The sequence below is a fragment of the Cucumis melo genome, chromosome 7 (assembly GCF_025177605.1).
Source record: "Cucumis melo cultivar AY chromosome 7, USDA_Cmelo_AY_1.0, whole genome shotgun sequence".
Classification (NCBI taxonomy): domain Eukaryota; kingdom Viridiplantae; phylum Streptophyta; class Magnoliopsida; order Cucurbitales; family Cucurbitaceae; genus Cucumis; species Cucumis melo.
The window spans coordinates 6,445,542-6,517,630 of NC_066863.1; the positions used below are offsets into that span (position 1 = coordinate 6,445,542).

A 72,089-nucleotide genomic window follows, 5' to 3' on the forward strand; every position below is an offset into this window, starting at 1 on the left:
ATCATCTAATAACATGTTTAGAATGATTTTGAAAGTGTAGAATGAAACGTTGAAGTAACTTATGGTTATACTAAGATGCAAAAAATTGATGAAGTTAAATAAAAGAAGAGATTTCTAGAACTAATTATCCCAAAAATGAGAATAAAAAATAGAATCTCCTAATGACAAGAAAGGGAACATGAAATCTAGTAGTGTATGATGATGTTTTCTACTGTGGAAACAAGCATGGGCAAAATGCAGATATTAATGAGAGATGAATCTCTATTATTTCAATGCATTTGATGTGTAATATATAAAACAAAGTTCATTTTATATTAATATGTTTTATATAGTGTGTATATATATATATATATACACCATTTTGTTCCTAACAAACATCCCATCCTCAAAACACTAAACTACTACTCGTGCCTAAACAATAATGCTATAAAAGGCAATAATTAATCATTAAAGAAATTCTGTTTCCACATGCAACTTTACTCGATTAACCAAACATTCCTTTAACTCCAATTGAATTAGGTATCACGAGGGAGAAAATTAAGGTGGAAAAATAATAATAATAATAATATTAAATTTTTATTTTTATATAATTGAGTACGTAACCACAGCTAATACATATTTGAACTTGAGAATAAAAAATCTCGTGTTCAAATATCTCTACCTCAATTTGTAAAAAATAAAAGTAATGCTAAAAAATAAAATTGGTTTTGGATAAATATTAAAAATTAAAAAGAAAACTAAAACTTTAATAATACTTTATTTTATTTTACTTTTAAAATTAAGTTTATCACACTACTTTTATCAATTTCTTTTTTCTTTCTTTTTCTTCCATCATCTATTTTTGCGATCAATGATTTAAAAAACCAAACAAAAATTCGAAATTTAATAACAAATTTAATCGTAGTATTTAAAGAAGTATGCTAAAGAAAAATGAAAGGAATTGAATCATTAATTTCAAATGGTCAAATATTGACTACCCACCAACCAATATGTGTATGTGTGTAGATATCAATTTAATACTTCTTTCATTTTCTTTTTCAATTGAAATTCGTATGTAATTTTTTAAATTTAATACTTCTTTACCTTCGCTCTCTAATTTAAAAGAAAAAAAAAAACTTCCAGCATTTCCACTGTCTTCGTGGAAAAATTAGTTTAAAATTATTGTTATTGAATCTTAATAGTGAAATATCATTTGAAAACTTGTTATAAAAATGTGGGTTTTTTTTATATATTTTCACATGGATGAATTTTCTTCCCACCTTTTTTTTTTAATTTTCCAATTTATTTGTATGTTTGTCATCTGACACAATGAGTTTGTAACCGTCAACCATTCATTGAAATTTCATTACTTGAGTGTGAAAATTTATGCTTATAATCTCATTCGATTAGATTGTATTTTTTAGTAATTGTTTATACTTGAAAAATAATTAAATGAAAATTAAAATGTTTAAATTAATCCAATAATTTAATAATTTTCATTCATTTAAAAATTAATATCTCACAACTCGAACATCGTCAATTACGCAAAGGTTTTTTCGTCGTTGACTCTAAACTCTGTGATGCTCTAGTCCCTTCTGATTCTTTAGTTGTGTTAGTCCTTCGTTTACTCGAGTACTTTTGTAGGCACTTCATAGTACAAATATTTGCTATGCTCTCCATGATCGAGCTTGTGTCTATGCATGTATGAAGGTGATGGATCGATCTCTAAATCATGTTCCAAAGTTTGACAATGATGGAACGACTTCAATTATAATATTTTGTTCTAAAGTCTGACCTCTAAATCATAATATCCCATACCGAAAGTTGACATCATCATTGAACAAATATAACCGATCTAGCTTTGTGTTTGTGTCATAGAAGGTACTTTTTCCACGTGATAGTCAATTTCATCATACTCAGGCTCTTGAACTCGAGCATATCTTCTTTGAATTGGTACAAGTACAATGGGTACATCAAACATATAATGTATGTTCTTCATGCACTACTGATTATCAATGCATATATTAGAGACACGTGAATCATCTACAACATAACGAAGTTTAGTTGTTTGATCTCCGTGAAATATTAAAATAAATTGAAAAATATTCAAAATAAAATTATAATGAAAATAATTAGACAATATTTAAATATGTACTAGATAACCCACACCTGGTCGATGAGTCTCGTAATACTTTTATACCAATATATATATTCCTGAGTTACATCCATATCAAATTGCTCGAAGGCATCATCGCAATAAATCTTCTACGATTTAACCATCACATTACCAAATGTGAAACCTTGTAAGACACTACAAGAATTTTTCCTTTTACATACGCAAATAGAAGTTCACAAAATGTTGGCCTAAGCTATGCCAACACTTTTTTTTTTTTTTTTTTTTTTGCGTTAGCAAGAACAGTGGTGTTTGCTTATGTAGAAGGACCCATAGCCAAAGCTTCCCGAACTAGTTCATTGCGTTGATGAGAAGATTGGAAAATCAGTTAGCATTTTTACTACAAAGTTTAATAGTGCCATTGAGATCACAACTTGAGACACCTTTTCATTGTGTTGTTCTAAGTCGAAGGATGTACCTAGTGATGCCATTGTCAATATAAAGGCTCGTCTACAAGAAAGTACATATATCGTGCTAATCTCATACTTACCCAAACTTTTAATGTGCTAATCTCATACTCATACTTGCCTAAACTTTTATTGAATATGTACACACATTTTGTTTTGGATATGTCCTCGATGGTCATCAATAAGTACATATATTGGCAAATACAAACCTCATTTAGAGAATATAAATCAGAACTACATAAGTATTATTGCTTATTTGAGAATTCTATTAATGCTCGTGAAAGCCCATCAGACAAGTTAGTGAATAAAGAAGATTAGGAGACTTTTTGTGATTGTTGGGAAACCCTTGAATGGGATGCAAATTTTAGGGGTTTGTTGTATGTATGTCGTGCTCACAAATTGATTTGACTAATAAACTATAAATTTTGTGTAGAAAAAAGGTAGAAGAACAAGTAGAGTAGAGAATGTCTAAATTTCAACCATTATCATGGGTAGAAATTTTTTGTTCAAGTGCATAATTAATTGGTAGGATAGGAAACAAATTCATTATCGTTTTATTCATTCTTATTGTATCTTCAGAACATTTTTTTTGTTTTATGTGTATATAGACGATCAATAAGGGTGAAGAAGTAGGTCAAGTGAAGTTGTTTTACAAACTCACTTTTCAGAGAAGGATGAGTGGGTAAGCGAGTCGGCCAAAGAGCACATGTAAGTTATATTGTATGATACGTTCGTAATTTTATAATAACCTTTGTACATAATATTTAACATCTAAACTATTACAAATATAATTGGCAATGCAAGAGGAGATGAGAAAATCATCAGAAGATTGATCTAAACCAACCCTAGAGGCAATTATTTGTGAACGAGTTTTGGGAAAACATTTAGGCCATGTAAAAGGTCTAGATAGAAGGCAACCCCTGATGTAGCAACATGTGGTACATCAGGCCATGTGTTTGAAAAAGATATTGAGGATAAATATAAAATGCTTCATATGGAGATAACAAACTTAAAGAAGGAAAATGCCATATCGAAGTAAACAATTTCAAGATTCCAAAATCAATTGACTAACATCACGAGACGACTTGGCAAGAAGATGGACTTTCAGACATATAAGTACGTTATAACAACTTTTAGTTATGGTTAATGGAGTTAGGGATTTTATTTCATTGTTGTATGACTATCGTGTAATGGTATTCTAAGTATGAGCATTTTAGTGTAGTTAGGAACTTTAACTTATGGGATGGCTACACTTATGGTAGCCAAATGAAATATGAACGCATCCATTTTATGTTTAAATAAGTTTTTCTTTTATATGTGGTTTACTCTCGAAATAGTGGTTCATTATGTGGAACTTAAGACACGTTTGTAGCTTTTGTGGTGGTATATGAGTGCTCTAATGATCTTTTTACATTACCAAGTTTGTGCACTATGAATGCATGCATCTCTATATTTAAGTAAGGTTTTTTTTATGCGTGGTTTACTCTTAAAAGAATTTTAATTTGATTTAGGCGGGAAAAGTTCACTTTATATGCATTTGTCTTGCTTCTTTGTAGTTTGAAAGGGTGGTTCACCATGTGGAACTTAGGACATGTTTGTCACTTTGTCACCTATTGCTATTTTCTTGCTTTCCACTTGTTGTACTTTGTTATTTTTGTTGCTACTTTGTCACTTGTATTGTGTTTCTTATCTCAAGTTATATGAGCGAATTCTCAAACATCAATTTTTTGAGATTGTGAGAAGATTTTGAGATGATTACTTATTTTGGTTTAACACATCTCACTTATTTGATTAAGGTATATTTTGGTCCTTTTTCGGTGCAGGAGATTTGTGAAAAGTTAGAATGACAAACTTTGGCTTTGGAAATGATAAGCTATTTTTGGACATGTGATTTGTAAAAACTTAGCAATCCTTAAATGTATATATTCTAATAATGTTACATTGTGGAATTGAATATTAGTTTTATTTTTAATATAGAAGCTTATTTTGGTTGTATTTGTTCTTTAATTGATTTAATTATCGTTTAATTATTGTTTGCATAATTAGATATTATTGAAAAACAATGGCTAAAAATTGTTTATTTAGAGATTACAATTTATATATAAAATTGTAAACCATTTATGTCTACGAAAATGACATTGGCAAACATATGTTTTTGACCGCATTTTGAAGAACGGTTATGCCAACAAAAAGTGTATTTACGTCGGGATAACTTATATGTCAAAACAACATTTACCATCAGTAAAAAGATATTATGCTGACGACTTTCATTTTCGTCGGTAAAATTTGTACAGCAACGCAACAACATACGTTGGAGAAAAGATACTTATGCCGATGAAACTTTATTTTGTCAGCAAGAACTTCTCCTAATCAGATGATAGTAGTATATCTTAAGTTGAACAACTAAATATTGTAGTAGAATCTAATTGAGGTAGTATGTTTGTTCTTGTTACATGCCGGATCAAGTTTTGAAACAGAAAAGAAGTATGGGTGTGGGCACAATCGAAACATTAGTTTAGACATGTATGTACAACGACATGGAAAGATCCCAATTATAATTGATGAGAAATTTGGAAAACCAGTTAGCATTTTTGCTACAAAGTTTAGTAGTGCCATTGAGACCGCGACTCGAGACACCATTTCATTCCGTTGTTCTAAGCCGAAGGATGTACCTAGTGAAGTCATTGTCAATATAAAGGCTCGTCTACAAGTACATATATCGTGCTAATCTCATACTTACATAAACTTTTAATGTGCTAATCTCATACTCATACTTCCTAAACTTTTATTGAATATGTACACATATTTTGTTGTACATATATCATTGATAATCATCGATAAGTACATACATTGACAAATACAAATCTCACCTAAAGAATATAGATCAGAACTGCATAAGCACTATTGTTCGTTTGAGAATCCTATTAATGCTCGTGAAAGCCCATCAGACAAGTAAGTAAACAAAGAAGAATGGGAGATTCTTTGGGATCGTCGAGAGTTGAATGGAATGTAAGTTTTATGTGTTTGTTGTATGTATATCATGCTCACAAATTGATTTGACCAATAAACTATAAATTTTCGTAGGAAAAAAGGCAGAAAAACAAGAAAAGTAAAGAACGTCTAAATTTCAACCATTGTTAAGGGTCAAAATCTTTTATTCAAGTGTATAATGAATTGGTATGGTAGGAAACAAATACATTATCGATTTATTCATTCTCATTGTACACAGAAACAAAAATTATTGTACTATAAACGATCGATAAAAGTGAAGAAGGCCAAGTGGAGTTGTTTTACAAAACTCACTTTTCAGAGAATGATTGGTGAGTAAGAGTCGACCAAAGAAGCATATGTAAGTTATATTATATGATATGTTCATAATTTTATAATAACCCTTGTATATAATATTTAACATCTAAACCATTATAAATATAGTTGGCAATGCAAGAGGAGATGAGAAAATCATCAGAAGATTGATCTAAACCAATCTTAGAGGCAATTATTTTTTAACGAGTTTTGGAAAAACATTCAGGTCATACGAAAGGTCTTAGATGGAAGGCGGCCCCCAATGTAGAAACATATGGTACATCGACTTGTGTGTTTGAGAAAGATACTAGGGATAAGTATGAAAAGCTTCCGACAAAGACGATAAACTTAAGGAGGAAATTGTCATGTTGAAGTCAACAATTTCGAGCTTCCAAGATCAATTGACTAACACCACGAGACAATTTGCTGTACAAGAAAGGCAAGAAGGGGGACTTTCAGATGACTAGGTACATCATAACAACTTTGAGTTATGGTTAATGGAGTTAGCGATTTAATTTCATTGTTGTATGGCTATCCTCTAGTTATGGTAGCCAAGTGTGAGCATTTTTAGTGTAGTTAGGAACTTAACTAGCTATTGTGTGGCTATGCTGCAGCTATGGCAGCCAATAAAAATATGAATGCATCCATCTCTATGTTTAAATAAGACTTTTTTTTAATGTGTGGTTTACATTAATAAGATTTTGTTTAATGCGTGGTTTACTCTTAAAATGGCGATTCATTACGTGAAACTTGAACACATTTATAGCTTTTGTAGTATGGTTGGGGGTATATGAGTGCTCTAATGGTCTTTTTACATTACCAAATTTGTGCATTAGAAATGCATTCATATGTTTAAATAAGGATTTTTTTTATGCGTGATTCTCTTAAAATGATTTTAATTCGATTTAGGGAAGTTCATTTTATCACTTTATATGCATTTATCTTGTTTCTTTGTAGTTGAAAGGGTGATTCATTAAATGGAACTTAGGACACATTTCTAGCTTTTGTGGTGGTGGTTCATTATGTGGAACTTAGAACACATTTGTCACTTTATCGTCTATTGCTATTTTCTTACTTTCCCACTTGTTGCTACTTTGTCACTTCATGTTGCCACTTTGTCATTTTTGTTGCTACTTTGTCACTTGTATTGTGTTCCTATTTCAAGTTATACAAGTGAATTCTCAAACATCAATTTTTGGAGATTCAAGGAAGATTTTGAGATGTTTACTTATTTTCGAATTACACATCTCACTTATTTTGGATTAGGGTAAATTTTGGTTAGGAGAATGAAAAACATTTGTGAAAATTTAAAATGGCAAACTTTGAAAATGATAAGCTCTTTTTGTATGTGAGATTTGTGAAAACTTAACAATTCTCAAATGTATATATATACTACTAATATTACATTGTTGAATTGAATATGTGATTTATTTTTAATATAGAAGCTTATTTTTGTTGTATTTGTTCCCCAATTAATTTAATTGTCAATTAATTATTGTTCGTGCATAATTAGGTATTATTGAAAAACAATTGCTTAAAAATTGATTATTTAGCGATTAGAATATATATATAACTATAAACCACTTGTGCCAACAAAAACGACGTTGGCAAACATATGTTTTTGAACACATTTTGAAGAACGGTTACGCCGGCAAAAAGTGTATTTTTGTTGAAACAACATATATGCCAGCGCAACATTTTTCATCGGTAAAAAGGTATTATGCCGACAACATTCATTTTCGTCAGTAAAACTTGTACGCCAACGCAACAATATATTCAAGAAAAAGATACTCATGCCAACGAAACTTAATTTCTTTGGCAAAAACTTCCAATACGAATACAACAACGTTCTTGCCTACACAAAAAAAATTGCAATATAACTTTTGTAGACTTTTGCTGACATTTATTTTGTTCGGTAAAAGGAAAAATTCTTGTAGTGAGTGTTGGAACTCGTCCTAACTTAGGACTAAGTTTTCCCACTAAATAGATCGAGTTTCACAATCTCACCCTTCTAAAATAAAGGTGTTTCACTAATAAGTTTTGAAACTACCACATTTTGATAATAACTTTGATAAACAACAATATTTAAATTAGACCTCTGAATGCAAATCAGGTATTAAATGAGTAAGAGGTAGCTTTACTTTTAAAATAAAAAACAAAAAACGAAGGTTTCATCTCATAACTACTTTGTTTTTAGTTTCTTACTCGAATGTATATTTTACTACAAAAACGACCATACATGTTACTCGAATGTATATTTTCCCTCATGTGCGACTCTAGCCGACTTGCCTTTGCTTTAGGCCAAGTCCTGAGGCTCAACCTTTTACCCATATGAGAGGTTAAGGTCATCATAATACCATGTCGCAACTCTCTTCATCATCTAGGTCCCCAACCTCTCGGTCGTCCCATGTCCAAGAACCTTTTCAGAATGAGTCCTGACCTTAAACAAGATCAAAACTAGATTACAAGGCTTACTGCGTACATCCGAGTAATTCCTGCTACTTCATTATGTCATAACTAGTTTAATGGGGCCATCAGACGCTTTTGATATCATTCCTACCACATACTAGCTCAAAGTTAACTTTTGTTTTGGGTCCACCGAGAGCTTCTTGGATGATTCTTGTCGCATTTCAAGCTAAGAAATGCTTAACTTGCCAACCACGGTGAGTATTGACACTTACCAAGTCAATACTAGATTTATATCACTTACCAGGTGCCTACCAATAACTTAAGATGTCATCCCAAACCCTAGAATATCATCGAGCTTCATTTCACATAAGGGCACGCTTATCGAAAATCGAGCCTCAAGTCATTTGTACTTGCTGGGTCTTAAAGAACATCTAACTATTTAGACATTATCGAGGTATGACAACACTTACAACCATATTGTGTCATCTTAAGGATATTGTGCCAAAGCACGGGCCTATACTACAACCTCTAACCACCCTGAGAAAGTACAATGTTGGCACACTCGTGCCACTCGACACTATCCTTGAGTTACTCCTCCTCACAGAAAATTGTCCGAGACATTCGTCTTGCAACACTCACCCATGCCATGACACACTCATGATCCATGGGGTGACTTACTTAGGCACCATGGCACAAGGGTGGTAGAGAGCCAACACCATGCTTCCTCCTATAGTACATTTTGAATAATATCATTTCTTCCACCCTTGCACATCAATTATGGTTAACAGTCACACACCAACGTAGAGTGCTCGTCTGAACTCCAATTGACATGAAATTCGATTGGCTTGCATATATCAATATGCATCTAACTCCAGAACCGCTTGTCAAAACTCGCAATGGAACCCCAACTTTCGAGATTACGACTCGGGGCCCATCTAAACCCCATTGAACTTGTCGCTAACACCACCGATGATACTGATGTATGTCTTCTTGCTTATTATTCAACTTGGCATGCTTGCCCACTTAACTTAGAGTGTTGGACGATGCATCGTCCTCCTCATTCACATCATGGCTCTTCACTTCTCGACTCTCTCGTTCGGCCTAACAAGTGACAACCTTTCATGTATCATCATGCTTGCTTGCCATGTCAACGTATATGTTGATCACGTATCGACATGTTTGCTTCTTGTCTGCAAGAAGTCACAATCTACATCTCTTAGGTATGATAGTGACATCCAGCATACACAATTTACCAGTCTACTAGACAAGATCTAACAATGACATGGAAAAGTTACTTGCCTCATAGCACATATGGCCAAATTTTTTTGTTTCACAAACATCCATATATGAGTATAATAAAAACTAGATTTAGATACCACTTAGTGCATTTATTTTCAATTTTAATTTCTGTACTTTTGATGTATTCATTTTAGGTTATTTACTTTTCAAAACGTTCAATTTAGTTTTTATACTTTAGTGACTATTTTGATACATATCTGTATGAAAATGAAACGGAACTTTTCATTAAAATAATGAAATGAGACAAATGCTCAAAGTACAAAGACAATTAGAAGAAAAGGCATAAAATTGCATAATGGAAAACTTTTGATACGAATTTATGGAAAAAATGTGACATATTTAAAATGCTATGCTAAAATTTCAATTGAAAAATAATAATAATAATAATAATAATAATAATAATAATAATAATAATAATAATAATAATAATAATAATAATAATAATGAAAATGACGAGTCAAATAGTCACTCCTAAGTAGACTAATTCAAATTGACCGTTTAAAAGTACGAAGACCAAAAAGAACAAAAATTGAAATTAAACGAAAATTAAAAGAAAATAAACTTAGTATTCAAACCTTAAAAACTATCGTAATTTTCTATTGCTATTTTTTGTTCAATAATATATCCCTTTAAATTTCAAACAGTCCACTCAATTTTATGGATTATCTTTTCTAAAGTTGCACTTTTGACAAGTGCTCTACAGATCATTTTAAAACTTAACTACCAAGAATAAACATCCAGGCTGTGTCTTGCTTAGAGGCAAAAAGGCATTGTTACATCTTCTAATATTGCTAAGAAAACAAGCCATTGAAGTCGAGCAAAAATCACTATTAGACAAGGACTAATTAACTAGTTAGGATACTTATCATTTCATTTCTTCTGGACATTGACATCATCAATAAAAGAAAATGTAAAAAGGTAATTCAAAATAATTCATCATCAAATATTTCTTCTGGACATTGACATCATCAAATTTAAAGTCTGAGAATAATTCACGTACCTGTTTCTGTCTAGCCAAATTTTCCGCCGTTGATAGGATCTTGAACCCACTGTACAATCAGTGAGGTAATTTAGTTTTACTGTGGTTGGAATTATCAATTAACAAGAGCCCAAAGAAACTTCGAGACGGGTAGAATATGTCATTAGTCCAGTAAACCGTTCATAGTTCAAGGTCTATCAAAATGGATGAAGTTCAACGCAATTTTCCAATATCAAATTCGACTTTGAACTATTAAGATATATTTTGAACATGATAAAAACCACTCCCAAACATGTCCTGGATATCAAAGAAAATAAACTGGAACTAGGGTGAATTCATACTAACTTTGAACTACTAACAGGATAATAAATTAAGAACGAAGTGTCTCATTAAAATGCATTTGCCAAATGTTCCAGCGTGACATATTTCGTTCAGAATATAAATTTCCTCAAGAATAATAATCAAATACATATAGAATCAATAAAAATACGTGCAATATTGATTAAAAATCAAATTCAACGGTGAACATGTAGTGAATTTGACAACTTACCAGAGCCAAAGATGCTAATCAAGTTGCTTCCATTTTTCTTGACAGCTATTTAACTCCCAACAATTTGAATCTCTAATAATTCTGGACTTGGTCCTCCTCTAAATCCATGTGAGAAGTCTCTAACCTGACTTTTTAAGTGCTCAAAAATACTAATACAGATACTTAAAAAATCAATTCATACATGTCTTAAATACCATAGAAATTAAACACCAGCAAATTCCACCGTGATAATTTTTCAATATTACAATGACAGGAAAACTTTCGTAGTGCTCATCTGTATTTAGTCACATCACCAATATCTGAAAAAACAGAATTTATTAAACAGAATAACAAATAAAGAGCTCCATTATTCTATCTTAGGAACACTGTAGAATCGGCAAATAGTTCCTTCGTTTCATCTGGGTTGTATGATTCCATCAATTTTCACTTCAAAATAGACTTATCTAACAAGGAACTGGAGAGTTCACTTCCTTGCTTTTCATCATCCAGGGTTTTGAAATATTCCCAAATTGAATAAATAGTCTTCTGGCGTATTTTTTGTAAACTCATCTTACATCCTGCGCCCATCAGTCCCAGTCCGCTTTCTTTGCTAAACAGTTTTAAGTTTTAGTGCGCAGGAGACATTCTTGTATTAGATGGTTGCACTGTGAAGCATCAACAATATAAATTCTAGCCCAGAGAATGACCTATATGCTTCAACACTATAAACATTTTTAAGTTCTTAGTGTATTCTCCGTAAGCAGGTACTACTCGCTCCCAGATTTGTCGGGACTGGTGTTTTCTATAGCACGAGGCTCACAAAAGCTCTACAATGGCTAACTAAGGCTTAAGTGTGACACGTAAAAAATGCTTTTGTTAGGAAAACAATAGAAAAATGTAAGTAAATGTTTAATATATAAAGAATCACAGTCTGATAAAGAATAAGATGATAAAAAGTTCAGGAAAATAGAACTTTTATCGACAAAGATTAGAATATTTGTGCATTTCTTCCCTAAAAATTAGAAAATTTCAGAAATAAAAAATAGAAAATGGTGCTTCAAGCATTAAGGCATATACTACAAACGCTAAGGCACGTGAATCAAGGAGGCTTCGTTAAGAGAGCCTTGGTTCTTTAAAACGCACCAATGGACTGCGTAAAACCTTGGTTGGTTGGAACGTGATGAAGAGTAAGGTAGTTATTTTTCACTCACCCTTCTTTGTAGAAAGAAAATAAAGTTTTCTGAAAGGTCAGTCTCCCCCTAATATTTTAGAGTATTTGGTCGCAAAGATACATAAGAGACTCTACAAAGACTAGAGAAGTCATGGAAACTGGAAAGAAGTCTGGAATATGGCGCACTTCAATTGGTTTATTTGGCAATTTTCTTTGATTTTTTAAGTGCTTCTCGGCTTCTGTTTTGTTCATTTATTCGTTATTGTCGAAATATTTTCATTTGGCAGTAATTATTGTTCTGGCGTTGGTTGGACTCGGTGTGTGTGGTTGTATGGCCTAGTATCGTAAACCTTCAGTTGTTTTACTCAAGTGATTTCTTGTCATACAACACACACATGAGATAACACATATATAAGTACTAGTACTGGAAGTTTTCCTCAATCCTAACACAAGTACAAGATACTATATTTCCTTTTAACTGAACAGGTCAATCCTCCCCACCTGTTTATTTAGCAACTTATCTTAAGGTCTCTTCACCAAGAGCTCCCCAACTAAGAGTCCATAGATCTTGGGAAATTTCCACATGGTGCATCTTGTGATGAGCTGGAGCTGTCATCACCCTTGCTAGCCAAAGCTAGATTTTGGTTTTTTACTGAAGTGCCTGTTTAGTTTAAAATGACCAACCTTTTTCAGTTTGGTTTGATTTTGGATTTTAAAATTGAATCCAAAATCAAACCGAACCGTTTATATTAGTTAAAACAAAAAACCAAATTGAACTGGAATGTGAACACCCAGTTTCCTGGGTAAGAAAAAGGGATTACAGCTTCAAATAATAGAAGGAAGAAATTGAAGTGCTCATATATAATTCTGTGGTCAATACTTAAAGGTACATATCCCCTTTCCACCACCAACCACTCTCCCTAACTTTTTATGTGTACGTTTGTCTTTTTGCAGCCTATTTATATCTTTTCATGCTCGAACTATGCACTCTACATTCAAAATTGTTAACTCATACCTGGTTCTGGCTCCCATTGACCAACAAAAGACGAACCTAAACAATGAGAATCCCCATAAACATCAAAATGATAAATCAACTTCAAGTCTTCGACTTTGCAAAAAGAAAAAACCAATATATTTTCTGGTCCTCAGACAGCTTGGTCAAACTCTGCAGCTGCTAAACATTGAAACGAAAGAGCATGACATCCCCTTCCTGGACAATATATTCTTTACCCTCAGCTCTCAACTGCAATAACATGCAAGCTTCAGTGAGGGGAGGAACTGCTTTCACTATTTATGAAATTAAAAAACAGAGCTTTTTATGAAAATACAGAGGCCTTCAAACACTTCATTATGATTTCTTTCGATATGACAGCTATGCTTCAATATGGGTCAGACACAGAGCTACTTAAACCTGCCCAGAGTGTTAACTAAATAAACTTCCTTATGTTGCTGGTGCATGTTAGACCAATATATTACAATATAGTAGGAGAGAGAAGAAAGAGAAAGCACACGTGATTAAGAAAGTTAATAGTAGTGCTGGGCCCCACAGTTGGTTAGGTGGGAAGGGGGTAGTTTAAATAGAGGAGAGAGGGTCTGAGAGAAAGGGGGGAATCATTTTTGTGAGTGGGCTGTTCATCCTTGAGAGGAGGATAACAGAGTGGTAGTTTCTTCTTCTTGCTATTGTGTTTTCTTTTCCAGATTGATATCTTATCGATCTTTCTTGTACTAAACTCTATTTTACCAATTGAACAAAGAATGACTATATCAGTGTTCTATCAGTGCACTCCTTGAGACTTCGAAAACTTTCATGATCAAGCTTTATACTGTCATGTTTTTCATAGCAGAAGCTGAGTGCTTTGGTTAATGTTGTTAGAACTCATTTGGGAGCAAAATACAAAACGTTCATTAACAAAATGAAAAGAGACTATTGCTCAAGGATACAAACTTCACAAGTAGTGAAGATGCAATTAAGAAGAACAAAAACCAACGTACATGTTTAGGAGTGATTTGAAATGACTAAATCACTTTCGTTATATTCAAAATCATTTCAAAACATATCACTAATCATTAAACACAACTTTCATACCATCAAGATTGATTTAAAATTATCAAACATATGCTTTGGAGTGATTTTGAACATGACACAAGTGATTTTATCCCTTTCAAAATGGCTACTAAACCTGTACTTCGAAGCCTTGGCTGGTTTCTTTGAAGTGAATGAAATAGAGCTTCTCAAGGAATGGGGAAGGACCATCAATGCTCTCCGAGAGTTCCTGACTTTTTCTATTTGTGAATTGAAAATGCTAAATAAAGCTTTGCGTAAAAATCTATGAAGCGCAGACACTTCATTTTAGATAGTGTCCATATGAGAAACATGTCGAACATAGACATCGACACGTTTGGACAAGCTCCAGATATGTGCTCAACAAGCAATGTTCCATCTCCTATGTTTATTTATCTATTTTTTTTTTTATTTCAGACACTTCCTAGACATGTCTGGAAATTTTGTTAAAAGAGAAAATGGTCCAACCTTTTATGTTGAACCCAAAACCCAAATTAATTATATGTTAAACTAAGATAATAAAAACAAAAGCAAAATTTAGCTTTTTTTTTTTAACCAAACATTGAAAAAAAACAAAAACAAAAAACTTGAAATTAGAAACTTAAAAGTTGAATCTCTTGTGATCGTTAACTTATTTGGCATTTGAGTGGAGTGCAATTAGAATTTGATAATAAAATCACAAGAAAGCGTCCCAAATAACCCTCTTTTTTCTTAGTAAGAAACTGAGCTTTCACAAAGAAAAATGTTAAAAAAAAATACCAGAGTTTTGTGGAGGAAAAACTACCAAATTCCACTAAAAAAGACTGATACCAAAACCAATCTGCATCTTTTATTATTAGAAAAAATACCATAAAGAAGCTGTAAAGCTCACTCCCTCTCAAACCTCCTCCAAAGACCTCTCGACCCCTCTAAATATACACGGAATCCCAAAAGGTTTCCAACTATCAAAAGTCCTTTCGTTCCTCTGAAGCTAAATACTTCACAAATGAAAGGAAAAAAACAGCCTACGCATAATTAATTGACAAGGTCTATTACTAATGGTGATTTTTCTCTTTCAAATCAGATACAGATTAAAATCAAGAAAAATATATATTTGTCCCATGTACTTCGCATAACCATGTCCATCTTACAAATTTGGCCATTCATAGGCAGTCATTCCGTTTGTAACATTACATTTCAGCAGCTTTTACTTTCTCATATTCCTTCATGATATGATAATAGTTAGGAAAAGAAAGCAGCCACATATAATTATATTCAGTGGGAAACATCCTCTAAGCTATATTTTAAGCTCGAAATATGATATTTGCCTGAGCTACTTTCCACAGTAAAATATTATATGGACTTGGACTTAGTCATGCACTTAGCACAAAAGGTTCAGTTGAGTCGACAATTTAATCACTGAACTTGAGTAAAAGATCCTATACAGTAAAACAGTGAATGTGCCATATTTTCGGCATACCTTTTCAGAATTAAAAAATATAGTAATGAAACTACAAACTTACAAGTCCTTTCTCCCTTGCTGCTGCAAATGAACCCGCAGTAACAAAATCATCATAAGCCACCTATATAAAACGAAATAAAAATTCAGCAACACAAAATCTGCAGACAAAACAAAAGAAGAAAAATGGAACCTCGGAAACACAGATTATCATCACCAAAAATATAGATCACTTTTGAGTAAATATGAAGGATATGAAGAATATGAGTAAGTTCTTAACTTATTGAACAGGCTTATTGGTATTTCGTATTAGTTTGTTCATTTGTTTTTCTCTTGAATATAAAATTCACTAATCTGTATCAAGATAGATAAGGTAATAATGACATTATTTTATAAGTTGCATAATAAAGTTTGGTTGTTTTTTCAGTAAAAGACAGCTCTTTAATTTCTCATCCATTCATTTGTTTCTGAGCGCCTTCTCTCTGTTTTGAAAAGGAAAAAACAGCTTTAAATACTTGTGAGATAAGTCCACTTTTCATAAATTTAGAGTTGAAAAGTAATATTTGTTTCAAGAACTTAGCATTCAATAAATTCATTGAACCACAAAATGAAACATATAGGACGATAACTACTTATTCATAACAAGAGAGAAGCATACAATTTTTATTTATTTAATTTATTTCAATTTGAAGAAGCCTACAATTTCTCTCCCCTCAGCCTGCAGAAGGGACTTGGATTGATATTATACTTAAATTATTACTTTATTTGTTTTTCTTTTTCAATTCAAAGCCAAATACAATAGGCATCTTTATTTTCAAAAGAAAACATAACCTTTGTACATGTTTAAGTTCCATTGCAAAAAAAATAACTCTTCATACTCTCAATTTATTAGCCAGAAAATACAGTCAGAAAGCCTAAAAGTGGTAGTGGAATAAAGTGAAGGAGCCTCGTGAATCTTGCCAGCTTTGGTGGATTTACCGATCAATTTGATTATCAGGGGCAGAAAATAAGAATGCAGAATAGAGACTATTGGATATTCAATAAGACTTTCATTCTCACCGTCTCTGCACGGATGAACCCTCTCTCAAAGTCTGAGTGAATGACTCCAGCAGCTTGTGGTGCAGTCATTCCTAAATCAAAAATGAAATAAAACTATTGAAAGCAATAAACATGAAACTGGCTTACATGGAAACCCGAGAACCAGGAGAAAAACCACGATGTTTTTAGTTTTATTATTTTCTGATAAACATATAATAGGTACAAGAGGAAATAAATAGAAAAGTACAAAGAGATAAAAAAGGAAAGAATATTCAAGGTAAATCTTACCAATGGGCTAAGCCTACTAATTCTAACAATTCTAACACTCCCCCTCAAGTTGGGACGTAAATATCAATGAGGTCCAACTTGCTAATACAAAAGTCGAAGTTTGGTCTTAGAATCCCCTTGGTGAGGACATCAGCAATCTATCGACTCGAAGGAATGCATATGCTCCCACTGTCAAGTCTTTCTTTGATGAAATGCCAATCAATCTCAACATGTTTAGTTCTGTCATGCTGAACTGGGTTGTTAGCAATACTAATAGCAGCTTTATTATCATAAAAGAGTTTCAATGGAGTCTCACATTCCTGATGAAGATCAGACATGACTTTCTGGAGCCAAATTTACTCTCATATTCCCAAACTCATAGCTCTATATTTGGCCTCAGCACTGCTCTTGGCCGCAACACTTTGCTTCTTACTCCTCCAAGTTACAAGATTGCCCCAAACAAAGGTACAATAACCGGAGGTAGACTTTCTGTCAACAACAGATCCTGCAGAATCCGAGTCAGTATATATCTCAATGGTCTTTCTGTTTGTCTTCCTAAACATCAACCCTTTACCATGTGTCGTTTTTAAGTATCTCAGAATTCTTTTGACAGCTTCCATGTGTTCCTCGTAGGGAGCCTGCATAAACTGGCTGACAACACTCACAGCAAAGAAAATATCAGGACGAGTATGAAATAAGTAAATCAATTTACCCATAAGGCGCTGATATTCTTCTTTATCAACTGGAACTTGATCATCAGAGTTTCCTAGTTTACAGTTGAATTCAATAAGAGTGTCAACGGAACGACATCCCAACATACCTGTCTCGGTTAGTAGATCAAGGATGTATTTTTTCTGAGACACGGAGATGCCTTCTTTAGATCTGGTCACCTCCATTCCAAGGAAATATTTCAGATTTCCCAAATCATTGATTTCAAATTCATTACCCATTCTCTGCTTAAGTTGACTGATTTCTGCTTGATCATCTCCAGACAAAACGATGTCATCCACATAAACTATCAGAACTGCAATCTTCCTTGTCTCGGAAACTTTTGTAAATAAAGTATGATCAGAGTGTCCTTGACCGTATCCTTGGGACTTGACAAAAGTAGTGAATCTGTCAAACCATGCTCTGGATGACTGTTTCAGACCATATAAGGATTTCTGAAGTTTACAAACCTATTGACCAAATTGAGCTTCAAAGCCAGGCGAGGGGCACATGTAGACCTCCTCTACTAGATCTCCTTTCAGAAAAGCATTTTTAACATCCAGCTGATATAGAGGTCAATCTTTGTTTACAGCAATAGAAAGAAGGACTCTAACAGTGTGTAACTTAGCAACAGGAGAAAAGTTGTTGAATAATCAACACCATAGGTCTGAGTAAAACCTTTTGCAACTAACCTTGCCTTGTGTCTGTCAAGTATTCCACCTGCTTTGTATTTAAGAGTGAACACCCATTTGCATCTCACATGCTTGTGTCCCTTAGGTAAAGCACAGATCTCCTAAGTGTTATTATTTTCAAGAGCTTTCATCTTTTCCCTAACAACATTCTTCCATTCAGGACACTCTAAAGCAATATAAATATTTTTTAGTATTGTGGTAGAGTTAAGGCTGGCAGTAAAAGCTCTGAACTGTGGTGAGAGATTCTCGCATGACACATAATTAGATATGGAATGCTTTGTACAAGACCTAATACCTTTTCTCAGTGCAATAGGAAGATCAAGAGAAGGATCATACTTGTCAAGTTTCCCTGTATGACCCTGTTCAACTTCATTGTTACTGGTTTCTGTTCTAACCTCAGTCTCATCACCACTGTTCTTTTCTTCCACATTTTCAAGAACAGCAACATCAAACCTGTCATTCTCATTCATTGTATTATTAGTACAAGGTTTAGTAGGGTTTTCTATACCTTGATCTCGAGGAGGTTTGGAGTCTTGGACTGGAGTCGACGGCTGACTAGTAGGGGACCCGACTTCCTTTCTGAGATTCCTCCTGTAATATGTTTTCCAAGAAACTTGGTTCGTGGGTAGGATTTATAGGGTGAGGATCAATGTCAGACACGGTGCTAGGAGTAGGTTCAATAAATTCAAAGGTGATGTTAGACTTTTTACTCACACTCTCCGCCTAAAGATGGTTAACGGGAAAATAGGGTCGGTCCTCACAGAAAGTAACATCCATAGTGACAAAATATTTCCTTGAAGGGGATACCTAACAAACATACAAGCCTGAGCTCGAGGGATAAATTTGGTCTGATTAGGACCAAAACTATGGACATAAGCAATACACCCAAACACACGAAAAGGAACCTCTGAAACAAGATGAGTAGAGGGGTAGGACTCCTTAAGACATTCTAAGGGAGTCTGAAGGTAGAGGATACGAGAAGGCATTCTATTGATTAAATGAGTTGCTGTAAGAATAGCATCTCCCCACAGGTATAAAGGAAGGGAAGTGGAAAGCATAAGGGAACGGGCTACTTTCAGAAGGTGACGATTTTTTCGCTCGGCCACTCCATTTTGTTGAGGAGTGTAGGCGCACGAGTTAAGGTTATGGTTTTGGAATTCCCAACCATTATCACTTCGAAGAATAGCAATTTTTTTATGGAATTGTGTTTCAATGGTGTGATAGAAATTTTGGAAAATAGCGGCAACCTTAGATTTATCGATGATAAGGTAGACCCAAGTAAGACGGGTATGATCATTAACAAACCAACTTTTCCCAGATGAGGTGGTGACCTTTGAGGGACCCCAAACATCACTATGGATAAGGGTAAACGGTTATGTGAATTTATATAGTTGTGAAGGAAAAGAAACACGATGTTTTTATGGAATTGTGTTTCAATGGTGTGATAGAAATTTTGGAAAATAGCGGAAACCTTAGATTTATCGATGATAAGGTAGACCCAAGTAAGACGGGTATGATCATTAATGAAAGTTACAAACCAACTTTTCCCAGATGAGGTGGTGACCTTGGAGGGACCCCAAACGTCACTATGGATAAGGGTAAACGGTTATGTGGATTTATATAGTTGTGAAGGAAAAGAAACACGATGTTGTTTTGCCCGAATGCACACATCACAAGATAACAAGGAGACATCTATTTTAAGAAAGAGATAGGGAATCAAATATTTCATATACGTAAAGTTCGGGTGACCTAACCGAAAATGCCACAACATGAAGTCATGTTCAGAGGTGCAAAAATAGGAAGACAATAAACTAGTCGTAGAGATACTACTACCAAAGGTATCATCATTAAGGATGTAAAGTCTCCTACTATGCCGGGCAGTACCAATCGTCCTCCCCGAACTCAAGTCCTGAAAGCAAACAGACTCAGGTAAGAAAGCAGCTTTACAGTGCAGCTCACAGGTGATCTTACTGATAGATAGCAAATTGTAAGAAAGCTTAAGCACATGCAAAACATTCTGGAGGGAGAAACCGTCAAAGAGGACTATTTGTCATTTCCCAGCAATCGAGGCTAAAGAGCCATCGGCTATCCGGATTTTCTCATTACTAGCACCGAAGGTATAAGAGATAAAATGCTCCGAGAAACCTGTCAAGTAATCTATGACCCCCGAGTCCAAAATCCAGGGATTCATCCCATCAACACTAATAAGGCCAAGGGACTGAGACATACCTGATTGAGCAATGGCGCTTAGAGTAGGAGAGCTGGTTTGGCTAGCATTAGGGCCAATTGGCTGAGAGGTGCTGGCAGTCTCCCTAACATCAGTACGCCCTGAGTTCTATTGCTCGTTGGAGGAGCGTTTGTTACCTCTTGGGGGCCAACCGTGGAGTTTCCAACATTGATCCTTGGTATGCCGTTGTTTCTTGCAGTGCTCACAAACGAGAATTGATTTCCCATTATCATGGGTCAAGGATCGAGCACTAAAGGCAACAGAGTTAGTTATATAATTTGAAGGCACGTTAGAAAGTGAAATTACCGGGTTCTTGCAATACATTAGTAGATCGGTCTGTGCCAAGGATGAACCAACTTTAAAAATAGCTCTCCTGTAGGTTTGATTAATCCCGAGACCACAAACATACGGCTGTTCATAACCGGAGGGTGCCGATGACTCGCCCGATTTAATTCCCGATTTGTTATGGTGTTGGTCAGCCCCGTTCCTATAGAAGAAAGGTTGCTGTAAAGGGTCGACAGACAGATTTGCACTGTTGTACAGATTTGCACTGCTGTACAAATTTGACAGTTTTGAAGGTTGCTGTCCGGCAGCGATAGGCAGCGCGTGCGCCGGCAAATGACCGGAAGGGTGAGACAGTTGGACAGGCGACGACGCGTAGAAGCGGATGGGCGGTGAGATTACAGACGGCGGCGCGTGAAGTAGTTTCTGGCCGGAAGGTTGCACAGACGACGACGAGGGTTGGCCCATTGGATAGATCGACGACGTCTAAATCCATTGGAGTAGTTTTTCCATGGTGGTATCCACGGCGGCGGCTGTTTTGGTCTGGGTGTTTCCTAAACCTTTTTCTAGGGTTTCGTTGTTGCTTCGCTCTGATACCATATTGAAAGCAATAAACACGAAACCGGCTTATGGAAACCCGAGAATTGAGAGAAAAACCACGATATTTTTAGTTTTATTATTTTCTGATAAACATACAATAGGTACAAGAGGGAATAAATAGAAAAATACAAAGAGATAAAAAAAGAAAAGAATATTTAGGGTAATTCTTCCCAATGTGCTAAGCCCACTAATTCTAACAAGTCTAACAAAAACCAATAAATTGTACATCAAGAGAAGTCAAATTATGCATAAACTATAATGCTTTCCAAAATTCATGCAAGTGCAGAGCTTCGTTAATCATAATTGTAACTAAGCCCACATGTAAGAAGCATGAAAAACATACAGGTTGAATGGTTAAATCCAAATTAAAATTTTGAGATTAGTTGCAATTTAAGTAAACTTTTTTTTGGTATTCTTTCATATTTTCTCAATGAAAACTTGGTTTCTGATCTTTTTTAAAAAAGAAAACGCACGTGTTTTTAGGGGGGATTCTATAAGCACCACCGATTTATCTCAGTTGGCACTTTGCACACTTCTTTTTCTTAAAAAAATAAAATTGTCTCTAAGATTATGATAGAACACTAGTGTAGAAGTTCTTTATTCAATTTGGTAAAAGAAGTTACAAATCCAAAGTAAGATTGATGGAGTATCAATCTGGAAATAACACACAAAATACAGTAAGAAAAACGAGAACAAACCACTCTGTTATCCTCCTCTCAAGGATGGACAGCCTACACACCAAAATAACTCCTCCCTCTCCAGACTCCTCTCAACCCCTTTAAACTACCCTTTCCCTCCTAAATAACTGTAAGACTCAACAACTGTAAAGATAACATTAACTGTAAGACTCAAGAAACTGTAAGAGTACATTCTACCCCAAGATTGCCCGAGTCAAAGCCATGCTACCCCGAGATCTCCCCGAGCCAAAGCCATTCCACCCCAAGAACACCCCAAGCAGAGACATTCCATCCCGAGATACATCAAAATTACCCAGTAACTTCTGACTTCTCCTTCTTTCTCCTACTATATTTAAATAATATTGGAGGTCTAATAGATTACTAAAATTCCACTCTTCCACCCGCCACACATTCATTACTCTGTGACGGGGCATGCAAGCTGCCTAATGCAGACAAAGGACCTCAAACCCCACTGGAAAGAGGGTGGTGCCAAGCCGTGGAGGACACAGCAGTAGTAGGATAAATGTGACGTTGAACTTGAAAGAGTAATTCACAGGATGCTCATTTGCATCAAGTGTAAATTGAATCAAAAGTGAACTCCTTGAGAATAAACGGTAAGTTACAGCGCCAGTTCTAAAACCAAGTTGCTATAAAAGATTTTGAACAGACCCCATATAGCGACTAATTAGCATACATCAACATAGAAATCTTCCTTCAGCACACGTAAAACACGCATGCTAGGATCAATGTCAGTTAATTTCCTCAAATTAGCAGAATTGAAGCATACCTGCAAGTATGGTCCAGGCTTTTGTTTCCTGTAAAGGCCCCACAAACAATATCTCAATGAGTATAACCATTGTAACACAAATACTAAAATAATTGTCCAAAACCTTACCTTTTCGCCTGAAGTAAAATATGTACGGAGTCCCAAAAGGTTATAGGTTGCCCTTATAAGATTTCCCAGGCCACTTTCATTTACACCAAGAGATTTTAAATATTCAAACCTCTCTTCTGATGGAAGTTCAGAAAGCTCGGACTCAACCTGAAAATATGAAGTACTCAATTCAGATTTTCGTTAAACATTGTCAATGACCTGAAGCCTACTTCATTTTGCAGAAAAGGATTGAGACTTGAGAAAGAGATCTAACACCCAAAAGATTGTCCCAGCCCAACCTGTGCAGAAACTGTCACTATTCCAGATTGCAACTCTGAAGCAAGACCCATAACTTCTTTAACATGAGGATTACTTGCAGGCTCCGCTAGATCAGATTCTGCAACATTGGCAACATATATGACCGGTTTCATTGTAAGCAGGCAAAGATGCTTTATAGCATCCTTTTCCAAATCTGTTAAAGTAACTGATCGTGCTGGTTTTCCATCCAAAAGGACCTTCTGAATCTTTTCCAATGCAGACTTCTCTGCTTCTTCCTTGAAGAGATAATGGGAAAAAAAAAGAGTAACAGAAAGTGTGAACCACCAGAAGGTAAAAAAAATGATTCGAAGAGATAGAAGCGTCATGAAGAATAGGAATAATGTTGATCAAAAAGGCACATCAATATAATTGTGGGAGAAAGGATTCAAACAAACACAAATATAAGGACACTGTTTGTTATGAAGGACATTACACGTAATACTAATATATTGGCAAAGGAAATCAAATTCTAAAGATAAACTAAAACTTAGAAATATACAAATTCAAGTGGATATGGTTATCCTAATATGAATTGCATATTAGTGTAACTCATCGTAAATTAAGTTGTTTTTTTAATAGAGAAGGAAAGACTATTAAGAATTTCAAATGATAGTCAGTGGGCCAGTCTTCAATATTAAAGCTAGCAACCTAGTATTTAGTTCCTTTTTGGAGTATTGCAATAGTGCCTCACATCTAATACCCACCTACGTCCATTGCACTTTGGTCTAAATGGTCTTTTGGCTTAAATGACCCAGAGGTTTGAGTTTGTTACTTAACCACCTAAAGTTTAAGATAGTATTTGACGATTTGTAAGTTTGCCTTTCCAATGCAGCACCACTATGTCTCTTCAACCTTTTACCAGCATGGGAGTAACCTTTCTCCCGGCAATGACTTCAATTCTTCCTCTTTTTACTTCATTTTGTTTTTTATTTTGGTCCTGAAATAGTCCACAGAAGACCAAGCCCAAGCAAATAGATGTCTTAAAAAGACATGTTATTAAGTGGGATGAAATTGATTCTCATTATAAGGACACGATCCTTGTGTAAATATAATAATATAATTATCTTGAGAGAAGACTGGAGCAAGCCCGAGCAAACATTTTAATTTCAACATGAATGACCTCGGACATGCAATCAATTCAGTTCTCAATATACATGATCTGAGTTCCATCTTGTACTCAAGCTGAATTTGCACAATAGTCTCAATTAGAGACCTCAGATAAATGAATAACTAGGCTTTTTGGAATAATTTCCACACAACCTCATCATTCCATTACTAATGATAATTCTTTGACCAAAATATTTTGAAATTTAGGTCAGGTCTACAAACAAATTTAATCACACTTTGAGACCAATCCAATAGTTAATTCACAGCATTATTGGAGAGACAACAATTTATAGCAGCAAGCAGACTCTTGTGAGATCAACATACCTTGACTTTAGACTGAGAATCCTTTGCCTTGCCTTTCTTGAGCTTCTCTAATCTTTTCTCAATCTGCATCACTTTTAAAATGTACAACTTAGTTTTGATCAGATAATCGGAGTGGCAGGGGAGAAGATAACACATTCAATGAAATCCAATGAATTGGTCACACAACATAGATGGCAGAATAGCATGAAAACCTTATGCAAATGAACTACGCTGTAAGACAATTTTCCCAAGGAAACCATCTTGCTATTCCGCAAGTAGCACCTTATTACATCTGTACCTTTGTATGCATCCAATATAAAGTTCAAGAAGAAAAGAAAACATTGAACAGTGTTTCATTGATCAACATAGGGAATGAACTAAATTTAACTATGGTTGAAGTGTTTTTCATTTCCATTTTAAGCTCAAATGTCGAAACCACATCTGCACCATAACTACTAGAAAACACATTCTTCAACTTTCATCACGATCTTCTTTAGTATAAGTTGGAAGGATAGCTTATCTTCCCCCTCTTTACTTTATTCTTTTAGCTGTAAGTCATTTCTTAATTAAGTCATTTTTAAAAAAATATTAAAAAACCAAACAACTGATAATAGTAATATGTTAGACCCCAATATTACGCACGTGTAAAATGAAGGGCAATAAGGGAATAACACAGGCTTCCAGGAATGTTGCCGAAGAGGAGGAATTCACCTGAGGTTCTGGCAGTGATGTGGGTATAAAAAGAGAATGTTTGGGGATTGGAAAAAGTAGGGTTTATTTTGCGCAAAGGCTGCTTAGAGCTTTTAGGGAGAAGTTTCCAGCCTTCTCGAAGAAGCTGGTCCTGTGTCCTTATTATCGTCTCTTATTCTTGTTCCTCGTTGTTCATCCATGTTGTGTTGGTGAACTCTTGAATTATATAGAATATAGTACACCAGAGTACTGTCTCTGTTTGCCATTGCTGAGGTTTACTAAGTTTCAAGTAGGAGATTCCTCACAAATTGGTATCAAAGCCACACCATCTGACCAGAACATGATCCATGGCTTCAAAGCAATTAGAAGAACATATGGAAAATAACGAGAAGGAAACGATGGGCATCAAGGAGATGATCCTTGCCCTGAAAATGAGCACGGAAAGACTTGCCGAAGAGATGAAAGAAAATAGTAGCAGCAGAAGGAAAGAGAAGTCGAGTACGTCGGATGGCACAAACTACAAGATGAAAAGGAAAATGGAGGACGTCAAGGCCATGAATAATCCAGGAGGAGGATTGAATGGTAGAAGTAAATATAAGTTGGTGGAAATGCTGATATTCACGGAGGAGAACCCAGAAGCTTGGGTGTATAGAGCTAAACATTACTTCAAATAGGGATGTTCACGGTTTAGTTTGAAATTGAACCGCACTGAACCGAAAAATACAAAAAAGTTCACATCCCAAAACCGAACGAACTACTCATCTGTGTCAAACCAAACCGAAACTGAACCGCATATGCGATTTGGTTTCGGTTTGGTTTTAAATCATCCCATACCATAGACATATGTGCCTACAACCTACTACACGATCATGTAGCTTTCAAACGATCGTAATCATTTACCCTCTTACACGATCGTTTAGCTTTCTATATGATCATTTACCCTCTTACGATTCGGTTTAATTTAGAATCAGTTTAATGTCTTAAACCGAACCGATCCGCATAAGAAGCGGTTTCAGTTTAAACAAAACTAAACCACATGCACTCGGTTGCATTTCAGTTTGTGATTCTATTCGATTTTCAACTATTTTTTGAACACCTTTAACTTCAAGATAAACGATTTAGCTTTATGGGGAGAAAGTGAAAGTGGTTGTAGTTAGCTTTGCGCAAGACGAAGTTAATCGATTCCATTAGAGTAACAATAGAAAGAAGGTAGTATCATGGGATGATCTGAAAACTCGAATGTTCGAACATTTTAAATCCACCGACGAATGGAGTTTAGGAGCGAGACTTATCAGGATCAAGAAAGACGGTCCATAGCCAAATTACCTAAAGTTCTTGAACTATTCTGCACCATTGCCGGAGATGGCGAAGAGCATGTTAATGGATGCTTTCATCCCTGGTTTGGAACCAGAGCTTCATGCGGGAGTCCGTAGTCAACACCCAAAAACACTTGAGGAGTGTATGAAAGAAGCTCAACTTGTAAATGATAGGAATGTGGCCTTAAAGTTAGCCCTAAGTGAGTGGAGGCACATGGGCCTAGGAGAAAGGAAGCCCAAGTCAATAAGCAGGTACAACCCACTACACAAAAAGGTGGTAAGGGTTTTGAAAAGAACATTAGGCAGATCGTTATCTCTGTACAGGGAAATTATACGAAGTGAGAACCACTGTTGAAGAAATTATCCGATAGCGAACTCCGAGCAAGGCTTGATAAGAGCTCTGTTTCAGATGCAACAAAAAGTATACTGACAACCATAGGTGCAAGGTACGGGAGAATCGAGAACTCATGTTGTTTACAATGAACGAAGAGGAAGAAATGGGCAAAGAAGGGGAAATGGAAACCCTTGAAGTCAAAACGGTGGATTTGAATTACATGGAAATTACGGAGAGACGGAGATTGCCCTGTGAACTATTGTGGGGTTTCCAGAGAAGGGGACAATTAAATTGAGGGGAGAAATTAAGGGACGGAGTATAATATTAATGATCAATAGTGAGGCAACTAATAACTTCATACACCGAAGGATCGTGGACGAATTAAACCTACTAGTGATTGAAGGTACTAAGTTTGGAGTGACCATAAGTGGTGGAAGGGACATATAGTGGGTCGTGGAATATGTAAAGAAATAGAGGTGAAGTTACCAAAATTGTTGATTCAAGCTAATTTCCTAGCCATCGAGTTGGGAAAGATGGATGTAATATTAGGAAGGCCCTGGTTGTGTTCGACAAAATTCATGGGAGTGTACTAGCCATCTAAGCCAATCACATTCATGGCAGGAAACTGGACAGTAATTCTCGAAGGGGACCCATCGGGATGAGGAGGACCAAGGGTTTTGTTAGGATCTTCCACCTAAAAATCAATAAATCCCAACAAAGAAAAGAAACAGAGGCAACACCTTGTTATATTTATATAGATAATCCAAAATATGATGTTCACAATGAAATCAAACAACATAAAATGACAATGAAAAATAAAACCAGCTCCTTAGAGAAGGCTCGCGACACCTCCCTCTAAAAGCTTTAGCAGCCTTTACTACAAAAAAACCTACTTTCTATAATCCCTAAACATTCTTTATACTCCCTCATCACCATGGGGCCCATTAGGAGGAATCCTCTTTCTCAGCAACATTTCTATAAGTCTTTGTTGGTGTTGTTCCATTCTTGCCCCTCCTTTTATAAGTGTAATATTGGAGGTCTAACAGGTTTTTGATCAAATTCCAGAATCAAGAGGTTGAGGAGGATGAGGGGATAACTTGCAACAGCAAAAAGGGGAAGAGAAAGGGGACGAAGAAGATCTCCCTATGAACTAGGCACTGCTAAAATATTATGAGGACATATTTAATGAACCTAAGGGATTGGCACCAAAGAGGACAGTAGACCACTGCATTCTCACCATGGAAGGGCAAAAACCCATCAAAATGAGGCCATACAAGTACGATTATGTTCAAAAGGAAGAAACCGAGAAACTAGTAACTGAGATGTTGGGGGCATGAATAATCCAACCGAGTAGAAGTCCATATTCGAGCCCAACGTTGCTAGTTAAGAAAAAGGATGGGGATTGGCGCTAGTTAAGAAAAAGGATGGGGGTTGGCGCTTCTGTATGGATTACTAAATTAAATTAAGTAACGGTTGTAGATAAATTTCCTATTCCACTTATTGAAGAGCTTTTGGATGAGCTTCCCGGGGCAATAGTTTTTTCGAAACCGGACCTCCAATTGGGTTACCATCAAATCCAGATGCAAGAGGAAGATAGAGAGAAAATGGCGTTTCTACACATGAGGGTCACTACGAATTCATGGTAATGCCATTCGGATTAACTATTGCCCCAGCCACTTTCCAATCGTTGATGAATCAGGTCTTTCGATCCTTCCTTCGCCAGTTTGTACTAGTTTCCTCTGGCAATATATTAGTTTATAGTACAGATATAACGACACACGAGAAGCATTTGGGAGTTGTCTTTAATATCCTAAGGGACAACAAAATTGTTTGCTAACTGAAAAAAGTGTGTGTTTGGGCATTCAAGGATACAGTATTTGGGGCATTGGATATCAAGCCAAGGGGTGGAAGCCGATGGAGAGAAAATCAAAGCAATGGTCAACTGGCTCATATCGAAAGATGTGACAGAACTCAAAGGATTCTTGAGTTTGACTGGGTATTTTAGACGGTTCGTTAAAGTCTATAGTGAAATTGCAATACCCTCACTAGACTTCGACAAAAAAAATGCCTTCTATTAGGATGACGAAGCTATAGGGGCATTTGAAGAACTCGAGAAAGCCATGATGTCCGTCCCTGTTTTAGCTCTCCCAAACTTCTCATTGCTATTTATGATAGAGACCGATGTCTTTGGTTTCGAACTAGGAGCGGTCCTATCTCAAAATTACAGACCTATAGCGTACTTCAACCAAAAATTAGTCCCACTGTCTCAAGCAAAATCCATTTATGAGAGGGAACTAATGGAAGTGGCGATGTTGTGCAGAGGTGGAGACATTACTTGCTAGGGAGGAAGTTCACGATGATTTCTAATCAAAAGGCTCTAAAATTTCTGATTGAGCATAGGGAAGTCCAACCTTAGTTCCAAAGATGGCTCACTAAATAGTTGGGGTATGACTTTGAGATTCTATATCAACCTGGTCTACAGAAGAAGGCAGCCGATGCATTGTCCAAAATTAACCATCAAGCCGAATTAACAGTTATGTCTACCCCGGGATTGGTGGATGTGGAAAAGGTCTTACGTGAAGTGGAACACGATGAGGAACTGACAAAAATCATAGACTGACTAAAAAATGATCTAGAAGGGAAGGTGAATTTCCAGTGGAAGGCCAACAAATTATTGTATAAAGGAAGGTTAGTGTTATCCCGGAAATCATCACTCCTACCCTCACTGCTACACACGTACCATGATTTCATGTCGGGGGGCATTCAGGATTTTTCAAAACCTATAAAAAATTGAATGAAGAATTTCATTGGCTAAGAATGAAGGCGGATGTGAAGAAATATGTGGAACTTTGTGAGGTCTACCTACGTAATAAATCAGAAGTGGTGTCTCCCGCGAGACTTCTACAACCTCTACCCCTTCTTGAATTGATTTTAGAAGACTGGACAATGGACTTTGTCGAGGGGTTACCAAAGGCAGGAGGGTATGATTCAATAATAGTGGTGGTAGATTGTTTGAGCAAGTTTGCTCACTTTATTATCCTGAAGCATCCATTGTCTGCCAAGCAAGTAGCTGATGTTTTTATTAAAAAGGTGATTAGTAAACAAGGGTGCCTAAGTCCCTTATTTCTGACCGTGATAAAATCTTCTTGAGTAATTTCTGGAAGTAACTTTTTTCAGCCATGGGAACAGTTTTGAAAAGAAGCATGGCTTTTCACCCCAAATGGATGGGCAAACAGAGAGAGGTAATAGGTGTATGGAGACATTCCTAAGTTGTTCATGTAATGAGCAATCGAGGAAATGGTATAAATCCATTCCATGGGTAGAATTATGGTATAATACCACCTTCCATGTGTTAAGCTTCTGTTCAACCTGCAAGCAACTCAACCAAACAAACACACAACCACACAGAATTCCAGTAAACACAACAGAAATACCAATGGAGAAGATAGCTATATATATATACATATGTCCAATTTCAGTCGCCAGCTACACAAAACAGTTTGTAAGCAAAGGAATTCAGTCAAATAAGAGCGCTGCACTCTCCACCATGAACAAAGTTCACTCAAAATGCATAATGACTAAGATGGACCACCCTAACACAAAACAACCAAATATATATTCCCATTTTCCTGCTGCCACGTGTTATAAGGACCACCGGTCATCCTAACAACCATGTTGTCTAGTTGGAATTCCCCTTTCTACCCTTTCTCTTGTAAACTTGAGTGATTGGGAGGCCTAGCACCATGTCTCCACAAAGACTACACCCTATCAGGTGGTTTATGGTAGGCCACCCCCCCTAGTTTCGTTTGGTGATAAAAAGACCTTGAATAACAGAGTTGAGCAACTTCCCAAGGAGAGGGATTTGATCATCAACGCCTTGAAGGAGAGGTTAGTGATAGCACAGTACTGAATGAAGAAACAAGAAAACTTGCATAGGAGGGAGTTAAATTTCCAGGTGGTAGATGAAGTTTTCCTGAAATTGGGACCCTATCGCCAGTTGCATACCGTTTGGAACTACCACCAAAGCCTAATATCCATAATGTGTTCCATGTGTCCCAGTTGAACCTAAAGTTCTAGACACATGGAACAATTGTGGATACTAGACCCCCAATATTACACATGTATAAAATGAAGGGCAAGAAGGGAATAACACAAGCAAAGGCCTCCATGAATGTTGCTGAAGTGGAGGAATTCACCAGAGGGTCTCACAATGATGTGGGTATAAAAAGAGAGTGGGGATCGGAGAAAGTAGGGTTTATTTTGGGTAAAGGCTGATTAGAGCTTCTAGGGAGAGGTTTCCAACCTGCTCGAAGGAGCTGGTCGTGTGTCCTTATTATCGTCTCTTATTCTTGCTCCTTGCAGTTTATCCTTGCTGTTTTGGTGAACTCTTAATTATATTGAATATAGTATACCAGAGTATTGTCTCTGTTTGCCATTGTTGAGACTCACATAATATTTTTGATCAATCACTAGCACTGTATGAGTAAAATGAACTTTAAAAAGCTGTATCAACTTTCAATCTTATGTCCTAAGCAGGAAAGCCCAAAGTCAGTTCCTGTCAAAAGATATGCCAATCATCTCTTCTTTAATCAATAGCAATAATTTATAAAAAAAAATTATATTATCAATTTATCATACTGAGCCATCAAGGAAAAAAGAGATCAAAGAGGGGACAAAGTGCAAAACGTTCAACAAACAGCTTCTAAAGACAACTTGATTTTGTTTCTATTTATAACGAAAGCATGAGATCTCATTAAGTCACCCATTTTTCCCATATGAATCTATGATGAGTTGAAGTTGTTGGAAGTAGAATGCAAAATTTCCCATGATTATAGCCTCCATTTCAAAATGAGCAAAACTTGTGTAGAAATTATTTTTTTGATAAGAAACAGATATATTCAAGAGAACAAAATGGAATAGCCTAAGGGCAAGGGACAAGAGGGCCCTCCCCAAGAAGCACTAACGCGTAAGGGTCTTCCAATTGTTGAAAATCATAGAAAGGCTATAATAACAAAGTGTTTGGTGTAATCAGTACTCCAACAAGAAGTTGTTTGTTGAACCACAGTCCAAAAAGAATCAAACGAATTGTAAGAGATTTCAATGATATTACCTGGTCAAGATCTGATAAAACAAGCTCTAAGTTAATCACATCAATATCAGTTTTTGGATCAATTTTCCCATTCACATGAACAATGTCATTGTCCTCAAAACAACGCACAACCTGAAACATAATAAGAAAATCTTTAACAGACAAAATTGGGTACTGGAAAACGCAAGAAGCACCTAGGTTATTCTTAGTGCTTTCATGACATTGTTATACTAAATTGGCATGCATACGTGTGAATCTATGATAGAACAAAATAATAATAGAAATCAATGTGCATGTTGAAAAAGAGGAACAAAAGTTTATACAATTATTAGAGAACAAACGGATAATTAAGCAAGTTAAAGTCTGCTCTTTCTCTTAGATTAGAGTCACCAGAAAGTTGATATTGCAGAGAAACATACCCCCAGTTCATCTGTTAAACTGATATTGCTCTTTAAATCCGCAACTACTTAAGCATGTATTCTAAGTGAAATAATGGAAAAAATAAATTATGATAAAATAAAAAAACAACCTGAAGTATTGAGTCCACCTCACGAATATGGGATAAAAATTTATTTCCGAGTCCCTGCAGAAGTCAAAATAGAGAAATCATTTTAAGAAAAAAATAAAAATGACGATGATGATGATGATACTGAGGTGAGAATAAACTTTACCTCTCCTTGACTGGCTCCTTTCACTAACCCAGCAATGTCTACAAACTCTATTGATGCTGCGACCGCTCGTTGAGACTTACTGAGATCAGAAAGTTTATGGAGACGGGGATCTGGAACTGCAACTACTCCTACATTTGGCTCTATTGTACAGAAAGGGAAGTTGGCAGCTTGAGCCTTCCCATTTTCAACCTACAAAGGTAAAATAACCAATGAAGGTCAAGTGTGATTGATGTAAATTTCCAATTAGAAGTATGAAATAAAAAAGGAAGTGATCCAATCAAACCATTAAATGTCTTGAAAGTAATTGGAAGTTAAGTAAGCTTTCGCAATCGGACATAGAACACTATATTGTTTCTCAAAAACAGCGTGATTATCATCAGTAAGAAATAATTTATGATCGCACCAAAATTTGTTAAAAGTGATTCAGATAACAAATTTTACGTTTAAAGAGATATTGAAATCTATTGCGTTCATCCATCCGATTGAATATGCCAAAATCTTGAAGCGTAGCCAAAACATATGAATACGAGAATCAAGCGCTAGTTCACAAGTAAAATTAGAGCATGGAAATTGTAAAATTCTCGGAGAGCTAGAATCGATGAACCAGTACTGTTCATAACTATCTACAGTTAAATAAAATCCAATAGTTCGCAACTCCTGCTGCACAAATTCACTTACCCACACTAGCTATTATACAATTGAACAACGCATTCTCCAGCGGCCATGGAGTTTTTCTGAAGTAACCACCAGCTCCATGGCTCAAAATCCAAATTACATTAAATTAAATAATAAGAGACAGAGAGAGCAAGGGAGATTAGCTTACGACAGCATTGAAGAGAGTGGATTTTCCAACATTAGGGAGGCCAACAATACCGGCTCTGAGGCTCATGCTGATCTTGGATGAAGAAGAGAAGCGTCGGCCAAGCACCATAACATGGTCGAAATGAGAAGGTCTGGAGAAGAGAGAGTGAGTTCCGAAGAAGGATGACTTTGAAGGGAGAAGAAGAGAGGGAATAATGTGAGAGCAAACTGTTCTGGCCATGGCTGCCGCCACCAGTTGCAGCTATGAGAATCCGGTGGCGATGGAGCAAATAGTTATCGCCGGAAAATCGATAAATGAAATTGAAATTGAAAGGTGTACATTGAGAGACAATGGTGCGTCGATGTAGCTTAAACCCGTTGGGCCCTCTCTTTTTTCTTCGAAATATTTCGGAGAAAACATGCTTTAAATATGATTTTACAAATAAGATATCAAAATTTTTATGGGTCATTTTATCCTTTCACATTAATTATAAATTATATTTATTTTTTAAAATATATAATATATTATATTACTTTTATTACATATCTTATAACTTAGTAAAACTATAAAACACCAAATTATTTACGGGTTCGTGTAACAAAGTCGACAAAGTTATCCATTTTTTAGATATTCTCCTTCCATCTTTTTTCTCGCCATTTCTTTCATCCTCTTCTTGGTGCTATTTCTTTCATTGTCTTTCTTTTTTTTTTCTTCCTCTTTTTCTGCTACAATTTCTTTCCATCGTATTTATTCTTTTTCTTTTCTTTTTTTTCTACTGCAATTTATTTCCATCGTATTTCTTCTCTTTCTCTTCTTTTTTTTTCTTTTACGATTTATTTCCATTGTCTTTCTTCTTCTGATTATTTGTTTACTTCGTTTAATCTTTTTATCGTATTTTTTCTTTTCTTTTTTTCGCTGTGATTTCTTCCCATCGTCTTTCTTCTTTTTTTACGTCAAATTTGGGTAATCAATCTAAATGATCGTATATAAAAAATAGCAAAATCTAAAATATCATGTATAAAATATTTTGAAAAACAATCATTTAGATTGGAGTAGCCAAATGTAAACGATCGTTTAAAAAAATAAAAAAATTGTGTATAAAGAATCTTGAAAAAAAAACCATTTAGATCGGAGTACCAAATGTAAACAATCATGTAAAAAAAAATAAAAGATGTTGTATAAATTATCTTGTAGAAAAAATAAAAGATCGTGCATAAAGAAATCGTGTAAAAAAAGTAAACGATAGTGTAAAAAATTCAAATTATCGTTTAGAGAAATCTAAACGAACATGTAACAAATTTTGAAAAACAAATCGTCCTCAAATCTAAACGATTAAATCTAAAACAAAATTAAACCATAAATTGTAGTCAAATCTAAATGATCGCATAGCAAACAGTAAACAAATGTAAACGATAATATATTATGCGTCCGTTGTTGACGGCATTGTTGACGGCTTTTTCCACTTTTTTGAATTGTTCTATGCAGTGTAAATATTTTGTCGATTTGTTATATTTTTTAAAAGATCCCTTTAACTTACCTATTTAATTTATTAAATAAAATAATATTTTTATTTTCAGTTAATTATAAAATATCATTTATTAAATATCTAATTTAAATAAGATATATAATTCGGTAACAATATATAAATAATTTCTACAAATTTAATAAATCATTTTCGTTTCGCATTATTTTTCATATACACCACGTAATTTAATAATTTCTGATATATACTTATTATATTTCATCAATTTTACATTGATTTTCGTATATTGGAAGTCCATTTATAAAATTTTATCGCGATTGGTTTTATATACTTATTTCTTATATATATACTTATTATATTTCATCCCATACTATATAATATATTAAATTTTATGTCTATAATATATCAAATTTTATGATTATCATACTTTTAGATATACATTTAAATAGATCGTCAAGAAATTGATATACATCATATTGTATAATATATCAAATATTATGACTATCGTAAAAATAATTGGGAGAAATTTTGATTAGAATCTTACCCTAATTGAATTAATTATATATCATATTTACATATGATATCTAATAAATAACAATCTTAAAATTAGATGAAAATAAATATATTAAATAATTAATAGTTCACTTTCCTTATTTCATTTTTCTATTTCTTTAATAGATTATTAGTAATAAATGTGAGTAGTTTGGTCATTTAAGTTCTACCTTTACATAAAATTAAAGTTCATAAGGACATTTATAAAAAAATTTACAACATTAGATCCAACTTGTAATAAAAAAACTCTATTTAAACTATGGAAGTTAAACTACTTTTTATGTTCCTTTTATGGGCTACTTTCATATACGGGAGATTGTTATGTGAATTTATTTTTTAAATAATGTTATTTGAAAAAATAACGTAAAAAATAAGATAGAGATGAGTTTTTCTTAATTTACACATAACAACTTATTTTTTATAATATTTTATTTTATTATAATTAAATTTTGGAAAATTATATATATAATTACATATTTACTTTCTTATTACTTAAACAATTTACCATATATAATTATATTTATTTCATAAATAATAATGTAAAAGGTGGGATTTTACTAATTTACTTGTAACAAATTATTTTTGATATTTTTTTTGTCGAACTTAAATTTTGGGTACTATTCATAACAAGCAAAAACAATTATTTAAGTATTTTTAATTTTTTATATATTTTTAAATATACACTCAGTTAATTTAAAAGGTAATGATAATGTATAACAATTTTATGAATAATAATTAAGTGTATATCAATATTTAAAAAAAATGCAAATATAGCAAAGTCTATTACTAATAGACTTCTATCGTTGTAAATTTTTATGGTTTGACTTTTATTGCTGGTAGACTTTTATGGCTTAGGAGTGATGGACCAATATGTGCAACATGGTCTACCACTAATGTACTCCATCATTAATAGACTTAACAAATTTTGTTATATTTATAATTTTTTAGAATGTTGTTATATACTTAATTATTTTGAATCTAATTGTTATTTTTGTCACTATCTTTAATTTAAAATTGCATTCTCAAAAGAAAATGTTTTCATCTAATTTTAATTTCAAATTGGATTGTAGGATAAAGATTGGGTTACAAATTTATAATTTTTATTTTTATTTCATTTCTAATTTATAAATTTCATTTTTTTTTCTTTTATTTATAAGAAATCTATCACTGTTTTAGGTACAAAAACTTGAATTTCATTAACAAATTTATAGAATTTTTATTTTAATGGGTGCATTTTGAAATGTTTATAAAAATTCAAGATTAAAATCATAACTTTTGAAATAAGTTATACATTCTTCAAACAAACAACAAAATTTTGACTATTTCTTTTAATAATGGTTAAATTAGTACATCTACTGTCTGTTTGTTAAATAATAATAATAATAATGATAAATGTTGGGAAGTCGTGTACTGGATATATGACTTCCTTTAACACATGGGTCAAACTGGTCAGAATATGGATAACTTGGATTAATGGAAGTCATGTACCCAAATTGCCTTATTTTTACAATAGTTTGGAGTTATATCCCATTTATTAAATTTATTTTAATATTACTCAATTTTTGTCATTATTTTCGAGAAAAAACATTATTCATAAAAATACTCCTTGCTACGGAGAGTAGACAAAATTGAAACTATTTATATAAAAATATAGCAAAATATTTAAATACACTACACAGAGTTGGATGAATTTTTCTATTTTTTGTAAATAGTTTCAATATTTTATTATTTTTTAATATGTTCATTCAAATATAACAAAATAACCAAAATATAGCAAAATATTGTGGAATGTATGTGATAGACCGTAATAAATCAAGATAGACCACTATGACAGACACCTATCTTGATGTAACATGATCTTCTTAGGTGATATTTTGTTGTATTTGTAAATATTTTTAAAAGTTTTGTCATTCGCAGTCATTCTTTTATTATTATTATTGTTGTTTCTCTTTTCATCAAAGAAAATAAGGCTAGAATCTGGTATAAGATAGATAACAACTAAAAAGATGTTATCTCAAGGGTGGAGTGTTTAAAAATGATTTTTATCATATTTGTTTATAAGGTGGTGAGAATCTCTTCGATAATAAAAAAAATGAAGGGAGAGTAAATTTTATATAGATTAATAAAAGGTTAATAGAAAAAGGGATGCTCGCAGATTTTTTTAAAAATTATGATAATAGAAGTTCATGCACTACATTTTCTAAAGGGGCCTTTTCAAAAATATAAAAAAGTGGTAAAGTATTTACACTGTATAGAACAATTTCGAAAATGAAAAAAGCCTAGAGGCTCACCGTGTAAAATACCAAAAATACCCCGTCAACAGTGCGCGTAATATATTTGGTAACGCGATTTGATACACGATCATTTAGATTTGACTATTGTTTGATATACAATCGTTTAGATTTGTTTTTTCAATTTTATCGTTTAATTTGGTTAGATGATCGTTTAATTAATTGGGTTACACGATCGTTTAGATTTGGTTACCCCAAATCTAACCTCTTTTTTTCAAATTTTGGTATACGATCGTTTAGATTTGGCTACACGATTGTTTAGATTTGAGATAACACAATCTTTTAGTTTTGGTTACCCTAACTTAAATGCCTAACCATTTTTTTCAAGATTCTTATACACCATTAGATTTGGTTACCTAATCTAAACGTAAAAAAAAAAAAGAAGAAGAAAGACGATATGATGCATGCAGTGAATGGAAAAAAAAAAAAAGAAGAAAGAGGAAGAAAAAAATGCACGCACCTAAAAAAAGATAGAAAAACAATAAATATGGTAGAAAGAAATAGAATTTGTTACCCAAATCTAAAAACAAAAAAAATGGAAAAAATGGCAGCTAAAAAAAATAGTATAGGCGAAGACGATAAAAAAATAGCAGAGATGAGAAAAAGATGGAAGGACAAACCTGAAATATTTAAAAATGACTAATTTTAGTAATCCACAAAGATTTTTGGACATATTCAATTTTCATCTCCATGTTTTAAGGCTTGTACTTTCAAACATTCAATTTTGTTAGGATGTTCTTTATGTTTTATTTTAAATTTCTGTTATTTTATCTTTAGTCCCTCTAATACAACGACCTAATTGAGGTTTATTCAATAATTTTTTGTATTGAACATGTGAATTGTTTATTTCATATTAGAAAAGTCGAACCGAACCGCTTACTTGTGTCAAACCGAATCGAAACCAAATAATTTATATATAAATAAAATCATATTGAAACTGAACTGCTTATACAAAAATATTAGAATCAAAATCAAAGTGCACACAAATATTGTTCCGCCTTTAGTTATTGGATCTCAAACCTTGTTGGCATTGTGTGCCACTGAGATGAAAGCTCAGAATTAATTTAATTTCTTAAATCAAACCGTACAGTATAAAAAGCTCTTAAACCGAACCGTACCGTCACTACTAGAAAAGACCCTTTCTTGACGGTTGATTTTTTCTTTTCTTGACGGTTTCTTAAAAAACCGTCAAGAAAGGGGCGGTTTAATGAAAAAACCGTCAAGAATTTTGATTAAAAGGCGGAGGGGAGGCAATTTACAAAATTCTTGACGGTTTTGAAACGTCAAGTAATATGCAATTTTTCCTCGACGTTTTGGAACCGTCAAGTTGTTTATTTTACATTCTTGACATTTTTAAAACGTCAAGAATTATCATGAGTTCGATATTCTTGACATTTTTTAAAACGTCAAATGTATATATTTATCCTTGACGTTTTAAAACTGTCAAGAAATGTCGATAAATTCTTGACATTTTAAAACGTAAAAAATTTTCATTTTCAAATTTATTGATGTTTCTTGACGTTTTATAAACGTCAAGAATGTTTAAAAAAAAACCTATTTTTTTAAAAAATATATTATTATTTTATATTATTTTTTTTATTTTATTATTATTATTAAATTTCTTTTTGAAAAAAAAAACCCTAAACATTCACAGCCGATGCACGGTCTTCTTCTTCTTCTTCATCTCTCAGCCGCACGCTTCGATGGCCGCACGCTTCCACGAGAAGAAGCTTTGACGGCTGCAGGCTTCGACGACCGCAGCTTCGACGGCTGCACGCTTCAACGACCGCAGCTTCGACGACAACCACCGCGTCGCGTCATTCATCGCGTCAATCGGGCTGCGACCATCCACTGTTTCTTGTCTGACGACAACCACCGCGTCGCGTCATTCATCGACGGCCACCCAGCCGCTGCCACTGCAGTCTTCAACCTCAGCCAACCCGAGCCAACCCGAGCCGAGATCTCTGTTGTCCAACCCAAGCCAAACCTCCCAAGCCAAGTCGCTCACGAGCCACCCTTCCTTGCAGCTACTGCCAGTGCTTGGTAAGAGAGAAAATTTAAACCTTGTAGTTGTTTCCTTAGCGATTTCAATATTATTGTTGGAATAAATTGTTGGGTTGATTGGGTTCATGACCAATGATTTTTCTTGATGGGTTAATTTCTTATCATTGTTTTGAAAACTATCACCCAAAACTTTACCTTTCTTTATATTTTTGTGCATATATGTTTTACACTACATTCATTAAATGATATATATAAATCTACAATAATACATTTATTTAATATCTCCACCTTGCAATTATTAGATAGAAAAACATACCACTCTAATGAATTCATGTGGCAGTTTTATATGCATTTTTAGGTGACTTTTATCCATTTCCAATAAGCCCACCATTGACATGTGCTCTAAAGTTGTCTATATTTTAGGGAAAATTTATAATACTTTTGCTAAAGAAAACTTTGTATACCTTTTTATTTCATTAAGGTCCCTCTCTCTATGTTTAATTGTAGAGAAGGCCCTTCATTTAAAGGGATAAAATAGTTGGTAATGAGGACAAATGACAATGTTACAAGTTGATATTAGCAAAAATTAGAAGGTTGAAAGTAACTTAAACCTTATAGTATCCCAAACTTTCTGTCACTTTTTTTTCCCTTTTTGTGTTGCCATCAAATTTTCTAAGTTGATTCAACCATCCATAGACTTGGGCAAGGAGATTGAGGGGATATGAAGTTTCTTAATGTTTGTTTCTTATTCCTTTGTATTTTGATTGTTGGATTTTAATGTTATAGATTTGGTTATGACCTATAGTAACTTGTATTCTTTTTGTTAGTAGAAGTTGCTAAAATCTTGTATTTCTTGTATTCTTTCATATGAATTTCTTTCATATTATGAATTTCTTGTATTCTTTCATATATCTCAACAAGACTTTTTGAACTAATTTAATTTACTTTATTTATCAATAGATTTACAATTATGGATAAATCATGGATGCATAAAAGTAGATTATCCAAAGAATATGAGTTGGGCGTGGAAAATTTCATCAAATTTGGATTTTCGAATACAAGTACCTCTTACATTCGTCGTCCTTGTTTGAAATGTGGGAATTGTGAAAAGCATAGTAGAAAGGATGTTAGAAATCATTTATATGTTAATGGTATTGATGAAAGTTATAAAATTTGGTTTTGGCATGGTGAAGCACTTCCTAACTCATCTTTCTATGGAGAATGTTCAAAGTTTGACACACATACATGTGAAGAGAATGATGTTGGAAGTGTAAAAGAAATGATTAAGTTGCTCACGAGGAGTATTCAAAAGACCCAAATGGATTTGAGAAGTTGCTTATTGATGCTGAAAAACCATTGTATGAAGGATGTAAAAAGTACACCAAGTTGTCTACTCTAGTTAAATTGTATAATTTAAAAGTTAGATATGGATGGAGTGATATTAGTTTTTCAGAATTACTTAAAACTTTGAAGGAAATTCTGCCAACTACCAATGAACTCCCAAATTCATTGTACGAAGCAAAGAAAACATTAGGTGCATTAGGAATGGAATATGAAAAGATTCATGCATGTCCTAATAATTGTTGTCTCTATAGGAAAGAATTTGCTAATGCAACAGAATGTCCTGAATGTGGTCAATCGAGGTGGAAAAACGTTAAGGATAGAAATGAAGAGAGAAAGCAAATTCCCTCAAAAGTGATATGGTACTTCCCACCCATTCCACGATTCAAAAGGCTATTTAGAAGTATTGAATGTGCTGAAAACCTGACTTGGCATGCTAGTGAAAGAATTGAGGATGGTAAGTTACGACATCCCGCGGACTCTCCAGCATGGAAGTTAGTAGACTTTAAATGGCCAGACTTTGGTTCCGAACCTAGAAATCTTTGTTTAGCATTGTCAGCTGATGGAGTAAATCCTCATGGTGACATGAGTTCTAAATACAGTTGTTGGCCAATAGTGATGGTTATTTATAATCTTCCACCATGGTTGTGTATGAAAAGAAAGTACATGATGCTATCAATGCTAATTTCAGGGCAAAAACAACCAGGGGATGATATAGGCACATACTTAGCACCACTAATTGAAGACTTAAAACTTTTATGGGAAAATGGTGTTGAATGTTGTGATGCTTATCGAGAAGAAGTATTCAACTTAAGGTCGGTTTTGTTGTGGACAATCAATGATTTTCCTGCATATGGTAACCTCAGTGGATGTTGTGTTAAAGGGTATAAGGCATGCCCAATTTGTGGAGATAATACAAATTCTATAAGGTTACGACATGGAAAGAAAATAGCATACCTAGGACATCGAAGATTTCTAGCACGCGGTCATCCGTATCGACGACAAAAAAATTCATTCAACGGTAAAAAAGAACTTGGTACAATTCCAGAACCACTTTCTGGGGAGGATGTGTACTTGAAATTGAAAGATCTTGAATTTCCTAAAGGAAAGAAGATTCATAAGAACCTATCAATGAACAGAAGTAAAAAGATTTGTTGGAATAGATTATCTTCCTTTTTTGAGTTGCCATATTGAAAGATCTTCATGTTAGACATTGTTTAGATGTGATGCACATCGAAAAAAAATGTTTGCATGAATATCTTAGGTACGCTTCTTGATATTCCTGGTAAAAGTAAGGATGGGTTGAATGCTAGACGTGATTTAGTTGATCTAAAACTTCGACCAGAGCTTGCCCCTATTAGTAGTGAGAAGAAAATATTCATTCCTCCTGCGTGTTATACTCTTACAAAGGAAGAAAAACAATGTGTTTTGAAGACTTTGTCAAGAATAAAGGTTCCCGAAGGTTACTCTTCCAATATTAGAAACCTTGTGTCAATGACAGATTTAAAACTTAATAGTTTAAAATCTCATGATTGTCATGTGCTCATACAACAGTTGTTTCCCATTGCGATAAGATCGGTGCTACCGAAACATGTTCGTTATGCTATAACTAGGTTGTGCATCTTTTTCAATTCTGTATGCAACAAGGTGTTAGATGCGCAACAATTAGACAAGTTGGAAGAAGATATTGTGGTAACATTGTGTTTATTTGAAAAGTATTTTCCCCCTTCATTCTTCACAATCATGATTCATCTCACAATACACATAGTTAGGGAAGTCAAACTTTGTGGCCCTATATATCTTCGATGGATGTATCCCTTTGAAAGATTCATGAAAGTTATCAAAAACTCTGTGAGGAATAGATATCGTTCAGAAGGTTGTATTGCCGAAAGTTATTTAATAGAAGAAGCTATTGAATTTTGTTCTGATTTCTTATCTGGAGTGGATCCCGTTGGGCTTGGGACTCGCAAGTCACAAGACCATTTAGACACTTCAAACATTGGTAGGCCGTTGTCCATGGGAGTTCCATTCAAACCTGAACAAGAACTTCTACGTCAAGCTCATCGATATGTGTTGGAAAATACAATTGATGTTCAACCATATATGGAGTAAGTTTATTCATTGATTTCTTCATTCTTTCATTCACTTTTAAATAATTAAATATAACTATATTACAATGTTTGAATGATGACTACAAAGAAAACATATGAAGGCTTTGCAACTACAATATCCGAACAAGTCTAAAAATCAGAAATGGCTTCAAGAGGAACATAATCGAACTTTTATACATTGGTTACGAGAAGAGGTACAGTGTTCAACTTTGTAATTTAGTTATACATGGTATGTGTTGAACTTGAAATAATAATTTTTGTGGTAGGTATCAACTGAGCTTGAAGTTGGAAATAGTGGAGTTTCAGATAACTTAAGGTGGATTGCTCATGGCCCTCATCCTTTTGTTATTACATATAATGGTTATGCAATAAACGGATGTCGCTATCACACAAAAGTTGACAATAAAATAGTATTTACATTTTTGTATAATTAGGGGTCATTGGGCACTGCTTGCTATAGATGCGTATGAGGATACAGTGTTTTACCTTGACTCGCTAAGGACGACATCAAAAGCAACTACAAGATATGTAACCGACACGTAAGTTTAATCTTTTATATCATGTAGTGCTCTTAATTCTAATGCATGTACAATATTCTAAGATATGTGCAATCTTATCTTGGCAAAACAGAGCAATAGCAATATTTCACTCGCAAAAGAGCATTAATAAAAGCAGGAAACAAACTTTATGGCGAACAGTAAAGGCAAGTATAAATATTTAAATTCAATTGTATTTTGTAAATTACTAGCAATTAAGACTAGTTCGTTATTCTAATTTATTGTTTTTATAGTGTCCACTACAAGTCGAGAGCACTACGTGTGGATACTATGTCATGAAGTATATGAGAGAAATTGTAAATAGGGGAAGCATTGTCATCTCGGATTCGGTATGTTATATATCAAACTATTTCTTTTGTACGTATAATAATTTTCATGAATACTAATTCATTTATTTTGCATGTCTACAGATTGATACACGAAAATCATACTCACAAACCGAGTTAGATGAGGTGCGGGTTGAGTTGGTAGAGTTTTTGGGTTCGTACATGTGATCTAGGACTTATGGCGTCATCTCTGAAAAAGGAAATTAACTTTATTTTTTGTGGCTGATTTTTTGAAATTTTCATATGGAGGGGAGGGGTTGATTGATATACTTTTGAGACTTTGTAGAGGATTAGAGTTTAGGTGAATTGTTGATAGGTGAACTGTTCATATATGTAGGGGGTTGCCATTATGAAAGTTTATGGATTGGGGATGATATACTTTTGGGCTAGGTTAGTTAAATAGATGATGTTTAGTTCAATTCTTGGAAATCTGTTGAAATTGTTTATATATATATTGGTTTTGTAAATGATATATGAATATGATGCAAAGTTTTGGAAATGATATTGAATGGATGATGTTTAGTTGCCATTTGATGTATATTTGTCGTTTATATGTAGTTGAATTTTTGGACCAATGAGAGCATAATACAGAAAGAATAATATAAAATAAATTTTAATTAAAAAAATGAAAGATTGCTTGACGGTTTTGAAATGTCATTAACAATACATTTCTTGATGGTTTGCAAATGTCATAAATAACAAAATTCTTGACGGTTCTAAAATGTCATTAAAAAGCACTCTTGACGGTTTCCAAATGTCATGGAAAAGAGTTCTCTTGACGGTTATTAAATGTCATGAAAAATGAACTCTTGACGGTTTGTAAATGTCATGAAAATTGAATACTTGACGGTTTTAAAATGTCATGAAAAATGCACTCTTGACGGTTTTCAAACGTCAAGAAAAATGCACTCTTGACGGTTTTAAAATGTCATGAATAATCGTATTCTTGACGGTTTTCGGGCTTCATCATCTCATTCTTGACGGTTCAAAACAGTCATAAAAACGTATCCTCTTGACGGTTCTCAACTGTCATAAAAAATTGAATACTTGACGGTTAAAAAGTGTCAACGATATCAATTCTTGACACTTTTTACAACCGTCAAGAAAATGACCTTTCTTGACACTGGATTCAACGACGGTTTTGAAACTGTCAAGAATACTCATTTTTGACAGTTTAAAACCGTTAATAGAGTCAGTTTTTGTAGTAGTGCGTATAAGAAGCAGTTTCAATTTAAATGAAACTGAACCAAATCACATGCATTCGGTTTCGCTTCAATTCTGATTCGATTGCAGTTCGGTTTGCGGTTTGATTCTGTTTTCAACTGTGTTTTGAACACCCATAAGTGAGAGTGTCCTTATGCAAAGAATCTATGTAAGACTAAATCAAGAAATAAGTCATTCTTACTTAATAACGTCATTTGTTGTTTAAAATTGATTATTTCAATACGATGCAGGTAACTTGACCATAATTCTAAGCTAACTATGAGCTTATGTTTATTTTGAAGGGATGAAAGCCCTAAGTAGTAGCAGAAGATTAACAGAGACCATAACTCAATTAGATTTAGGAACATAAAAATACAAATACATTGACAAAATAAATTACAAAACTAATTTTTATGACTATGGCTAAACATGTTGTATTAAAAAAAAATTATGGAGAAAAAGGAAGAAACTTACTCACGTTGACGTTTCTATATCTATAAAACTCCAAATTGAGGTTCCACTACTTGAAAATCTTCCAATTATCTGAGTTGAGATTTGGTCTGTGGGAACCAATTGGAAGTGAGTTTTTAGAGAGAAATTTTGTTTAAGAGAGAATACACAAAAAGCAAAGTTACAGAACTCTTCTGTCTTCAATTTGCCTTTAGTATAACTAACTAAAGAAGAGGGAAGTTGGAGAGAATTAGGGAATGTGGGAAAACCACCAATGTTCCTTATTAATTTAATTTTATTAAATTAATTAATTAAGTCATATTTAATTAATATTTCATTTAAATCATATCTAAATGAATATCTCTGGTATATTCTATAGTTTTAATTTAATTAATTTAATTAAATCAAATTTAATTAAATAAAATTAAAATAAACTATTGTTAAATAAATAAATTAAATATAAGATATTTAATTTAATCCAAATTTGAATCATATTCTAATATAAATTTCTCTCATAGCCTATATTTTTAATGTGTATTATATACACATTAAATTTTATCCTATAATTTTAATATAAATCTTATTCACATTAAATTAATATTTAAACTCATTCAAATATTTTATTCTCTCATAGATTAATTTTGAATCATATACAAAATTAGATTTATATAATAAAATTTAATTAAAATATAAATTTTATATTATAATGTATCACCATACATTATATTAATTTCCAAAGTAAATTTGAACATTTTAAACTACAACCAATATAAATAAATCTCATTACCCTTTACGAGATAGGAATGAGATCTAATGAACCTATAGATCAGAAACAATAACGATATGAGATTAATTAGTTAAACTCATTAACTACATTAATCGATATTCGTTAATTGTGTGCACATTCCAATAAAGACTTACAACTAAACTCTTCTCACTGTAGATATATTTCTGTGTCCACGAATATAGACCAATATTGGTAAGTTAGTCCTTCACAAGTGTTCGTAACATCAGCTAGGTCAAATTATCGTATTAACCTTGGGTTACTTCTAGCCCTTAAATATCAGTGCTCTTCTAATGAATAACCTATTTATGGTCCAACCACTAAACAGAAACCTCTCTCATGCCATAAAAAGGGTAGGATCATTTGTTTAAGTCCCGAAGACATCATTTAAGGAAACACTTATCTACTTACCCATAAGTTGGGAAAGAGTAAATTTCATCTTGTGTGATTATGTTCCTAGCTTCCCACTCGATCCTGTCCCCAAAATGATAAGCATATTGAGTCGATAATCTAGCCACTCTCACCCGTAAAAATCAAAGGACAATCCCTCACGAACAGTAGTTCATAATACACTCACGATTAAGACTAAGTTACCTAGGTCATCCTAATGAAATAGAAACATAACTAGTTAACGGAGTTACATCTGGTGGTTATTATTTCGCGACCCGATCTTATGAAAACTCTTTGCATAGGATATCCTCACTCGTATGTCACCTACACGAACGCGTTAGATCATTGTGTTTATATCATATACATAGTGTTACCAAGATAAGATACCCAACTTAACCTTATACTATAGACCCTTTAAGGTGATTTTGAACATTGATCAGTGTATGTCTTTACATACTGTTGAAGACTCATCAAACAACTTAGAATGTTTGTTTGATTTAGGTTATTAAGACAAAACTAATAATATAATTAATAACACTTATTGAAATTATAACAATAACACTTTATTTATAATGGTCAATAGATTATATTTACTATCTACAAGTTTTATGACATAAATCCCAACATATTTGAGATTATCCTTTTTATCTGCATAGGTGAGATGGGTCAGACATCACACCTCAACAAGCTTCCTATTTTAGGGATAAGACCAAATAGGTAGCTGAGAACATAGAGTGCAAGACAAAATTCACTTTTATCCACTTTTAGGGATAATATAGAAGTTGTTCTCTTAAGTGTTAACTTCAGGTATTGAATAATGAATCTCACTATATCATTGGTTCAAGAGGGATTCGATTTAGTGGTTGGACCACAAACCAAATATTAATTAGAGGATTAGCCAGATTTAAGAAACACCATGTAATTATGGGCTAAAAATAGACATTTGACCTAACTGTAATTACAAACAACCTGTGAAGTGTTGACTTACTGATTATGGTTGTATCAAGTGGACACAAGTTTTTATGGTTATATATGTATATATATGCACATATACGTACATATATACACACATATATACATACATACATATATACACATGTATATACAGTAAAGAGAGTGCAGTTATAGATTACAATGGACAGTTCCCTTAGTTAACAAATGTTGGTTAGATAAGTTAAAAGAGTTAATCCTATTAATATCAGATCGTTGAAACTCATGATTTGTAGGTCCATTAGACCCCTACTAGCTGATATTGGAATTAATTAACCTAGAATAGTACGTGTGATAATGTAATTTGAATTGTTCGAATTATTTTAGAGAGTAAGACATTAAATATATTCGATATAACTAACCACTAGGCATTGAGAGATAAGTGATATTTAAATACTATAAATTAAAATATACATTTAAAATTGGTCAATCGGATTAATCGAGATTAATGGTTCTTAATATTGGACATTAAAATAATAATTAATTTATCTAATTAATTATTATAATTAAAATTAATAATTTGAATTAGTTTTGATTTAAATTACCGAAATCATGATGGTTAAAATGTTAACTTCTGACTATTAGAAGTCAAAGCACTTTGACCAGGGTTAGTAAAAATCCCAAAGTAAGTGGGATTATCTTACTTTTAGTGGTTTTGAGAATAACCTATTTGCTTAGCAAGGTACTCTTAATTCACCACAGATCCCACTACACATGTGCTTGATATGCATCCAACTAATTAGTAAATTTGATTTGCATCTAATTTGACTATAAATTCAGCTTAATTTGATTAAAACTATTTGGTTGACAGTGAATTTTGCCAGAAAATTTTACTTACTCAAACTCTCTCAACTTATCAAAAATTTCTTTCAAATTTATCAAATATTAAAGGTTCTCACAATCTCGTTCTAAGGTTGGAGGATAGTGGAGAAAAACTCTTTTAGTGGTCTACTGCATGTACGCGATCAAATAGTACAACATTAAAATTGTAGTGAATTCGAGCTACAAAGGATGAACGAAGTGAGGAACTTTCAAATTATCAATTATATTTTGGTTTTATATGAGATTATCAGAAGGCCGAACCAAGTGAGAAACTTTCAAATGCTAATGCAAATGTGCTTAAGCGACCAAATATTCCTCCAACTTGTCCATTGTCTTCTTCATCGATAAATTTATTCGTAATAGGATGACATTTGTTTATAACATATTTTTATCTCATATTCTAGTATCTCATATTTGTCTTTTGACAGAGTATCAATAACAACAGTTAAATTAAGTGCAAGTTATTAGATTGGTATGACTCGGGAGAGATTGTTGCTGAAGGAAGATGGTCTTATCTAATGATCTAACTGCTCTGGTTCATCATGTTCCTATTGGTCCACATGCGATTAGAGTATGGGTTGATGTAGCAAAGAAACCGAATGCATATTTGTGGAGGCCAACATCAGAAATGACATGTATTGAAAAAGCTTTAGGAAGTACCATTGCATGGCCATCTGATAAAGTGATCATTGGTATGTTGTCTAATTCTAATCATTTTTTGTCGTACATTTGTTAAAAAAATTCTATAATATCCCACTATTATTGAGTTCTACATAATCATAAATTGATATTCTTAACCAGAGGACTAAAGAACCAACCATGACGTACAATTAGCTCATATAATCTTGTTCACTTATGATGAACTTTGTTTGTATTATGAGGGTTAATTATTTGTGTGGTTGGTATATTTACTAAATACTTTATTTGTCTTTGTATCATTTAGATCAAAACATTAATTAAGTAAATTACTGACTACATTATTTTGTAATTTTAATACATTATGAATGAAAGTTACTAGTATTCATTGTGCTATGAAGTATTTATGTATGTAGATTTAACTAAAGTTGAGTCCTTGAACTAAAATTTATCAAAAGCTAATTAATTCAAAAATTATTTTTGAGAAAAATTTACCTTTTTCATAGCCATAAAAAGATTTATATAGCTAGAAACGAAATGATATCAAAATGTTATTATAATTATTATAGTAATTGAAAACGATTAAATAACATTATTATAGTTTTATTACAGATATAAATACTATATTATAGCTTCATTACAGCTGTAAACAATATATTATAGCTTAACATTATAGCTATAAATACTATATTATAGCGTTGAAAAAATGCTATTATATGTCAAAGATAACACATCATTTAAGCTATATAAACTTATTACAACTCTAGCGAAAAATGCTATCAAATGTTTTTATAGCAACGTATATGAGCTATATCTTCATACTCTACGATAACACTCATTATAGCTTAAAAAAAAACCGCTATAAAAAGCCTTAGACTTTTAACTAAGGATCGGTACCCAAAAAGCGAAAAAAAGGCTTTCTTTTTCTCCTTCCTCTACCCTTTACCACTAGATAGGAGTCCCTATGGAGCGGTGGGAGGCTCCGTAAAGAGTTGATGTTTTTTATCCATCCTCCTACGCAGGTTAATATGTAATCCGAAAGACTATTCATGCTCAATCTTACACTTCGATTAAATAATGATAAAAGATCTTTTTTGACTAGTCCGAAGGACTCTTTCTTCTTAGCTTGATTTTTCCAATTGCCAACTATAGTCAAAAGGTCAAAATGATTGAAAAGAGATACATGGACTGTCAAGACTTTTGAAAAATGCTATAATATACTTTTTATATTCTTTTTCAAAAGTTCTAACAGTCCATGTATCTCTTTTATAGCATTTTTCGTTAGCTATCATATATGTTCTTTCTTGTAGTGTTCTCTGCTTTTTCCCCAATTAAAAACATGATTTAATTCTTAAAATTGATTGCAATTAGAGTGTTTTAGTTTGATTTACTTCCGCTAGCCGTCTATTTATCTTTAAGCTTTGCCTTTGTTTTTCCAAATCTGTATGGTGTCTCGTTCAAGATCATCTTATGATGATGGAACAAAAAACTACATTACCTTTAAACTCACTCGTTGTGTTGAACACGACTACTTAGACTCAACCTTCACCACTCCCCACATGTTATCCACCCCTGCTTATTAGACTAATCGGTTGCCAAATGCTAATTTATTTCATACTAATGACTGTTGTTGTCGTTCAACTCTAACATTTTAAGTTTTCAACCACCGCACCAGTCTGCATTTCTATACATACCACTCCCAACGTTTCCCTCAACCCTTGCCATTTCTTCCTCAACTAGCTTTTATCCACCAAACTTTTCGATGGAAACTACTTACTCTGAAAAAACCACCTTCTTCACCTCGTTATTGGTTGTGGTGTTGAAGAGTTTATTGATGGCTTCATTTCTCAACCTCCACAATACCATGGTTCTCTTCAAACTTAAATTAATCTTCAATATGCGGTTTGACAAAGATTCAACAGAACACTATGAATTGGCTGCCTTATTCTCTCACTTAAATACAAATTAGGAAATTCGTTGGGTGTACAACGACTATTACGATCTGGAAAGCTCTTTAATAAGCGTATGATTCTACTTCCACTGCAAGGACAATGGGTCTTTGATCTCAGTTACAATGCATAAAAAAGGACGGGCTATCTGTTCCATAATATTCTACATGGATTAAGGGCATTGCATACAAGTTTGTAGCTATTAGATAACCCCTTCTATACAGAGATCATCTAGAAATATTGGAAATGACTTATGGGCTTTGGCTCAAATAGGAGAGTAACAAAAAATTGTCCCATATTGCTAAACCTTGAAGTGGGAAGAGGATATATAATCTCAAAGATTCAAAAGGGACTTCAAACTAAGTAAGTGGTGATAGTATAACCCTATCCCACATGCACGCCGCTGCCGTTGTCCGTCCGTCCGGTGAGGCTCGGGTAACCACGCTTGCGTAATTTTACAATCATCACTCACGTCCTCTACTCTCTTCCATGCTCTTCCTTCATCGCCTCTTTATAAATTGGTTTGAAGTCCTTCCATTTTTCACACATAAAAATCACTTCTTTGAGTTTCTTCTTTCATCTTTCTTTCACTCCACGTTCTAAGAATTTACATAAAGCTTTTGTTTCTATTCTCTGTTCTGACGAGTGCACATCAGTATTGGAAAGCTGTGTTAATCTTGAGGAGCAACTGACATAACGATTAGCACTACGGTTAGCCGAACTTACTTTCAGGGTAGTGGTTCGTCACGGCACAACAATTTTCTTAGTCGATAGTTTCAAATTTTTCCAACAATCTAAAAGCAAGTTATGTCGATCAAGACCTCCAACAAAATTCTACCTGACCTGTCCAAACTTGAGCCACTTGATGGAAAGAACTACCACTGTTAGACCCAAAAGTTGTTGATCTTTTTTGAGCAACTAGAAGTTGAGTATGTCCTCACCACAGATCTGCCGTTTTCTGATCTCCCATCTACCGCTCCAACATCTTCTGATCTAGAATCATCTACAGGGCCTTCTGCTACTGCCACTAACCAAGTAAAGAAGGACCAAGTAATCGATCTTGAAAAGTATGCAAAGGATAACAAGACTGTTCGTGGACATCTGTTGAACCACATGTCAGACCCGATGTTCGACCTGTTCCTAGCTAAAAAATCTGCCACAGACATCTGGAGCACCCTAGAATCTCGATATGAAGGAGATGATGTTGGATGAAAGAAATATGTCGTTGGAAAATGGCTGCAGTTCCAGATGACTGACGACAAGCCAGTTGTAGAAAAAATATATGAGTACGATAACCTGGTGGCGAACGTCCTATCTGAAGGCATGAAGATGTGCGAAATACTTCAAGCAAATGTCTTGTTGGAGAAGTTTCCTCCATCATGAAATGACTACCATAATCACCTCAAGCACAAGAAGAAGGATCTGAAACTTCAGGAACTCATCAGTACATACGCACAAAAGAAGCCAACAAACTGAAAGATAAGTTAGCCTCTAAAAATTTAAATTCAGTTAATGCTAACTTAGTTGAATCTTCTATTGTAAAGAGAGACAGAATCAAGCAGGATAAAGGGCATAAAGGGCATAAAGGGAAAAACTCAGAGAAAAGACAGTTCAAGGCTCCTAGACGACAAATTAAGAAGAAAAAGCTAGTCTGTTATGTGTGCGGAAAGGAAGGACACAAATCATACCAATGTAACCAAAGGAAAGGGAGACCAAACCAAAAACCAACACCTCAAGCCAATCTAACAGAGCAAGACAATGACATCATAGCAGCCATAGTAGAGGCCAACCTGGTAGAAAATAAGACTGATTGGATTCTCGATACTGAAGCCTCGAGACAGTTTTGCACCAACCGAGAACTTCTCCATGACTACGAAGATACTGCCGATGGAGAATGCGTATTCATGGAAAACTCAGCCACTATAGGAGTAATCGGAACAGTGAATGTTATTTTAAAGTTAACATCTGGTAAAACTTTATCTCTTAGTAATGTTCTATATGTCACTTCCCTACGTAGGAACTTGGTGTCTGGGAGTCTATTGAATCGGGCAGGACTTAAAATTGTACTAGAAGGTGACAAAGTTGTTCTCACAAAAAATAAAAAAAATTTCGGTAAGGGGTATCTGTCTAATGGTCTGTTTGTACTTAACACAGCTTCCATGAATGCGAATGCTTCTAGTTCCGTCTACATGATTGAATCTGTTAATTTATGGCATAGTAGACTAGGACATGTGAACTTTGCATCAATTAGGAAGCTTAAAGACTTGAGACTGATTAATACTTACGAGTCGCATGAAAATAGTAAATGCCCTGTTTGTGTAGAAAGTAAGTTCTATAAGAAAGCTTTCAAACTAGTTGAATCTAGAAGTACTGATCTTTTAGAATTAATTCACTCAGATCTAGCCGATTTTAAAAACACTACTAGTAGAGATAGTAAAAACTACTATGTATCTTTTATTGATGATTTCTCTAGATTTACTAAGATATACTTAATAAAAACAAAAGATGAAGCTGGTAGTATGTTTTTAAAATTTAAAGCAGAATCTAAAAATCAATTAGGAAAAAAAGATAAAAAAAATTAAGATCAGATAGAGGTGGTGAGTATTTTGATAAAACTCTTAAGGACTTTTGTGAGTCAAGCGGTATTATCCATGAATTTACTGCTCATCACTCACCACAACAAAATGGCATAGTAGAACGAAAAAATAGAACTCTTAAAGAAATGATGAATGCCATGTTATTAAGCTCCGTTCTATCTGATAATATGTGGGGGAAAGCTGTGTTGTCTACATGTTTTGTTTTTAACAGGGTTCCCCACAAAAGGCTAGATAAAACTCCCTACGAACTCTGGAAAGGACATGCACCAAAACTTTCCTATTTGAAGGTCTGGGGATGCTTGGCTAAGGTACCATTTCCTGCATTGAAGAGATCTACGGTAGGGTCTAAAACCTTTGATTGTATATTTATCAGGTATGCTCAAAATAGTGCTGCATATAGGTTAGTGAAACACCTGTCTCTGAAATTGTTAATACTTCGAACTTAAGATATGAATTAGAACTTATGAGAAGTAAAAGACAGAGAACTGAGAAAAGTTTTGGTCCAAATTTCCTAAGCACCTTCATGGTGGAAAGGCGCAATGAAATTGATTGTAACTTCACAAACTTATTTTTAATAGATGAGGATCCTAAAACTTACCAAGAAGCCTTGAACTTTGTAGAGTCAAGTATGTGGAAAGAGGCCATTAAAAGTGAACTGGATTCACTGGTCATGAATCAAACATGGCACTTAGTGAACCTTTCCCATGGGAAGCATACAAGGCTAGATTAGTGGTGGTAGGGTTTACCCAAAAACAAGACATTGATTACTTTGACACATATTCCCTTGTAACTAAGATAACCACAATTAGGGCTTTGATTGCATTAGCTGTCATACATAGCCTTCTTATTCACCAAATGGACGTAAAAACTACCTTTCTAAATGGTAACTTGGAAGAAGAAATTTATATGACACAACCAGAAGGTTTTAAAATTCCTGGCCAAGAAAACAAAGTGTGTAAACTTAGAAAATCCCTATATGGTCTTGAGCAAGCTCCCAAGCAGTGGTATGAAAATTTTAATAATACATTGATAAACAATAGATTTAAAGTAAATTCCTCAGACACGTGTGTTTATTCAAAGGTGTTTGGAGCTGATTGTATATTAATATGTTTATATGTTGATGACATGTTAATTTTTGGAACAAACATGGTGTTGATAACTGATACTAAGTTGTTTCTCTCATCACACTTTGAAATGAAAGACGTAGGAGAAGCAAACGTAATCCTTAGTGTTAAAATCAGGAAAAACAAAACTAGTTTGTCCCTGTGTCAATCTCACTATGTGGAGAAAATGCTAAAGAAATTTGATTCCTTTAATGTTTCTCCAGTAAGAACTCCCTTTGACGCTAGTAAACATCTTAAGAAGAGTAAAGGAGATAGTGTGTCTAAACCTGAATATGCAAATATCATAAGTAGTGTGATGTATTTAATGAATTATACTAGACCTGATATTGCATACGCTGTCAGTAGATTGAGTAGATATACACATAATCTTGATAGATACCACTAGGATGCTTTACGCTATCTATTGAGATATCTTAAAGGAACGATAAATTACTCTTTCCAACCGTATTAGAAGGATATTGTGATGCAAACTGAGTCACAGATAATGATGAGGTTAACTCTACTAGTGGGTATATATTTTTGCTCGAAGGTCGAGCAATATCTTGGAAGTTTGTAAAACAGACTTGTATAGCTAGATTCATGATGGAATCCGAGTTTATAGCATCAGAGTTGGCAGGACAGGAGGCTGAGTGGATAAAAAATCTACTAGGAGATGTACCATTGTAGGGGACATTTGTGCCCGTGTCCATACAGTGTGATTCGCAAGCTGCGATATGTATTGTCAAGAACAGTGTTTATAATGGTAAAAGTAGACATATGCGTCTTAGGCATGTAGTCGTAAAACAATTGCTAAAGGAATGAACCATTTCCTTGGAATTTGTTCGATCTGAGAAGAACTTGACTGATCCTTTAACCAAAGGACCAACAAGGAAAGTGGTTCTAGATTCCTTTGTAAACATGGGCTTAAAACCCTTCGAGATCCATAACACTTGATAATTGGGTGATCTATTGCGATAGACTTGATGGTCCATAGCCCCTTATTGGGTGGTCTGTTGCGATAGACTTGATGATCCATAACTCATTGTGTGGACAGTCCTTAAATGAACTAGATGGATGATACAAAAACCTTTGCTGGGTTCATAGTTGGTATGGATAATATTGAAGTCTCCATAGCTCTTTTTTAGTGGTTTGACTTGGCAAACTTGATGGAGCATATAACGTGACAGTGAAGGTGGGACCGCCTTCTATGAAAGAGTTTAAAGGTCTCTTTCTAGAGCTCTCACGTCGATCCGAGGTTCGATTTATGTGCATGGCCATAAAGGCACAACGCTACATTGCATAAACAAAAGCTTTAACTAGAGATAGAGCGTGTCGTAAGGGTCTCAACCAAGTGTTACAAGGAGTTCAAGAGACAATTCACTCCCTCTAACAAGGTTGTTGCCTTACTTCACTACGCATCAATTCAAATCTTCGGATATTGGTGTCTAAGCTTAATATCTCTTCTTTGCTCAGAAAAAATCTCATTCTTCTTCGCCTACCCAATAACTTTGCTGCTACAGTCATTTGTGGGGGATTGTTGGAAATGATTTATGGGCTTTGGTCCAAATAGCAAAGTAACACAAAATTATCCAACATTGCTAAACCTTGAAGTGGGAAGAGGATATATAATCTCAAAGATTCAAAGAGGACTTCAAACTAAGTAAGTGATGATAGTATAATCCTGTCCCACACGCGCCCCGCCGCCATCGTCCTGACAGGCGGGTGGCGGGCTCGAACTCGGGTAAGCTTTTGTTTCTATTCACTGTTTTAACGAGTGCATGTCAGTATTGGGAAGCTGTTATCTTGGTCGATAGTCTCAAATTTTTTCAACAAAATATTCTTGAAGGACTCAGAACCAAATATAATGCATTAGTCAATCATTAGTATTATTGTTGATTTCCTGGTAAAGGGGTTGCCATCCTCTCAATTCTTTGGTGTTCGTACCAACCTCACAATTTTGCAAAAAAAACCATTCCCGTTTCCGGGGAATGATAGCATATTCCATATGTTTTATTTCAAACATCTATTGTTTTATCTTCAATCCTTCTATTATGGTGATATTGTTATTTTTTGTTTGTTGTATTGTAGCTAATCAATAATGGACACGCACTTTCTTTATATGCTATTTTTATCTATCTAGTAATCAATCACTTAGAGAAAAATTTCCATAATTATTCTTTGATATTTTTTAAATTTCAATCCTTATACTTCCGATGAATCTTAAACTTAGTTTATAATTGGTTTATAGTTGATTTTTGTCGAAATTATCTAGTGCTGTTTTCCTGACGAGTTGTTACGTGAAAATTATTATTATTATTTAATTTTTTTGTCGAGATTGATTAAATTTCACGTTGATTAAAATTGGACATGTTAAATAACATTAGCCAATGCCTTTTTTGTAAAACACTTATGAGGAATGGGAATCGAACCCCATATTTACTAAAACTAAACTAACTTTTGTAATAATCTTTTAACCTGTATTTAGATAATTGTGTTGAATATAATTATCTGGGAAAAATACTCTTTTCCTCTCTAAGTTTTGAGTTTAGTTTCTACGTGGTCCTCACGTTTTAAAATCTTACATGTCTTTGAGATTTCAATAATACTCAATTTTTTTAGAATGAAATTTTTAGTAACCTAACGAAAAGTTGAATCTAATGATGAGTAAACTAAAATATAGTAACGATATGACAATTTTATTCTTAGGAAAAATGTTATTTAAAAAATAATAAGAGAAAAAGAAACTCAGTAGACACTTTTTGAGATCCAACATTGAAAAAATCAAAATATTATTTTTTAGTATTCCATCTCTCTTTCTTTTCTTTCTTGCTCTCCCTCTTCTTCCTCTCTCCTCTCCTCTCTCGTCTCTCTAACAACTTCTAAGAAATGTTTTTATTTTCTCTCAATGTAGGTTTGTGCGTGGACGTGTGAATTAATGAACTTGAGCCCCAAACTAAACTAAGTGTCTTCTTCGTTGCTTTGGGTGTTTGTTTGGTATAAACCTTCTTAGAATACACGGAGATGGAGGAGAGAGAATAGAGAATAGAGGAGAGGAGATGGAAGAGGAAGACATAGGAGAAAGAAAAGAGAGAGATGGGAAATACTAAATATGTTTTTGGATTCCAAAAAGTGTCTCTTGAGTTTCTTTTCTTTTATTATTTTTGTTTTTAAAATTAGTCACGTCATCAATATATTTTGTTTTAAAATTAGTCTAGTCAACTTTTCGTTAACTTACTATCGATTTTGTTATCTCAAAAACAAAAATTGAACATTATTGAACTATTTGATAAAAGTGTTTGACTTTGAAACATATAAATCAAATAGAAACTAAACTTAAAATATAGGGACCACAGGAGTATTTTACCCTAATAATTGTTTTGTCAATATTCTTTTTTGAAGAAAAAAAGTTAATAGAAATAAGTGGTTGTTTCGGCCTTATAAAAAAACACCGAGAGAACAAGACACTTCATTGTTAAAATAAGGGTGAAATATTACTTTTGTCCTCTTGCTTCAAAATTTGCTGAAATTGGCAACATGAGCTCAATTCAATTGACATCTATATGTTCTCGAGAACAAGAGATATCGGATTCAAATCCTCCTACCATGAAATTGTAATGCTTTTTTTTAATTGACTAGTTTAAGCCTTTTTCACTTTTAAGTTTTATTAAGTCTTAAATTATGTCTCTCAAAATTAGTGTTTATTGAAATTAATTAAATAACAATAATCATCTCCATGGAAAAATAAAATAAAAGGTGGGAATATGGATTAAATTATAAATTTTATAGTAAAAAGATTATACAAAATAAAAAGAGAAAAAAATTGTCTAAAAAAGAAAATGACATATGATAACTAAATTAAGATTTATTGAAAACATAAGAACTAAAATATTGACAACTAAAAGTAGGATGACAAAAATTTGCTAAGTAATATAATATTAAATTTTCCTTTATCAACAAGCTTAAGCTTTTAAAATAATTGGTAAATTTAAAATTGTGTGAGAGCATGTGATCTAAAAAGGTATCCATGTTCAAATATTTGTAACTATGATAAAACTAAAAAGAATTGAACAACTTCAAAATATAGAGAAAAAATTGGCATTAACTCGCTCATTACTATAATGTTTTACCACATGCTTTTGCATGTGTATACTTTTTTACTATTCTAAAATCCATAATTCTAAAATGATAGGCAAAATGTTACTATTTTTTAGAAGAATACAAAATACAGAACGTTGCTAGTTAACATTATTATTAAAACTAGTTTTAGATTGTGTTTGGATTATTTATGGAAGAATATTTTTCAAGAATATATCTTCTTTTATATACTTTAATTTCTTTAAAATGAGTTTAAAATCTAAACAATTGTATGTGTTCACATGAGATTTTTGGAGAAATTTGGTTCGTAAAGTTAAACTTAGTTGATGCTGTATTTATGTTGATTTAATGCGATGTGGTTTGATCTCCAGTATTTGATCATATAATTCTCTCGGCTGGATTCTTATGCTTAATTTGAAAAAGCGAAGCACGCGATGTTATTGAAGGAGTTGAGGAGTCCTCTGGTTCTTGAAGAATTTTCTCTAGACCGTCAAAAATTTCCAACCATTACAAATGAAGATAACTCCTATATTTATAGAGTTTGGGCCTTTATCGACTTAGGCCTAGTTGGTCCATGGATCATACTCATGGACTCAATCACGTGAGTTTGAGTCATATTTAGCTTTGAGCTAAATTAAGCTTGTTTTTTTTTCCTCAATTGAATTTTAGCCAAAGTAAATAATATTTAATTGAACCAAAATAATTAATTTGATCTTTTAGTTATACTAAAAACATGTGATATCATCAGAATTGACCAATTTATATCTTTAATTTCAATTTAGGATATATGTCAAATTTTAATTAATCACAAATTCAATTATTTTAGTAAATGACGTGGCAATTTGTGATTAATTTCAGAATTTCTTATTTAACAAATATCCATTTTCGAGATTTATGCATGTATATGGATGGGTGAATCTCGAAAAAGATAAATCTGAAGTCAAATTCGAACATTTTTTTGCTCAATTCGACATATCAAATTAATCAAACTATGAGTTTAGTACATGAGTTTGATTTAAATTTGAAATAAGGATCGAAATATGGTCAAATCTTAATTTGAGAAAAGTTCAAAGTTTTATTCCCTACTTACTTTGATTTCAGGTTAAAATTTTAAATTTGATTTTTTGGAATAAAATTTGAAACTAACCAAATTTTAATTTTGAGATAAGGATGAGGTTTCTACAAGGGGTGTAATTGGGTCAGGTCGGGTCGGGTTTCCTTAAAAAATTGATCGACCCGAAAAGTATGATTAATTTGGTAGAAGATCTGATCAGACCCGACCTACATTCGGGTCGGGTCGAATTCGGTTTTTTTTTCCTCCTTCTCCTCCTATAAAAGTATAGCATTCTAGCCTGCAAAAATTTATATCATTCTTTGTTGCCTTCCTAGAATTAAATCAGCCACTTTCAACCATTGCATCATCAAATAATTTTCATCATAATTATAACAAGAATCAATCAAATCCGATCTCAAAACAACAACAATACATTATATTTACAAAAACCAGCAGTCCACTTCCCTAAAAAAACAAACAATTGAAAACTCAAATTCAATTGAAAAGGAGAACATCTATAGGGGTAGATAGCTCAGGGAAGATGTTAAATCTTGGTGCATTTTAAATCTTCTTTTTGAGTTTTTGGTTAAGAAAATTATTGAACCTCCCGATTTATGGTCTCGCATTCTTCGACAAACAGCCTTCATCAGAAACCATGAGGCCATCAAATTTATCTTAACAATCTTTTTGAATTCCTCTTCAGATAGTTGTAAAGCATCTTATACGGGACCTGCTTCAAACATAGTGCAGTTAACACAGTTTACAGTAGGATAACTTTCAAAAAATTTCTACATCCTAATTTTCACCATCCAAAAGCACAGTTGAGTATTATATCTTAAAGAAAATGTAAACCAATTAATAAGCATACAATTGTCTTGAAGCATGTTGATACACCATTTACTTGCAATAGAACTGTTTTCATGTGTAAAAAAGAGTGTACTTCTAAATATCATTTGTCAACTACTTTTGTCAAATATTGAGTGATACTAAACAATGAAAAATCAATATACCAATGGAAAAATGGAAGAAATTCTATACAGATTAAAAAAAGTAAATATACACCTAACTAATATAAAGAATCCTAAACAATCAAACCAAAAACTAAATAGCGAACTCACTAAATCACAGTAATGAAAAGAAAGTATGGAGGAAACCGAGAGAAGGGTTGTACCTTCATAAGAATAAGCATGGACGAAAGCATCCAAAGTTCCCAAAATACTGCATGCCCTGTTCACAGCCTCATAAAAATAAAGTTATATTTCTTCAACACCAGGTATTGCTTATCATTTATAGATTATTAGATATGTTAACATAAAGAAATATGTTACACCTTGTTCGTATAACCCAAAGTGCTTCCATCACTGTGCTTCAAGACTCTAAAAATACAAGATTCAATATTTAACAAGTTAACAATTTAAAACAAAAAAATGTAAATAACGATTTGAGAGTAGGGATTTAAACCATAGAGTCATTATTCAGATTCTCAAATGCGGCTTCCATTTCCTTTCCTATGTTTATGAATTCTAGATCAAAATGACAAACTGTTAGCTAGCTTATATGGGATAATTGAAAATTTTAAATGCGTACTTCAAACAGAATATTACCTTCATCAATTTTTTCAGTCTCGTCAATTTCTTCAGTCATGTCATCCAAAGGTTTAGACTGAATCCAATTCTGAGCACAAATGAGTGCCTCTGCAGTTTGGGGAGTTAAAGAACTTCAAAAAGAATCTAACACCCGTCCTCCAATGCTAAAGGCGGACTCAGAAGGCACAGTTGATATAGGAATACTATAGATGTCCTTAGCTACTTGGCTAATGATCTTAAATCGAGAGAAATTCACCTTCCACCAATTTAGCAAATCTAAATATTCATCTTCTATACGAGCCTCATCCAAATAACGAGCCACCTCTGTTTTAGCATCATCTAGACATGTTTTGTTACTTTGTTTAAATCTATCATGAACAGCAGCACGTGCCTTATAAGGTCCACTAGCACTAAGTTTTAACGACGTAAGTTTTGCGTTATAAAGTCTTTCAATGACACAATTTTCTCGTCATTGAAGTCACTGTCAAGAAAGGCTATTTAACGACACTTTGAAAAACGTGTCATTAAATATGCTTAGATGACAGCAAAATTGTGTCATTAATACCTTTACTTTGACGCAATAAATATGTCATCGTTATCTATAACTCGTCACCAATATATTGTCATCAATACTCTTACATTGACGCAAATCATGTGTCACCATTATCTATACCTTGACACTAATATATTGTCATTAATACTCTTAGATTGACGTTTTAAATGTGTCACCATTATCTATTACTCGACACGAATTTATTGTCATCAATAACCTTATATTAACGCTTTAAATATGTCACCGTTATCTATACCTTGACACAAATATATTGTCATTAAAACCCTTACATTAACACTTTAAATGTGTCACCGTAATCTGTCACTCGACACAAATATATTATCATTAATACTATTACATTGACAATTTAAATGTGTCACCGTTATCTATCACTTGACACCAATATATTGTCATTAATACTCTTATAACGACGCTTTAAGTGTGTCACCTTTCAATATAACTCGACACTAATATATTGTCGTTGTAAATATTTCGTTACAGAAAATTGTTGTCAAGAAATGTGCTTTAACGACACTGTTTCTGTTTAATAAAGGCTTATATGTTGAAAAATGTTCGGTGTCATTATTCTTCATTTTCGCAACACATATTTTTCTGTCATATATTTCTTCTTTCAAAAAAACCAAATACTAAATTTCAGCATTATCCAGATATGTTGGAAAGATATTTATATTGATAATAAAAAATATAACTTACATTATCAGTAAAGATTTTACAATAATCCAAAAGATAAATTTACTGTAATATTACATGTATGTGCAACCTAATCTAATCAAATTGACACATAAATGAGAACTTGATCGATACCATGGTCCATGGATTCTTCAACTACCTGCAAATTTGAAGAAAATGAACCTCAGCCAACATTCATTAAGGAAAATGCATAAGCATAAGCATAAGCATAAACATTAAGTACATGTCAAACAAAAATCATCTTCTTAATAAGCAAACCAATAAACTTTTCAAAATAAGTGTCCAAAGTTCATACAACCAAGTTTTTTTAATAAAAGACCCATAAGGAATGCAAAAGATTAAAAAAACACCGACTACATAAGCATAGACATAACCATTGTATATAAATGTTGCAAATGTAAGTTTCGATTCAATCTTTAAAGGCCAAGCAATGTTCTAGTTTGCATCAAGTTGAAACTTAGCATAAACTTACCCTTAGCCCCCCTTCTCCAAAGTAAATACAAAACAACATGATTCCTATAACATATATCTAAGCGGATTGAACAAAATAGCTTTTCAATGACTACCATAACTGCAGAATAGTCAATACAATAAAGTATCAAGTTCCTAAATACATGTCAACATGATTCTTAAAACATATGTCTAAGCGGATTGCACAAAATATATTTTCAATGGCTACCACTGCAGGATAGTCAAAGCAACATTCCTAAGTACATGTTAACATGTTTCCTAAAATAAAATAGTTAAGTTACGTTACAAAACATAAAACACGCTTACCTCTTTCTTTTACTAAATTCCCACCCTCATATCTTGATTACCCTCCACAGAGGCTTCTTCTTTCTTGCAAGTTCGGAAGCCCTAATAATGAACAGCAAACTACGTAAGTTATACAATTATTGTTTCATATACAATATATTAACTCTCATTATTTGATCTCTAACAGAGTTTATGATAAATTAAATTAACATCATTCTCAAAGTTATTCCAAGAACAAAAGTTGCAACCAATGTTATGAGAAAACAACAAATAATGTAACGAATAACAAACACTTTAAAATTTTACATACTCCAAAAATCCAAATAATATATAAAATCCAGTTGCAAAATAAGTAAGTTTGAAAACTTTCTTACCATGAGGATTGGTAAGTGTTGCTATCAAAGATCTCTATAGTTCCTCTTCTATCAAATTCAACCCAAAAAATCGAGTAGACAATATATTGATCTAAATAATCCTTGTTTTTTCCTAGGAACTGTAGCACAAGAAAACATCATCATTGACATACAACACATAAGCAAATCTTTAATGACTTAAATTGAGAAGTCCTAGTTTTGTATCTTATTCGCTTATAGTCTATCACTATTCGTAAATGTTAAAATTAGATGATAATGAAACTTATATAGCATGATACTTCACAAATTTGAGAGTTTCTTCCATTTTTCTTCTAATTTAGCATGTTGATTCTTTAATTTTTGTTCAAAAACGAATTCAATTCCATGTGATCTCTATGAAACAATCTTTTAATTTGCTCTTGATTGTTTAATTAGTATGCAAGATACATTTTGTTTAGAAAATTAAAGTGTAAAATTCAATTGATTATCTTTGTCTACAAGAAATATTTTTTGATCCAATGAAGGGGATAATCTTTTAATAAGTTGTAGATACAATATTTTGTCCTTTATTTATTATTTTATTTTATTTATTTACTTTATTATTATTTTATTTTGAAAATTGGATTTGAATTTGAATTTGAATTTGAATTTAACTTTTTTTTTTTAAAAAAAATGAATATCAGTCTCTTCCCTATTTTCCCTCAACTAACCCAATTTTCTCTCCACTCTCACCTTCTCCACTCTCCTCCCTATTTTCCCTCAACTAACCCAATTTTCTCTCTCACTCCCACCTTCTCTCTATAAAAGAGGATTTTTTTTGGGAGGGTGATCAATTGGAAGGCTAAAAAAAAGCTAAGGAAACTATTTTATCAAAGGTATTTTCAGAGTGGCCAAGATTCTTCGACGACAGTCTCTTAGATTGGTGGGTTCGACGGCAGTCCCTTAGACAATGTTTGCTTGTTCAACGGGGTGAGATTAGTGAGTTTGACGATAGTCTCTTAGATTTGAAGATGAGTTACGTTGTTTCCTGTTTTTTTGGTAGGGAGAGAGAGAAAATGTTGAGCAAATTGTAAACCTCTTTTTGAATGTCGCACGAAGAGGGAATTGGAAAATTTTGAATTTTTTAGTTTTTTTATTTCAAAATTTATTTAATGACACAAAGAATTTGTCGTTAATTAACGACACTTTAAATGTGTCAAGAAAAATTAAATTGTGACAATAGAATTGTGTCAAGAAATAGTGTGTCACTTCTATTTTCAACGACACGTTTTACTCCAACCCTACCCCTTTTTTAGTTTTAATGACACAATGTTTTGATTTGTAGTGTCGTTAAAACCCAAATTTGTACTAGTGTAGATGAGATAAAAGGTATTTCACTTTGACTTTGAAAGCCAAATCCTTCGATAGGTGTACATGATTGTGTCTGTGAATATTTTTCTTTTGACATTCTCATATATAATCATCACACAATCGACGAAATGCTTCTTCAACCTTATTCATCCACATTTTTGCACAATCTTCATCCAAAAATTCATTAAAACAGTAATTCACATAAGTCAGCTTGTACCTAGGGTCAAGAACTACAGAAACATACAATAATAAATTGGTCTTCTCACTTGTAGTTATGCCCCAATACTTGTTGAATTTTTTCTGCATGCTTAATGTCATCTGACTCAATAATACATTCTCATATGATGAATATTCACGAATTATTTATTGGATTAAACAAATGTCGTGAAAAAATATGTTTGAAATCATGGACATAGATGCAGAAAACTTCATTGTTACCTCTGAAAAAAGTCTTTAGGAACTTTACAAATACTTTTGCATTATCTCAATCTTCAGCAGTAGGAATATCATCCTTTGGCAAATAACTAGGGTCATGCTCCTTTAACCTTTCAAACGTCTTTTGACACTTAATTGCTCCATCCAACATAGTGAAAGTAGAATTCCATTATGTTGGAACATCCATCGTAAGACAATTTTTTGTTGACATCTTATCTTCTTTAACAAAATCTTTCAATATTTGCAATCTAGCACGAGATTACCTAACATACTTCACAACATTTCTGATTCGAATGATAGACACGTGCAAATCTTTTAAGGCATCACTAACAATTAAATTAAGAATATGGGCACAATATCTAATGTGAATAAATTCACCATCCAACACCAACCCATTTCTACCTTTAAACTTTTTAACCAAGTAGGCAATGACTACATCATTTGAACTCGCATTATCAACTGTTACAGTAAAGAGTCTATCAATACTCCATCCTTTTAAGCACTTTTCAATGGCTCTACCTATTGGTATCTCCTCTATGATTAGCTATTTGACAAAAGTTCAAAATTCTTTTGTGCAAGTTCCAATCATCATCAATAAAATGAATTGTTATAACCATATAATTAATATTTCGCACAGAAGTCTATGTATCTGTTGTTAAACAAACTCTTTGGCCACTTCGAGTTAATGCATTTTTTAACTTTTTTTTCTCCCTCATATACATTTGAAAACAATCATTTGCAACGGTTACTCTTGATGGAATCACAAAGTTTGGATTTAATGTCCGACAAAATTGGTGAAATCTTTCACTTTTTACAAACTTAAATGGCAATTCATCCAAGATAACTATACCAGCAAGCATTGTTCTATAATTTTCTTGAGTGAAGGATGTAGCCATCAAACTACTTTCAGAATCTCACTCTCCTTCAACATTATCTTCCAATGAATTTACATATTTCTTACATTTCTCTAAATGTCTTTTTAAATTAGTGGTACCATTTCTTTTGGAATCACAAGCATGCAAAGTCCCACAATGTTTACAAGCTGTCCTAGGATATTTAGGATCCAATCCTTCTACATTTATAAAATGTTCCCATACCGATGATGGTGGTTTAACCGATTTTCTTTTTCCTAACACTGGACTAGAACAACTTTGTTTTGAAGTCTATTCTATAGAGAATGAAGTCATATCCTACATAATCATCATCAAACAAAACACAGAAAAACACACAAAAAATTTAACTAATAATCATCAAATAAAAGTTGCTCATTGGGAGTTTAATATATATGTGTGTGTGTGTGTATATATATATATATATATATATATATAAAAGCAAAACGGATTAATATATAAAAATAACAAGTATATACTTTTCTAACTTCCCCTTCTTTTCAGCTTTACTTGAAGGAGCAAGAAAAGCTAATTTCAATGATATCTTAAGTTGGATAACTGCTGGCTTTGCTTCTGGAAGGTCAGTTTTTTGCTTTAATATGAGGATAAGAAATTAAGCCCACATGAAAAAACTCATCATTAATAAATAACAAAAAATTATTGTGGCTCACAGATGGGACAAACCAAGTCTTGTTCTTTGGGGCCTTTCAGACAAGTATCTTCCTCAGTCCATTGCTGAAGAGTTTCAAAAACAGAACTCGACAACATCATTAATAATATATGTGTTTTATCTTTCTTTGAATTGAAATCTATAATCTAAGGAAGGCAAGGTATTCAACAAGGAGATAGGAACAAAAACATACTCAAATCCAAAATGGTGATTTATTCAGTAAGCAGATTCAAGTTTCCCATATACTATTTCAACCTAAAACAATCTAAAGCCCTAAACACCAAATGAAATAAAAAAAGATCAGAAAAGACCCACCAAAGTAAATTAATCCACAACTTTAAGCCCTTTCCCCTCTAATCCTCCTAGCCAATTGGATGTCCTTTGGCATAATCGTAACCAAGATATAATGACCCTTCCTATTCATTTTCAAATTTGATATGCACCAATTAAACGATACATTAGCCATATCAAAACTGAAGGCAAGGAATTTAGGGTAGAATTCAACATAAGTAAAAACCCAGTTCATGGGTAACCTATTCAATGATTTTCAACCAACCCAAGCATCAAATTGAACACAACAACCACCACAAAAAGTGATATCAACCAGAATCAAGCGATAATGTCCATTGAACTACGCGATTAGCATAAAAAACCCAATAAAAAATGTACCTCGGAATTATGCAAACAAAGCTTAAAAAAAATCCTAAAGAAGAGAAGAATGATGGAGAATAAAGAGTAGATCCACGATGATAGAGAATGAATGAAGGAGACCTAGAGATAAGAGAAAACGAAGAAGTTTGGTGAACACTGAACAAAGAAGGCAGAATGAAGAAGGAGAATAAAGGATTTTGATTTAATTTTAACCTAAATTGGGTGAACCGAACCCGAAACGAATTGAATCGAAACGCATTGGTTCGGTTCGGTTCGCTACTACCATTCTTAAAACCCGATCCGAACTTACCTGAACTGATTTGGTTCGGTTCGGGTCATTGGTTCGATTTGGTTGTTTGCACCCGTAGTTTCTATCATACCCTAATTTGTTTTTAGGGTGGATTAGAATTTGAAATTACCAAATTTAATTTTAAAATAGTAAATTTTAATTTTGAGATAAATAAGAGACCTCAATATTAGGATAAAGTTAAATTTATGTCTCATATTTAAATTTGAGATAAAAATGGAGGTCATATATGCAAGTTAATTTAACTTGAATTTTGAACCCAAATTTTAATTTTAAAATTGTGAATAAAATCTAAACTTTGAAATATTTAAATATGCCTAATTATCAAAAATTGGAATTCAAGATTTATCCCAAAATAAAATAACATAAGATAATTGAATTCTAATTTTTCTTAAAATTTATTTTATTATTAAAAAATTAAAATATTTAAATATGCTTAAATATCTCAATAGTGAAATTCAAGATTTTATCTTAAAATAAAATAACATAAGATAATTAAATTTTTAATGTTATTTTATTATTTTAAAATATTTAAATCATTCCAAATCCTATTAGGAATTTGACTTGTTGGTCTTATAAATAGATTCATACCTTTATTATTCTTTTCTTACCAAGCAGAACAAATGTATGAGAAAAAAAAATTCCTCTCCTTCTAAGAAAAAAAATTCCTCTCCCTCTCTTTTTCTCTTCTTTTCTATTTTTTTTAACTATCTTTTTTTTCTTTTTATAGGAACTAGAGTTGTTGCACTTCTCCTTGCTCCCCAACCTATTTTCAAAAGGTGAGATTTTCTCTTCTCTTTTTTCTCTTCTTCTTATTTTTTTCCACAATCATTTACAGGAGTGACTCCATCGTTAGCAATCCAACTTCTACTAGGGGACGATCGGGTATTTGCCATCACATCCACCTCCCTAGTAGGAATGATCAGGCATCTTCGTTCTACTTTGTCTCCAGCGATCCAACTTCTACTAGCGGACAATTGAACATTTGCCGTCCGATCCACGTCCCTGTAGGAACGATCGATCATCTTCGTTCTACTTCGTTGTCAGTGATCCAACATTTACTAAGGGACGATTAGACATTTGCCGTCAGATTCACGTCCCTAGTAGGAATGATCAGGCATCTTTTTTTTGCTTCATCGTCAACGACCCAACTTCTACTAAGGGACGATCAGATTTTTGTGGTCAGATCACCTCCCTAGTAGGAACGACAGACATCTTTGTTCTGCTTCATCGTCAATGATCCAACTTCTACTAGAGGACAATTGATTATTTGCCTCAAGTCCACCGTCCTAGTAGGAACGATCAAGCATCTTCGTTCTGCTTTGTCGTCAGCGATACAACTTCTACTAGGGGATGATCGAGCATTTGCTGTTAGATCCACCTCCCTAGTAGGAACGATCGGGCATCTTCGTTTTGTTTCTGTTCAGTGATCCAACTTCTACTATGGGACGATTCGACATTTGCCATCAGACCACCTCCTTAGTAGAAATGATTAAGCATCTTTGTTATGCTTCTTCGTCGGCGATCCAACTTCTATTAAGGGATGATCAGACATTTACCGTCAGATCCACCTCCCTAGTAGAAACGATCAGGCACATTCGCTCTACTCTATCGTCATTTTGAAGAGGCAAAATTGGACCATCTTCATCTTGGAGAGGCGGAGGTAGAGTTGCACCATCATCATCATTTTAGAGAGATAGAGGCGGAGCTGTATTGTTGGCGTCATCATTGGAGAAGCGAAATTGGAGTTGCACCATCATTGTCATCTTAGAGAGGTAGAGGCAGAGCTGTACCATCGTGGTTTTCTTAGATAGGTAGAGGCGGAGATGCACCATCGTCATTATTGAAGAGGCGGAGGTGGAGCTTCCCCATCATGATCTTCTTAGAGCTTTACCATTATCCTTTTGGAGAGGCAGAGACAAAGCTGCACTATCGTCTTCATCTTGGAGAGAGGGAGGCAGAGCTACACCACCATCATTATCTTGGAGACGCATAAGTGGAGCTACACCATCGTCATCATCTTAAAGACACAGAGGCAAAGTTGTATCATCATTGTCATCTTGGAGAGAGGGAGGCAGAGCTACACCACCATCATTATCTTGGAAATGCATAAGTGGAGCTGCACCATCGTTATCATCTTAAAGACACGGAGGCAAAGTTGTACCATCATTGTCATCTTGGAGAGAGGGAGGTAGAGCTACACCACCATCGTCATTTTAGAGATACAAAGGCAAAGTTGCACCATCGTTGTCATCTTGGGGAGAGTAGAGGTGGAGTTCCATCATCATCGTCATCTTAGATAGGTGAAGGTAGAGCTGCTTCATTGTCATCATCTTTGGAGAATGGAAATGAAGCTGCACCGTCATTGTCATCTTGGAGAGGCAGAGGTAGAGCTGCACCATAGTCATCCTCTTAAAGTTGCACCATTATCATTTGGAGAGTTGGAGGCCAAGATGTACTATCATCATCATGCTTGGAGCTGTAACACATTGGAGATGAATGATCCCCTCGATGGTCGATATTGGAGATGATGATCCTCTCGATGTAACATATTGGAGATGACGACTTTCTTGGCTACAACATATTTGAGACGACGACCTTCTTAGCTACAACACATTTGAGATGAGGAAGAGTTTGTTGCATCAACATTTTAGAGAGGAGGCGAAGCCGCATCTGCATCGATAAAGCCTAAAGTCTTCAAACTTGAGCTTCAAAAAGCAACGATGACGGTTTTTTTTTGCTTGAAAAGACCGAAACTTTTTTTTTTTATTAGAGTGTAATAGTTTGAGACATTCAACTATTCATTGAAAAATAAAAATAAAAGATTGATGATTTTGTCTAAAAATATCCTTTTTTATTTACAATTCTGTTTTTTTTTTATATATATATTATAGATACACATAACAATTTAACTTTTATACTATTGACATAAACTCAACACAACTCAGCTAACATTAAAATTGTACTATCGACTTTGAAATATAAGACTGAACCTCTCACCTTAAATATTGTTAAAAGAAAAAAAAAAAGAAAAATACTTTAAAACTGTTATGAAATAAAGAACAATGAAACAACTAAAAAGAAGAATAGATGAGAGAGGAAGAAGAGAAGACAATTGAACTCAATTATGGTGTGTATACAAATGATCTCTAGAACCCCTATTTATAGGGTTGTGAGAATAATGGTTACAAAACCAAACATAAATAGGGGACAAGAAAGTTATGGAAATTGATGGGGAAGGTTATTGGATCACTACAAGAAATTTGGCCTTTAATGTCGGTTGGCAACCGACATCTTTACGACCGTTATTAAAGGCCTTTAATATCGGTTAGGATTTAATGTCAG

The 72,089-nt window shown here is 33.6% G+C and overlaps 1 protein-coding gene across 1 annotated transcript; it reads right to left on the minus strand.

Moving 5' to 3' along the window:
• Positions 1-13,033: 13,033 nt before the first annotated feature.
• Positions 13,034-34,164, minus strand: LOC103487658 (uncharacterized). The gene is made up of 11 exons (XM_008446068.3): positions 33,766-34,164; positions 32,943-33,131; positions 32,801-32,854; positions 32,293-32,403; positions 24,864-24,926; positions 23,414-23,668; positions 23,136-23,282; positions 23,028-23,055; positions 16,809-16,879; positions 15,814-15,873; positions 13,034-13,492 (listed from the first exon to the last, which is right to left on the minus strand). Exons 1-11 carry the CDS (start codon positions 33,982-33,984, stop codon positions 13,424-13,426), a joined length of 1,266 nt encoding a protein of 421 aa, XP_008444290.1. The 5' UTR covers positions 33,985-34,164; the 3' UTR covers positions 13,034-13,423.
• Between the last annotated feature and the right edge of the window lie 37,925 nt (positions 34,165-72,089).

Bases quoted from the DNA above. Each gene is read 5' to 3' on its own strand.
- LOC103487658 (XM_008446068.3), bottom strand. From the start codon at position 33,984: ATGGCCAGAACAGTTTGCTCTCACATTATTCCCTCTCTTCTTCTCCCT. The intron at 16,880-23,027 runs GTATGCTTCAAT...TTTTTGATTTAG, and splicing joins AGCCTGGACCATACTTGCAG to GAATGACTGCACCACAAGCT. The intron at 13,493-15,813 runs GTAAGTTTGTAG...ATGTTATTGCAG, and splicing joins CAGCAAGGGAGAAAGGACTT to TTGAGAGCTGAGGGTAAAGA.